This window comes from Triplophysa rosa, linkage group LG13 (genome assembly GCF_024868665.1).
Source record: "Triplophysa rosa linkage group LG13, Trosa_1v2, whole genome shotgun sequence".
Classification (NCBI taxonomy): domain Eukaryota; kingdom Metazoa; phylum Chordata; class Actinopteri; order Cypriniformes; family Nemacheilidae; genus Triplophysa; species Triplophysa rosa.
The window spans coordinates 22946644-23018732 of record NC_079902.1 but is presented as its reverse complement, the minus strand read 5'-3'; the positions used below and the strand labels follow the sequence as shown (position 1 = coordinate 23018732).

The window sequence follows — 72089 nt, the reverse complement described above, 5'->3', positions numbered from 1 at the left end:
CAGAACAAAGAAACTCATTCAGGTTTCGAACAACTTGAAGGTGAGTAAATGATGACAGAATTTTATTTTTTGGATGGATTATCCCTTCATGGCTCATCTGCGTCTCAGATATTTCTTGTGAGAAAATAGTCAGAAATCGCACAAATGTGTGTGTCATTAGAGTTTGAGAAGAGACGTCAACAATGTGTCAAACTGAGCTCAAATTTGTCAAGTCTGCAATCAAAAGTCAATATTATTCAGATCTCAATATCAACTCAAACATTTCTCATCAAATTTACTCAGATCCAGATTATTTGACGTTTACAATCTACATTTATGTCACACCTCCATACTTTAAGAAAACACAACTGAGAACTCCATCAAATCTCCTGATTTGTTTTCCTTAGACAATGTAAAAAAAGTTAAAGTCACGTACAGTATTGTGTGTAACCGGAGGCACTACATGTATATTGCTACTACTCGTGTGAATGAGAGAGAGAGAGAGAGAGAGCGAGAGAGAGAGAGAGAAAGGGATTGTTTCTCTAATTAAGAGGCTTCTTGTTCTTTAATATCATCATGGTGTAAGTGGAATTTATCCATCAGAAGACACAAAGTGACTGATGGCGAAATAAAGACAAAAGAAAGTCTATTACAGCTGACATATGCAGAACACGACAGCAATTGACCACAGTCACCTGAGACAGAAAGTGTGTGTGTGTGTGTGTGTGCGTGCGTGTGTGTGTGTGTGTGTGTGTGTGTGTGTGTGTGTGTGTGTGTGTGTGTGTGTGAGGGGCTGTAATAGAAAGCGAGGGGGAGTGCGATGACTTTCTGCTCAGCTCTTGTCTGTGATTTGGGACTTGAAAATACTCCACAAGTGAAGAATAGCAGTTAAATCCCTTTCCTTCTTTTCACTGAAGATTGGAGAAATAAATAAGTGTGAGATGAAAGAGAAGGTAAGAGGACAGATAATAATTCAGACAGAAGTGTTTAATAGTGTGCTGTGTCCATATGTGTTTACATCAGCTATGAACTAAGAATGCTATTTAAATTCAATATGAAGTAGTCATTATTGTTTAAAATTGTTAATATTGCCCCGGTTTCACAGACAAAGCTTAGCTCAAGCCTTTGTTAAATTAGGATATTTAAGTCACTTTTAATGAAATGCCTTGAATAAAAACATTACTGGTGTGCATCTTAAGACAAAACAATGGCAATGACATATTTAAAGATATGGCAGGGCAATTTATTTTCCGTTTACACGGCTCAAACTTTCATTTTAGTCTGGGGCTATATTCTTGAGCCTTGTCTGTTAAACCGGGCAATTAAGTATTAAGTTTTAATATTATTATTATATAATAATTCTATTATTACATATAATTCTATTATTATGTTATTATTTAAAATATATTATTAATATCAAGTTTTAATATTAATATTACAATATTTAAATATAATTTTTGTTTAAACTGTGAAATATATGTGCATGTTTAAGGCTGTTTGTTAAATTTATTTGAAATTGTTAAATTCGCTTTGGATAAAAGCGTCTGCTAAATGAATAAATGTAAATGTAAAATGTATGCTTCATACTGTACTTTAATATGGTTAAATATACTACCTCACTTTTTTAATGTTTTTTTTAATAATTTATCACAATTATATAATAAATATCCCAATATATATATTTATTCCAATTACAGTATTCATGATTTATTCATTCATTCGTTTAATATTAATTCTAAATCAAGGGTGTAGTTTGTTTGTTTTGTATAGCCAGCAAATGTTCGCAGATTTAAAAGAGCAGATATTTTGTTATATTTCACAGACTGTATTTTTAAACTTAGCAGTGAGATGTGTGATGGCCTCTACAGACATTAAGAAGGCTAACATGCATGCACGCATGTTGTATACGGAGGGCGAATATTTACAGTTCTGAAGGATTTTGTTGACCTGTTGACCAGAAATGTGACCTCTCGCCCTTTTCTGTTTTCTTTAGCCTCTCATTGATTGACATCTAAACTCTGAATTAATTCAAGGCTGTGACCTCACACACCCGGGACGATTCAAAAGCTGATGACATCACTGATTGAGCTCAGGCAACCAATCACAAACCTGCTAGAGATCAACTTGTGCGTACGGTAAAATCTGTTGTTTTTACTCAACCGTTACCATCGCTTGTGCGTTTGTTTGTTTGTGTGTGAGTATTTCTTTTTATCTGTCATCATTTTTTATGTTCTCTATGGTGTGTGTTCACGCAGAAGAAAGTGTTTTGCTCAGTGATTGCTCATGTACAGCTCAGAACACGTTTAGTTTGTCATTTCTGCGTCAGACTTGCATTATTAATGTGATTTTGTGAATTAGCCCATCATGGTTTTAAAGAAGCGTCTCTGTTGACGTTGCGTGTGGGGCCGTGAGATGCTTCAACACATTGAACTGATGAAAGGTGAAGTTTGATTTGACAATGAAGGCTGACGTGGCTATGAAAGGCTTTTGTTGGAAGTGTCTTGAGATCTTGATGGTGTAATAGATTATTTCATACGGCATTTAGCTCTGACAGTGTTCCCTACAGGAATAAGACATGTAATTAAAAACCTGGGATGAATGAGTGTCTGGATATACTATAAGTGACGGTGTGTGTGTCTTAACTGCACAAAGAACTTTTAAATGTCACTTTCACATAAAACATTCACACAGCGAGAGGCTATTTGTTCTGAATTTAATTCGGTTGTACTGCTAACTAATAGATGTTTAACTCAGTCTTGTGCAAACACTCTTGGCAGTTTGATCAAATTTGATATAAATAAATAATTGGTTACCATTGCTTTAATACTCAGTAATTTAAGCCTCCGTCATCATTTATTTTATTGCGTCATTAGCGGTCAACTGTGTCTGTATTACAGTACAGATATACAGTATAAAGCATGTCTGTGTTAATGAAAGAAAAAATAAGTGATCAGTGAAACAAAGAAAAGTCTGAATAAAACTTCTAAAACTTTTTAGTGTGTTTCTGTGCAGTCACTACAGTTTTGTGTTCTGGGTCATTGTTTATGGGCTTAAATCTCTGTTATATTCTGAGATGGCTTGAGTTCCTGCTGTCTGTGCAGTTCACCTGTTTCATTTTCCATCTGTAGAACAAACACGGGCCAAGTTACAAGCTGAACTTTAATGCTTATGGGCTTCATAACCTACACAAAAATAGTTTTTTCAGTGTTAATGTCACTGAATCGGTGTCATCGAAAAATAATCATCAATAAAACTTCAATAAAAAATCTTATTTTTTGTATTGATATTGATCTAGGTATTGATAGCTTCATCTCGCTCTGCCTCAGATAAATATAGTTATTCATTTGTATTTGTTCGACCTGGGGTGTTTCAGTTCATTTTATGCTGTATGTGAAAAAACTGAGGCAAATCTTGTAATATATTCAGATGTTTTAGAGCACGTCTCTGTGAATTCTCCGTAGGTAAATGTTTTCAATTTGCAGCAAACATCTGCTTGAAATATTACTTATAATATCACAACTGCGCTCAGAATGTAGTCTGAAACATTTCGGAAAATGGATAGAAACTAGTCTGCGTTGCAGCAAATGAATTTGGTTTATATTCAAGTTAATACAGCACAATTAAAAAAATCCCTCAATTTCGGTTCAATAAACAGAATCAATTGAGGTGAGACTACATGAGTGTTTTACATGAATAATTACAGGGAAATGTTATTGCTCAGATGTTGCTCTTTCAGAGCAATCTGATGGAGTTCTCAGCTGTGTTTCATTAAGTATCAACTTAGTCTCAGATATTTCTCCTGCTTAGAAGTAGAAAGAGAAACAAATGAGAGTGTAATTGTTGAAACGCGTGAAGAGTATGGAGGTGTAAATGAATGTAGATTGAAGGGATAAAATAATCTGGATTTGGGTATGCGAAATGTTTGAGACGGATAGCTCCGTTTTAAAGCCATGGTCAATTGTAAAGACGCACATAATGCGCATGTCATTACCTGCCGTCCACTGCATGTCTGAGTATGTAACAGTAAATAAATATATGGAGTATTACAAAGGAAAATACTTAAATGACTCCTCTAAAGTTGAATCCGCAAGTTACAAAAATAGTGTCTTGTTTTTGATTCGGTACTCAAGGGGGCCCCTGGTGGTGTAGGGGCCCTACGCTACCTGCGTAGTCTGTGTATGGGAAGGATCGGCTCTGGATTTAAGGTTGAGGTTTGTCAAGGTTTTTCAGCAGCTGACCTGTCATAAGCCTGTGAACGGTCCTTGAAAAAACTGAAAGTGGATTTCGATTGAAATCCAGTTAACCTTTGGCTTTAAAGGAACTAAAACACTTATTCTGTCATTGTAAGATCCTGTACACACAAACAAACAAACACAATCTTTCTACAATCATTTGTAGGTGGTGTAGGTCATCTGCGGTCTCTGTTGATGTTTCACAGATGTCTTCCTGTTGTGCTTCTTTCAGTACCTTTCAGTGCTGAATTGTATACTGTAGTGGACAATCTGAGTTCTCAAGATGCAATTGAATTACTTTTTGGATCGCCTGCTATAGCATTAGAAATGTCTTTTTTTAAAACTTCTTGAAGCATAATGCTACCAAACACAGTTGAGTTGTTTTTGCGTTTATAGTAACATGCAGAAAATATATTTTGTTTCCTGTGACTTTAGAGACGGTCGCTGTAAGAGAAAAATTGCCCATCTCTGATGTCATATTTTAACATATAGCACACGTCTCTCGCTCTCTTTCTTTCTATCTCTCTTAAACAATGCTGTTTGACAATTCTCATTTTCTTTCCTGTCTTGCAGCCAGAGTTAATTAAGCTTTAAATCTTATTTAACACAAATGAATTATTAATCCTCCTATTTACAGAGGAAGTACTTCATATTTCATACTTCATCCAACTTGTGTGTGTGTTTCAGATGTTCTTATTTTGTATTTTTAGTACAGCACAACATCACTAACCAGAAGAAACATACCGTCGTTGTTTTTTAAATGTACCGATATGGAAACACATGGACATCACTCAACACGGGTCATGTGCGTATGATGCTCGATTCCTGTTGTTGTAGAACAGAATACTAATGAAATGTATAAGCACAAGCCATTCTCTCTCTCTGGATTGTGGTTGTGTTTTGCTCACAGCTGGAATGAAGTGATAAGTGAGATACAATGAAAAGGATAAGAGAGCTAAGGGAGAATCCAGGGACCTCTTTTATCAACAGTGCGTATGCACAAATGTGTGCGTATGAGTGAGTAAGAAGAGTTTCTCGCAAAGTGTGGGAATCTACCAACTTGTACTTATACGTAGAATACTGTATATAAGCACACGTCTGAGCATGCTCACGCAAAAAATATAGTGGTAGAATAGTGATACTACAAAAATAAAGTGCCACCGTGCGTTGTCCTTTATTTGCAAATCCTCGATTAGTAAATTCATAGTTCAAGCTAGACATTTGTATAATTGGTGTGAGAAGCTACAAAAGACAGATGTGGAATCATATGAAATGTAGTTATAGTGTCATGGCTGATCTCACTTTGCTGGATGATTTGGCAAACCTCCTTTTAATGAAGCACAATGCAAAAGAAACACTTAACAGAACAATATATGAACAAATAAGAAAAATCATTCAAACAAACTCAAAAAGAGGTTTGCATATTAAAATTATAAATTCATTTTTTAACATCTTATTGCTTTTCTATTACTACATCGCTTTACCAAATAATAATAACATTGCAATGTTACCAAAAAAGAACTGCAAATTCTGTTATTTTTCGGAACATTTTAATTCATGCAAAATAAATCTCCTATAAATAATTATGAAATGAACAATAAAAACCAAATCGAGCAGAACATGCATTGCGCAAAGAAAGAGTTTTCAAAGAGTTCTGTGATCTGTTTAGTGAGAGCACGGAGTACATTCACATGATTTATAAAGGTAGGTCCCGTCATCATATATGGTTCATTGGGGCGTTCCCGAATGCAAATGACCATGAATGTGACCGAGCATGGTGCTTAAGAACATGTGGGATTTATCAGCAATGATTACTTACTGATGTGCGTAAGAACCGTTTGATAAATATGGATTTTTTGTACTTAGACACATTCTAAATTTAATTCGTAGGACAAAATACAGAAGCTTTTCTACGCACTGATGATAAACGAGGCCCCTGGTATTTCAGAATAAATTTTGTAGGATGCTGCTCAGTCTCTGCAGGTTTAGAAGCTCATTACAAGCCTAACAAAAGATTGTGTCTCAATACGTATTTAGTCATTAATTTCATTGTGAGAGTATACTGCATAATGTCTCTTCATCAAACCTGTGTGAAGTGGTTTAATCTCTTGTGAGCAGATGTTTAGTCTGGTCCATACCTCGGCTTATTCTGCTCTAAATTTCTTTTAATTCATTTATGCCACAAACCGTTTTTTATTGTCCTTTGTAGCAGTCTTCTGCACTGAAAGAAGCCGGTATAGTTATTGTTATACTACTAGCTTCTACTTTGATGAGAATTGTGAGATTTTTTGGTTGATTTCCTATACATTTTCATTTGGTTATTTTATTTCATACTGGATCCTGACAGGGTCAACACTGAAACTCACGCACGCACGCACGCACGCACACACGCACACACACACACACACACGCACGCGCACACACACACGCACGCACGCACGCACGCACGCACGCACACACACACACACACACTAAAATGTTTACTTATCTATCTAAATAATGCCATTCCATAACCCCTACCTAACCACCTAACCCCAACACACATGGACAAACAAACCACACACACACATTACTTAAAGTGCTGCAGCAGACAAAATGTTCCACCAAAATACAGTCGCTGGTTTGCAGTTGCAGCTCGTCTGTGACAAAAATGTAACTCACTTTCAATCTCTAAGATGTTAGTTTCTAGAGAGGTAGTGAGTGTAGACTGCTCCACTCTGTGCTGCTTCTTAAGACACCTCATTTTGGAGAAATTTTAAGATAGCATCATGTTCTTCATGAGGAGGCAATCCCAGACTCTATTGCTGTCATGCCAGAAGGACGGGAGTCAAATGCAGGGTCACAAAATATGCCTTTAATAACAGAACTGCAGAATTTCACAAAAATAATAATCAAACAGACCAGTAATCAAAATAGGGAACGGGGCTTGAGCGCTCGGCCGGGGAAGAAACAAGGGAAAGTTTTGAGAGTCTGGGTGGGTTCCGTAGGACCGATCTCACGGGGAGAGTCACGAGAGGTACCGTAGCACACCCCCTGCGGGGGGAGCTGGTAATTCCGCTTGAACAACCCCGGAGGGAGAATCTGGTAAATCCGCTTGAACAACCCCGGAGGGAAAATCTGGTAAATCCGCTTGAACAACCCCGGAGGGAGAATCTGGTAAATCCGCTTGAACAACCCCGGAGGGAAAATCTGGTAAATCCGCTTGAACCACCCCGGAGGGAAAATCTGGTAAATCTGCTTGAACCACCCCGGAGGGAGAGGTAAGATTCCAAACGAACGACCTCACCGGAAGAGATGGATCCACCAGGGAGAACTCCTTCGGCCGTCAAACAGCAAAGGAACCAAGGTCGCCGGCGCAATGATCTGCGTGAGAGTGGGACACCAAGCAGGGTGCAAGAGAGAACTGGAGCCTAGACGAACTATACTAATTAGCCAAGAATATAACCGGACAGAACAAGACAAGACAAGACTAGAATATTTTTCAAGACTGAAAGTCAGGAAGGCTAGAAGTCTAACGGACTGACGAGGAAAATAGGAATTCTGGAAGTATAAGAAGGGAGAGAGGAGATAGCGAGAGTGGAAACCGGTGTGGTGTGATTAGTGGGAATAGAAAACAGAGGTGCGGTGAAGAGTGGATAACAAGGGGGGCGGAGCACCCAAAAGTAAAGACCGAGCACATGTAGAACTGTCAAAAGGTCTCCCCCATGTGCTCGGTGAGTAGGAACATAAACAAGACACATAAAACAAGCAGGTGCTCAGACCCGGGACCTGACAATTGCAGGGAACAGTCTACCTTTTCTGCAAAAGATGCTTTAAATTTGCCCAAAATAACTTACAGGACATGCATTGTGTCAACAGTGTGTCCACGGTGACTTAAAATGCTATCTAGGTAGACAGCTCACTAAGTTTTGGAACAGTATTATGAGGTTCATGTTTTTCAGGGAGTGGATCAGAAATACATATTTTTTACATCTGTCTTTTTGGTCTTCAAAACGTCATGTGGTCATCTGATCGATGGGTTGCATTTAGCATAAAATGTAATATTTAGCAAAAAACAACTGGTGGAGAATGCTCATAAATCCACATGCGGAGCAAGAAACCTTGACTGAAATGATAAGGAATAAATTGAAATCTGCAATAGTGTGAAGTCAGTCTTACTGGAGTAACTCGAAGGTCAATACCACAGACGCTCGGGTGAGGACCTGACCAACAGTTTTCTCTGAGGTCAGACCGCAGCCGAGGGTGAACTGAGGCATTGGACACTTTATTGATCTCAGCAACATGCTAGATTTCTATCGGCTGGATGCTGAGTGTTTTGATTGACAGCTCTGCTGGTCTAGATGTCTGCTCACTGATTCTATTTCAGTGCTGAGAGTCGATTGATGTGTTCTAATGTAAAAATGACACAGAGACTTAATTTCTCTTAGTTTTTGTATGTTATTTTACTATTTTCTAATATTTTGTTCTAGGTGTCTCGTAATGGATTTGGAGGCTCTGCAGACACCGTATTGATTTCTGGAAAATTTCCGGGGTTTTTTTACAGATTTTTTTTACAGTGTAGTAAAAAAAATCATTTAAAATGCATTTATTTCATACTAAGTATAGTTTAAATGTATTAACATATTTACTGACATGACTTACTGATATAAAATTATAATTCAACTTTATTTGGAGTACTTTTTATACACAATGCACATTTCTTCCTATTAAGCCTGTGTTTAAATAAAAATGTGTTCTAATCTCACTTTTGATAAGGATTTTTGTTTTTTATGATTTTTTAAAAATAAAATCAATCTTTCAATGCAAGATATTTAAAGTGTACCTGAAGCATACTTGCAATAGTTCCACTTTAGCACAATCAAATACACTTAAATGTATCTTTAGTTGGACTAGTTGTTCCAATTTAGCAGACTTTAATTATACCAATTTAGTATACCACAAATACAATAACAGTATATTTTCATGAAGTACATAAGATGTAAATGGATTTGCAGTATACTTGGCATGAAATAAATGTATTTCAAATACATTTTAGCATATTTATTTTTCACTATAGGGTAATGATGTCAAATGTGTGATATACTGCATGTGGTTGAATTATATTTGATTAAACATAAAATGCTATGTTAGAAAGAGATACTCTTACTGTACAAAGGTAAAAAATGCCTGTTAAAAGCAAACTTTGGGACAAAATGTTCCCCTAATAAAGAAAAGTACAACTCAAACAGACTGGTCTCTCTCTCTCTCCTTTAGTTCGAGTCGATCTGCTGATCAGAGCAGATTGATCTTCTGCGGCGAGGATGAGTGGAAATACTTTATTCTGTTTTTAGTGTTCCTCCTGTAAGAAGATTATTTTCGTCCACTGGCATTGTTACAAAAGTTACTGGTGTTCATTATTTTGAAATTGTTTTTTAAATTATAGTTGTTATATTGATTATGTTTACAACCGTACCATCTGTTTACCTTCCTCTGTGAATTTTGTGATTCCTTTTTTCATTCTGCTTGAATGTCTCCATTGCTCCAGTTAAAAGATGATGTCTCGAAGTTTCACAAACGCCCTCTGAAGCCAGGATGAATACATTATAGGAGTACTTCTTAACCGTCCTTCGGATGAGACGTCAAACCGAGGTCCTTAAAAATCCCAGGATGTCCTTCGATTAAGAGTAGGGGTGTAACCCCGGCATCCTGGTCAAATTCGGCCATTCGCCTCTATACATCATGGCCTCCTAATCATCCCCATATGTGCTAATTGGCTTCGTAACTCTGTCTCCTCTCCACCAACAAGCTGGTGTGTGCTGGGCGTTCTGGCGCACTATGGCTGCCGTCGCATCATCCAGGTGGATGCTGCACATTGGTGGTGGTTGAGAGAGATTCCCCCCTTCCATGTAAAGCGCTTTGAGGGCCCAGAAAATCGCTATATAAATGTAACGAATTATTATTTATTATTATTATTATCATTTCATCCAATGTATTCACATTGTTCATAGAAAGTTTGTCTTCTGTTCTTCGGATTTGTTTTGAGCAAATGTTGGAGATGGATCGTTGACCATTATACATAATGCATGCAGCCTGTCCACCAAACACACACATGAGATTGAAACGATGGAGAACGTAGATGAGAGGAAACCTCACCCGAGCTCAATCCGAGGCTGAGGTTTCAGGTTCATTCATATGTGAGATCTTACATTTCAATGTGCTTTTTTCTATAAAGGAAACTCTTGCTTCTTTCAAGCCTTTCTTCTCTTTTCTGAAGGTCTCTTTCACATCTGGTCTGAGACACAGTCGCTGTGGAAATGCTTCCAGCTGTTTGACTCCAGTTTAGATCCCTCACACACACGGCCTGCGTCTGCATCTGTGCATGAAGGCCATTACCTGTCTTCAATCCCATAATCCTCAAGTGTTGTTCAGTATCACAGATTGAAACGGTGCTTTTCTTCAATCTTTACACAGAATTATTTTGTATTTATGGTGGCAGAAAAGTCTGACAGTAACATATTAAAATGGATGTACCACAGTTTCTTCTTCTAAAATGTATTTAACAGAATGTTATCTCTGAAAAGCCAACGAAAAACATTTGAGAAGCATGCATGCTAGGATGGTGATGGAAATCTATGGAGGTGAAAGAAAGTTTGGGGTTATGTCACGCTCACTCATCATGTTCCTCACGTGCTACAGACATGAAGACACTTCTGATGACATGGCTTAGTGAAGTGTGCTATTGCTTTTTAAGGGATTGGTTTTCTTATTTTCATCTGGAAGATTATTGTGAAAATATCTATCTATCTATCCGATTTTCAGGGATGGGCACTGTTGACTTAGGCTGATAGGCAACCATCCGGAACACCTTAGCAACCACATATACATTTCATAGCAACCACTCAGAACACAGTCGTTTCATGCAACACTTTTAAAATAAAGTTGCTCACAGTTTGTGGTTCCCCAAAGTACCCTTTAGTCAAAAGTTCCCAAAACAAGCATTTCTTTCTTACCTATTCAATGTCTGTAAAATCTTTTTTCCTATAGAATATTTTGTGCAACAGAAGGGTTCTGTGGATCTTAAATGTTCAGGCATTCAGGTACATTTATAAAAGATGTGTTTTATTCTCGTATTTTCTCAGTAGGCTCTCTTCACTGGAGCAGGGGGCGTGTTCAGTAATCATGCAGGCTCCTCCCCCTGACCCTTCTCCTCATGGGATGTTTATGGCAGAGAAAAACAGGGTGGAATAGATTTTTAGAATGATACAGATGAAGAGAGGAAACATCATGACCCTTGATTTCAGCGGGATGTTAAGTGATTGCACGCACTTAGTCCGGAGATTGCTGTTTTTGTGTTGTTGTTTTTTATGTGTGTAAGTGTGTTGATGTATGAATTCCTGGAGAGTTCCCTGTTGATTTTCTTGGAATGCGCATTGGACAAAAGGACCCATACCGATGTCCGATATCCTTTTTCCGTAACAGCACAATTCTCCCCTCTCACACACACGTACCAGTTTACCCTCTCACACACTGTTTAATTGTTCATTTCTGTGTTTTATTCTTTCATTCTTAGGGTGTCCAGATGTCTGTATTGTATACTTCTCCAGTTTTAGAAGACTCTGATGTCAACAAACAAGAATGAGTGCGTATGGCACCAGAAAATATTGATTCAATATTGAAACCAAAAAAATTTTGATCTATGTCCCTCATTTCATTTGGGATTAATACACCGTTTAATATTTCTTATAATTATTTCCTTTTAGGTGAATTATATAGCAAGCTATGCTGCAGGGCTCTGCTTCACATGTCAACTGCCTAACATAATTATCTGTCCACACGTCTCATGCAATCAGGCACACGCACACACATTAGTGGATATATTAGTTGATTTTGTCAGGGTTGAACTGTCTTGCCGCCACTTGTTGCTGCTGTGTGAAGTTGCGAGTCGCGTCTTACTTTCATGAAACACTTTTTCACAACATATGCGGAGCACGCGCTCTCCCGATGTGTGACGAAGGCGAGGGGCCCCGTGTCTCCTCTTCCTCCTCCCCACCACCACCCTCCTCCTCTCCCGCTCAGCTCCCACAGAAACCCCCGGTGCGGCGGGCATCTGCGCCACTTCCACGCACCGACCCCCCGGACGCGCGATCCAGAGACGCGTCGCCCGGCGATCCGCATGAGTTCATCAAGCGCACACCGGCGTGTTTCGGGCGATGCTGCGGAGCGTCTCCGGTGCGCGGCGGTCTTCAGCACCACGGACAGCGGCGCAACACTCCTCGCGCACCGGATCATGAGCCCGACAGCCCGGAGGAGTTTCTTCTAGAGACCCCGCGCAACTGCGCTCTGCCTCGCGCGTAAGTCAAACCTTTACTCCGTTTTTACTGCAGCTTTACACGATTTACGAATGTTTTGAGTAGTAGATGATTCCACAGAGCTGGAATGCAACGATTGTGACAGCCCTTTTCGCCGGGTCACAGGCACAATTGTTTTGACAGGTAACATTAACTGTTCGTTGTGTGCAAACGTCGGGGTTTTTAATGAAGTCAAAAATAATCGGAACGAACCAGTTCAAGCAATGAAACTTATTCAATGGGTCAGGTCATATAGACGTCCACTTTTTATGCAGACTTTGTATTTCAGGGGTGTTCTCATCTACACATTTCGTTAAAGTGAAATAATAAAAACAAAGTTTGCTTGGAAAGTGATGATATCTTTGTAATTCTTTCAACATTTGTTTTATGATTATCGAACAAAATACTTAATTTAATATTAACCAGTTGTTAATAAAATGTAATTGTAATATTAAATATTTGCATATATTGTATCTGTTTGTTCTAGTATTTTAGGTCGTTTCTTCTTGGTTTGTGGTCATGAATCAATTAGCCTACCTTGGTTAATGATGTTAGCTGTTTACTGGAATAAGATATGAAATAAAAATATCTGTTAATATTAGTTGTTTATCTGACTGATAATAGCCTAATATGTGTTGTCATCACAGGTCTGATTTTAATTGTTTGTACCACGTCCTGATGAAAGCGCTCCTGTATGACGCGCATGCGCGACACATTCCCCCAAATAACCTCTGAACCAGACCAACACAAGCATTCAATTACTGGTCTTACTTTAAATGCTTTACCTTATAATTTGATGTTTTGGGTGCTTGTTATTGTCTAAGGTTGTTTGAGGTGGAGAGAAACTAGAAAAACAGAATAAAATGCAAAGTTGATGAATTAGTTTGGGCCTGAGGCAACATCTCATAACCTGACAAAATCCTGCAGGTAAATCCTCATGTAGCCTATCAGATGTGCTCCAGTGGCTACGATGATGAGATATTCACTAAACTCCTGAGATGAGACTTGACTTTAACATGATTTTAAAATGTAAGCGGTTTCAACAAAAACACGGTTTTGTCATAGCCTCATGTTTCTTTTTACCATTTATTGTTCATTTTGTTATAAAGTTTGTTATACCTCAGTATTACCGATTAGCTGTTTTCCTTCACAGTCATTTTCATTTTAGTGTAGCTTTTCCAGTAAAGAAAACTATAGTTTTATAGCTTTACAGTCAAGTGAACTGACTTCTCTCTTTCTCTCTCTCTGTCATGAGGTCATCACTTCCTGTTCCTCACTGTTATTGTTCTGATTTCCCTTGTATAAAATGTCAACAGAAGCTCCAGCATTTCAAGGAGTGTAAAGAGGGTCATTCCTTCTTTTATCCATGTGTTCCTGCTCTTCCTAATCTGCTTCACTTCTCTGTTCTCTCGCTCTACCTTTCTTGCTCTTTCTCTCTCTCATTGTAATTCCAGCTGGTCCTTTCATTCTCTGTGCTGATGAGGGAGAAAAATCCATTTCCATGCTGATGCTGGTACATGAGAGAGAGAGAGAGAGAGAGAGAGAGAGAGAGAGAGAGAGAGAGAGGCTACGGTACAGTACGATGATAATTGAATAGTTATCTTTCATTCTGTGTACGTATGAGTCCATTTAAGAAAGAATCTACAGTTTTTCTCTGCATATGGATTAGCTCATAATATATTCTCTTTATAAACTTCATTCATAATGAAACTGAGCTGTCAGATTCCTAGCTGGAATACACTAAGACTTTTAAAATCCGATCAGATTTTTTTTAGACATCATACACTTGCAGACTTTTTGAAAGTTTCAGATAGAAACACACTAACTGATCAAATCTGCAGACTGGCACAGACTTTCTGCAACAAGTCCAGACTGAAAATCTGGGCAATATCTGAGCAAAAGTCTTGTAGTGTACTTTATCCTTCAGACTGAAGCACAAAAATTAAACACAACGTCTGTGGTGTTCTGAATGGTGTTAAAATACACTGCTCAAAAAATTTAAGGGAACACCTAAATTACACCGTGAAATATTCATGCTAAAACTTTGCATATTGGTGTGAGAACAAAATAATGTGACACTGGTCAACGAAAGCCAAAATCATAAACACATTCAGGGCAGGAATTACAGTAAAATCGCTGTAAAAAGGAAATACTGTCTGATTGAATTTCATCACAGTAACTCATAATGTTAGTCAGTAAAGTGAATGGCCCCACGTGCCCGTGTGTCCTGGGGATCTCCTCTCAGACCTTTATAGTTTATAGGCACAGAAACGATGCACGATTGTAAGTACTTTATTTTTCAACATATCCTCTGATGTTGCTTTGTGTTATAACTTCTATTAAAGTGAAGAGATGTAAATTTAACTTGTGCTCCGTGCAGCCGTTGCCTGAGGCAGATAACGCGACGTATCCCAGACTTTGGAAACCTTTATGTTTTTTCCAAATTTTTTCATAAAAAACTGCCTTCAATTCAAGGACGTAGAGTTTAGGTGCGCAACTGAATTTTTCCTACTTCCTAGCAATAATTTTGATCAAAGAATTAAAACATCTTTACATGTAACCAACCACTGTCGTTGTCATCTGACATTACCTGAGAAGTTACCAAACTGCACTTATTCAAGGACGTGCATTTAATGACACGATTAAGTGTATAAAACAAGTAAAATAATTGTCAACTATTCCTGTATTTAAGTAACATTCCATTTTAAATCATATGGAAGACAGTTTATTGTGTCGCCCCCAGTTTAGGGAGTTAAACACTCACAAAAACGCTTAGTTGAAACTGTAATAATAACACATTTGTTGAGCAGTGTAGCCAATCTCAACCGTTGAACTCCATGGAGGAAAAATGTCCCCTCACTAAAGTTTAGCTTTGGCTTATTTATACAGTATATAAAAAGTAATGTAGCACGATAATAATGATGCTAATAGTTATTATTATTATAACTATTACTATATTATTATTATTATTATCATCATTTCATTATTATTATTATTATAACTATTACTATATTATTATGATTGTTATTATTATCATTTCATAATAATAATAATAATAATAATAATAATTATTATTATTATAACTATTACTATATTATTATGATTGTTATTATTATCATTTCATTATTATTATTATTATCATCATTTCATTATTATTGTTATTATTGTTATTATTTCATTATTAATAATAATATTACTATTATTGCATTAATATTTAAGTCTGGTGCATTTCGTAGTTAGTTTAAACCAATGTTTTTATGTTTAAAAGCCTATTACAGATATGACAATATGACACTTTTACAATGTAATACATTTTGCATTATGAGTTGCTACAGATACCTGTAAGTCTTGGGTAGATTCCAGATGAGTTTAACACAGTTTGAGCATAAAAATATCAGCTTCGACATAGAGGCATAGAAGTGTTTGGAAAATTTACATTACAACTACACGAATTTCTGCCAGTCTACTGTACTGTTGTTGTCAGACCATCACTGTGGATATTTGAATGTACTTTTTCTACACATTACATTACAAAACACACAGTATGCAAACACATGCAGACATGTAGCTAAGAGATATTAAGATGTGGATGTGTCAGCTTTCATGTTCCTCAGGAAACACAGTTCTATTTTCACCTCTGCGTTTGATGTTTCAAAACGACGTGTATCATCTGGGATCTTCTCTACTGGCTGTTTTTATCAATTCATGCTTTTAATAGTTTCTATTGGACACAGTGTCAGGTCACCGGCATCCCACCCATTCAGCTAATGACAGCTATCTGCACAACAATGCTGTGCTGTGACTGGTTGCCATGGTGTTGCTGTGTGGTTGCTAGGGTGTTCAGATGATTGTTAAGATGTTCGGTGTGGTTGCTAAAGGGTTCTGGTTGGTTGCTAGGATGTTGCTTACTGGACCATGCAAGCAGATATTCTGATCTGTACTGTAGATATGACTCAAGTCTTTATCATCAGCCTGTTTCATTAGATGGACAGATGTTTTCTCTAATTGCACGTTTACTTATTATTGATATACAGCCATGGAAAAAATAAAGAGAGAATTTCAAAATTGTTTTCTGTTTATCTCAATGTACTATTTTATAGGTATGCGTTTAGGTAAAATGCAATATTTACAAAACAATACAATATGTCTCCCAAATTGTAAACAAAAATATTGCTTCTATTTGCAGAAACTGAAAACTGTAGAAACAGGTCAAAATAACAAAAAAAGATGCTCTGTATTTTTTCAGACCTCAAATACAAGTTCAGATTCACTTTTTAAGCAATGCAACAGTCATATTTCTACCTGTATTTTTGGAAAAGTTCAAAAAATATTTGTATGTGATAACCTGGATTTTTCTCACAGTTTTCATGTGTCATGTCATGCTGTCAGTCTGTCACGTTGCTGTTGGAGGACTTTGTCATTCCTGAGGTTTGATTTTGTTGAAATACAACAGACACTGGAATAGAATGACCTATAATCTATAAATGATGATTAAATGAATATTTGGAAGGTCTCTTATCTTTTTCCACAGTTGTATATTCATACACATCGATGGCATTGCATTGACATGTCCAGCTAAATGAACTGATAAGTAGTTATAAATTGCATGTTTTATGTGACCGTATAAAATATAAATTTCATCACACGCGAACAGAGGCGGAGAGAACGCTCACAATGTGTAGAAATGTGTAGAAATTCCATCTTGTCCTGGAGTCTTTAGTCATATCCTCTCTCTGCAGTTGCGTCACGTGTTTTCATTTTTCAGCTGGTTGTGGCTCTCATGGATTGCTTCATTTCATTATGAAGTGTTTCATTCAGAAGCACACATCACGCAAAACAGTATATTGATCTGCTCGCTGTGCATTTCATGGATGTCTGTATCTGCGCTGCATTAACTGTGTGTGCATGCATGCAAAGTGGTCGGGACAGGATGAATAGATTTTCTCCTGTGGTGCTTTTGTGTTTGTGTGAAATCAGAAAAGAGTACGATCACAAAGAAGGTTCAAATTGTTACGATCACACCACTTAAGTAAATATTACGTCCACACTTCACGTGTTTTCGTGGGGGAAAATTACACAGACCTTTGTGACCGCAAAACAACGTGCTAAAATCTTTGCAATTTTCCAGGGTTTTGCTCTCGCTCAAGTTTCGTGTGTGCGATGTCATGTGACCCTGGGTTCTGTTCTTATGATATTGATTATTGGTCCACTCAGAGGCCAGATTGTCTCATGTGGTGAAAGACCAATGTAACGTTTCTAAAAGAAGCGATCGTGATTGGCAGGTTTAAGTCATTATTTTATTGACGGGTGATTGCGAATGGAAGCTCGTGCTGTGTAGAGCAGACGAACCCCTTCACATGTAACCTACTGACGCTAAAGTGCGCCACCAATCGTAATGTTCTTTCTCCAAACTTAGTTTAATAAGTACACTAGACTTGATAAAGTGACATCGCTCTGTTTGAGTGACTTGTGAACCTTATCAAGTTGACGTTCATTTTTGATTTCTTGATGTGCTAATCTTCTATGTTCTGTGTCTCAGGTCAGAGGTCATGCATCGCAGGCACACCACCCTACGAGAGAAGGGGCGTCGGCAAGCCATCCGAGGCCCCGCCTACATGTTCAACGAGCGTGGCACAAGCCTTACGGCAGAGGAGGAACGTTTCCTTGATGCTGCGGAGTACGGCAATATTCCTGTTGTCCGCAAGATGTTGGAGGAGTCCAAAACGCTCAACTTCAACTGCGTGGACTACATGGGCCAAAACGCGTTGCAGCTCGCCGTTGGCAACGAGCACCTGGAAGTCACTGAGCTCCTCCTGAAGAAGGACGGAATGGCCCGCGTGGGCGACGCGCTCCTGTTGGCTATCAGCAAAGGCTACGTGCGAATCGTGGAGGCCATACTGGCCCACCCAGCGTTCGCTGGAGGTCTGAGGTTGACCTTGAGCCCGTTGGAGCAGGAGTTGAGGGACGACGACTTCTACGCCTACGACGAGGACGGAACGCGTTTTTCCCACGACGTGACCCCTGTGATACTGGCCGCACACTGCCAGGAGTACGAGATCGTCCACATCTTGTTGATGAAGGGCGCCAGGATCGAACGGCCCCACGACTACTTCTGCAAGTGCTGCGAGTGCACGGAGAAACAGAGACGAGACTCCTTCAGCCACTCCAGATCGCGCATGAACGCGTACAAAGGGCTCGCCAGCGCCGCCTACCTGTCGCTCTCCAGCGAAGACCCCGTGCTCACCTCTTTAGAGCTCAGCAACGAGCTCGCACGCCTCGCCAACATAGAGACAGAGTTTAAGGTAAGACACCAGTTCACACTAGGCATGGGCCAGCATGAGATTTTGACGGTACGATAGCCATATGTATCACAATTATAGCTTAAAAATGTGTTCTTTTAAATGTCTAGGTAAAAAACATTGAACATGTTTTATTTTTAAGCAACACAAAATATTCTGAACAGTAGTAAACATGTACAGCACGTCAGGTTAAATCAGTGGTTCCCAAACCTTTTGAAAGCACGGCACCCCTTTCTAGTCGTTTTTACACGCAATTGAACTTGCATGCATACATACACATATACTGTAAATAAAAATAAATTAAATGCAGATAAGCAAACAACAAATAAGGCATACACAAAAAAAGGCACAGAACCTGATGGATACCTACACTTTCCATCTTTAATGTGGTTTAAACTGGCTTTTTCATACCGCGGTATACCTTGACACCGGTATTCGGCCATTGCCTAGTTCACACATGAAACCCCTCATTTACTAACCCTCATGGCCTTCCCAATCTAGATACCTTACTTTCTTCAGCGGAACACAAACAAATATATGAAATGACTGATTTTTTTGCTAAATTGCTATCAGGTAATGTCCTAAAATGGCACTGAAAATGGTGATGCTCTGAAAAGCACCCGAATGACTCCAGTGGTTTAATAAATGACTTTTGAAGCGAAACAATACGTTTGTGAGAGAACATCATTTATATTTTGAGTTTAACTAAATTGAAATGTAAATAAATATGGCAACACAACAATAACTTAATATCATTGGTTCATGAGCATCATGTGACAAAACACGCATGACAGCTATAGTCACAAGACACACAAGAACCAATGAGTTTAACAAGAAGTTATCAGCCCTGTGTTTTCGATGTGGTGTGGAGGAAGGGACGGTTCTACATACCACTTGGACCTGCCCCTTAGTTAAAATATTCTGGCAAAAAGTTTGTAATGTTATCTCTGATATTTGTGAAGTCAATTTTCCGATAGATCCTGAAATATGTTTACTGGGTAATTATACCAATTCTAACCTTCGGGAAACGCACACCATAAAACTCACAGAAACCTTATTAATAATTGCCAAGAGATGCATTGTAATGAAGTGGAAATCTGACACTGCTGTCCCTATTTGATTATGGCTATCTGAAGTTAATAATTGTATTCTCTTGGAAAAATTTACTTATTGCTTAAGAAATAAGAGCAAAGTTTTTAATAAAATTTTGCAACCGTTTCTCAACTATATGGATAACACCTCAATTGAACATTTGGATCCCGTTCTTGAATAAAGGGCTACAAAATACTACTAATGAAAACCTGTATCTCCTAACCTAATTGTATAATTTGTATTTATTATTATAATTTACGTGTGTACTATTTTTATTTTATTATTTTATTTTATTTTATATTATATTGTATTGTATTTTATTTTATTTTATTTTTTGTTGTCATGTGTAAGTAACATGTCTTGTGTTGTCTTATGTTTGAGATGTCTGTAAGTGTTATACTTCAAATGTAAAAAATAAAATATTAAAAATATTTTGAAATTACAGGTGTGTTACCGTAAATACTATATGAAATATATATTTCATTAACAAAGACAAGTACAAATGTGTAGTACTATGCAATGTATAAAATAAAATGTATTTTGGATAAAAGCGTCTGCCAAATGCATATGTAAATGTAAAATGTATTTACCAATCCGGAATCATTTGGATTACTTTTATGATGGATGTGCTGTATGTGCTTTTTGGAGCTTCGCCATTTTAACTCCCATAAAGAACATAACATGACAACATTTTCATTTAAAATTCTTTGTTTGTGTTCAGCTGAATAAAGAAAGTCATTCACAGCTGGCGTGCAGTAAAAAAATGATGAGAAAATTTTAATTTTGGGTTTATGAGATTCACCCGTTCAGAATCATTAAAGTACAAACTGAAAATGCAGAGATTTAATTTGATGGTGTTTGAGGAAAGATAAGCAGAGCAATAAAAACACAATCACTATAAAGCAAAGATGAACGCTTTATAAAACTGAGTCTCATCTTCCCAAAGGACATTATAACAGCAATAATGCGTAATCTTTACACAAGACAATCACCTCTGACTGTATGAGAGCAATGTAAAACACACGAGATAGAGCGTGAGAAAATGTGCTTATTTGATATCTGGGTTGATGTCCTTCACACTTCCAATGTTTCATAACCTAGTGAACTACGTAGGCGGCATGTCAAGGCATCATTGGTGCATTCCAGATGCGAAGGTTGTTGAGAAAGGTTAGGTACCTGCTTCTGGATGCAGTCGATTTCTCGATTAAAACATACAGTATCTCCAAAATGACAGAGTAACGAGAGAAAAATGATAGATATATGTTTTGTATTTAATTTCATACAGAAAAGTAATAACAATGAAAGGTCAATCTAATTGATGTGAACTATTTCTATTTACCTCATTGTGTCTTGTTCGTCACTTATAAAAAAAAGTACAATTGTGACCCTGGATCACAAAACCTGTCTTAAGTAGCACGGGAACATTTTTAGTAATCAGCAAAAATACATTGCACAGGTCAAAATGATCGATTTTTCTTTTAGGTCAAAAATCATTAGGATATTAAGTAAAGATCATGTTCCGTGAAGTTATTTGGTAAATTTCATACCGTTAATATATAAAACGTTATTTTTGTGAGTGGATGGTCTGCCACAGTGCCCCTGATTAACAACTTCAAAGGCGATTTTCTCAATATGTCGATTTTTTTGCACCCTCAGATTCCAGAGTTTTAAACGGTTGTATTCTAACAATTCATTCATCAATAGAGAGCTTAATTATTCTGCTTTCAGATGATTTAAAAATCTCAATTTCGAAACGTTGACCCATAAGACTGGTTTTGTTGTCCAGGGTCACACAAATAAGCATATTTTTGACATTTTCTGCAACATCTACTGTAAAGAAGAACATCAACCCTTTGGTCCCGATGGTCTGGAACGGCAGCGCAGGTGTCACCTTGTGTTCGTCAGGGCTCAGATGGTGGCGTGTGTCGCAGAACTGTAAATGAAAGTGTTTCTCACACGGGAGTGTGTTTAATTAACCACAGCTCTTCCCCCTAGAGCTCTCTCTCTCTCTCTCTCTCTCTCTCTCTGTGTCCAGTGTTCAGTAAACCGTCCACACGTCTAAGCGGAGCGTCATCTTTTATCCAGCGCACACTGCGCTCTAATGAGTGCGAGTCTAATCCATGTGACGGACGGGTTGTGTTCTGCTCTTGAGGGATCAGATCCGTCTCTGGCCTGAATCAATTCTCCAATGTCTCCTGAGGGTTTCGATTGGAATGACTTTTTGCATACAGTGATGTCCAACAGTTTGAGACCCAAACGCTTGTATTTTGCAAGTTTACATCAAAAATGGCGATTTAGTGTTTCGTAATGAATTTGAGAATTTAGTTGACTTTAATGGCGCTCTGGTGGATACAGTCTGATGATGATGATGATATTGTGTTCTTCAATGAAATCACTGCGTCCACAACACAAAAGTTGTGGGTTTGATCCCCAGCGAGCACACAACCGATAAAACAACGGCATTGTAAGCCACTTTGGACCTGACTGTGTATTCTAATGCAGATGTTAAACTGGTTTTATTTGGTGTAGTCTAGACGCGACTGTTGTCATGTAACAGGTTTTTTAAGTCTGCGAGTCATGTAGAGAAACACAGCATGATGCTTGTGCTCATTTTGTCATAAGAATTAACCGCAGAAATACATTAAAGTCTTTTGTTCCTGCAGAAGCGTCTTGGATCTGTCACAGGAACAGACTGGATTCCGATTGCTTTGTCAAATCCAATCATTCTTCCCAAATTACGAAGAGGTTTTTAGTCCCCGTCCTCATATAAACTCTCTCAGGTTTTCAGCGGAGGTCAGATGCTGTCATGTCTCTGAGCTAAATCTCACCGAAGCCAAATGAGTGAAGAGAGAGATTCTTGTGTAGATGTGGCAGCTGGTTTTCCATCGGATGACAATGACGATGCTTTGATCCTCCTAAAACACGCCGCAAGTCAGCATCAGTGTCGTTGTATGTGCCCAATGACTCCAAATGTCTCATGAATACTGTTGCCACCGGTGACGTCAGTGCTGTCGCCGGTGGCGATGAGACGGATGCTGATGGAATTCTTCTTGTTAGTCTCAGGGATCAGTGGACATTTTTAAGGCATTTTCATTAGCGCACGAGGCAGAGCTCATGTTAAACAAGGTCGACCGTCAGTGACACCAGGTGGGTTCTGGAGACGACGCTTGTCTGGGGAATGTAATCCAGAAAAGAATGTTGAAACGCTGGCAACTATTCAGACAATTGAAAAATTCTTGGGACGTAATGAATTGTTGCTCAGAGAAAAATGTTATAGCTCAGAAGATGCTCTATTAGGGCTCAAGAGATTTGACGGAGTTGCTTTGGAGAAAGAGTATGGAGGTGTAAAATGAATGTAGATTGTTAGAGGTAAAATCATCTGGATTTGGGTACATTTGGTGAGAAATGTTGGAGTTCATCTTCAACTTTTGATTGCAGACTTGACAAATCTGAGCTCGGTTTGACACATCTTTGACATCTCTTCTGAAACTCTGACATTTGTCCGATATCGGACTATTTTTCCAGAAGACATATCTGAGACACGGATGAGACTCAAGCAAAAGTCTCCATTTGCTCTTACAGGCATTAAAAATCTGTAGCTCCAGTTTTTCCTGTTACGCATTTGTAGACTGAATCTCATTAATTTTATGTGATATGTTCCTGTTGCAGTGTAATAAACTATAATGAAACTGTTATGAAACCGTGTTTAATGAAACGTTACTGTGATTTATCGTACTATTACTGTATGTGGCAACTCTAACATTCATTGAGGCTGAAATGGAACATCCATATAAGAACTCCAGTTATAACGGCTGAATAACGCATCTGTTGTGAATCTTTGTGGTTACAGAGAATATTTGCTCTATCCAAATGAGGAAAAACGCTCACGATTTATCAAAACGAAGCAAAAAGTATTAACAGTGTCACAGTGCAGAATTTCAGGCGTAAAGAAGAAAAGTGCACAGTCATATTTGATGTGACGTAAAAAGAGCAAAGAAAAAACATGCAATTTAGCATTTTTCGAAATGTAGTGACGGTGGAAGTCTTTTGGGCAAGGCTTTCTGATTCGTTCTCATATCAGCTTCTGTACTGTGTGGATGAGCTTCTGGTTTCATGTGAAGTGTTGTTATTTATGTGGGAACACGTAGTGTTCTCTATATGCGAACATTGCAACCTTATGGTGAGGAATTGGATTGGATAGACAAGTTTAGTAAGTGACTGAGATTGTAGATGTGCATCGACGGAAGAAAAATTACGCTGATATTGTGTGAATGTCTCTCAGTTTGTGTGTACATTTTTCCTTCTGAATGACTGATCTCTTCTCAGTAGTACAATGAAAAGGGCAAATTTGTTATCAGTTATCACTCATTTTGTGTGTGGGTGTGTTCAAGGGAATGTTTGACGTAGCGCAATTTTTATCATTTGACATTTTAACATCCACTCAATCATCATATGCTAAACAGACAGTGAGAAATAACAGACGATATATTATAAAGTGACATCTATTAACATATAGAAAACATATACAGAACCCCCCCATATTGTGGGTCCTTGTTTTGTTAGTGGTGCTGAACAGTTTAAAAGACCCCCAGTGTGTGAAATTTCACACAACCTTTGACCAAGCAGTTTTACAGGCCACTACAGAATAAGAATAATAAGTGCTTCTGAAAGTGCAAGGAAAGGGAAACTTGCAGTAAATGCTATTTCATCACATGCGTTAACACAGATGAGGTCAGAACGCCTTTACAGTCCGATAAAAACATTATCTCATACGGGTTGAGTTTGCAAAATGATTCACAACCTTGCAGACCTTGATCTGGAGACGCACGCAAGTCTGCAGACGTTTGCAAAAACAAACACACACTCTGAAAGAACTCGGAATGTTTTGGTCTCCACAGTTTAAATCGGAATCGAATTGTTTTAGGAACAAGTGTTGTGAAGAAAAATGGCCTAAACCGTTTCAATGTCAAGTGCGTGATTTGCTCGGCTGGTGTCCAACACTTGTAATGTCCATTCAGCTCCACCCACCCCGTCTCTCTCCAGCTTGTTTACATTTGCATTCATTTTCAATTATTCAACAGCCTGCGATCAATTTTTCCACTCACAGCACCTCGTAATGTTTATTATAGATGTGAGAGTTTTCCAGTATTCCTCATAAGACACTATTTCTGATTTTGAATGCTGTGCTTTTGAAACTTTTAATAGTTTAACTGTAATGATTTTTTATACTGTATTGCAGTGGACAGATGCCTTGGGAAGTTTTTCAGCCAATCAGATTGAAGCTTGTTGTGATGTAAAGTTTGTTAATCGATGCTTTCCTTGGCCATTCGACTGCGAAAGAAACATATTTATATGCATAAAATATATATGTCACAATGGAGTTTATTTAATGCTGATATTGTACTTCTGTGTTTGTTCACGTAATGAGCACATTTTCAGTTTCTTGTTTATGAAGTATTAAAATACATCAGTTTTTTCTTCATCTCCAAAGCATTTGCATCAATGCATTTGCAGGTCGCTTTTATTTGAAGTCTTATTTGTTTGATAATTTGATCAGTTGGAAATGTTTTCACGTGTTTGGCTGCCATAAATCAGCATGTTTGACAGATTATATGTGACCCTGGACAACAAAACCAGTCTTATGGGTCAAATTTTCGAAATTGAGATTTTTACATAACCTGAAAGCTGATAAATAAACTTTCTATAGATATATGAGTTGTTAAAATAGGACAATATCTGGGTGAGATACAACCGTTTAAAACTCAGGAATCTGAGAGCGCAAAAAATCAAAATATTGAGAAAATTGCCTTTGAAGTTGTTACACTCACAAAAATAAAGTTTTTATATATTTAAGGTAGGAAATTTACAAAATATCTTGATCTTTACTTAATATCCTAATGATTTTTGGCATAAAAGAAAAATCGATCATTTTGACCCACACAAAAAATGTTCCCGTGCTTACTTAAGACTGGTTTTGTGATCCAGGGTCACATGTTGTGTATATTGTGCTCATTCATCTTCACTTCCGTCTTCAAGGTGGATCTCAGATGGATCTTTATACAGTATATAAAAAGTAATGTAGCACGATAATAATGATGCTAATAGTTATTATTATTATAACTATTACTATATTATTATTATTATTATCATCATTTCATTATTATTATTATTATAACTATTACTATATTATTATGATTGTTATTATTATCATTTCATAATAATAATAATAATAATAATAATAATTATTATTATTATAACTATTACTATATTATTATGATTGTTATTATTATCATTTCATTATTATTATTATTATCATCATTTCATTATTATTGTTATTATTGTTATTATTTCATTATTAATAATAATATTACTATTATTGCATTAATATTTAAGTCTGGTGCATTTCGTAGTTAGTTTAAACCAATGTTTTTATGTTTAAAAGCCTATTACAGATATGACAATATGACACTTTTACAATGTAATACATTTTGCATTATGAGTTGCTACAGATACCTGTAAGTCTTGGGTAGATTCCAGATGAGTTTAACACAGTTTGAGCATAAAAATATCAGCTTCGACATAGAGGCATAGAAGTGTTTGGAAAATTTACATTACAACTACACGAATTTCTGCCAGTCTACTGTACTGTTGTTGTCAGACCATCACTGTGGATATTTGAATGTACTTTTTCTACACATTACATTACAAAACACACAGTATGCAAACACATGCAGACATGTAGCTAAGAGATATTAAGATGTGGATGTGTCAGCTTTCATGTTCCTCAGGAAACACAGTTCTATTTTCACCTCTGCGTTTGATGTTTCAAAACGACGTGTATCATCTGGGATCTTCTCTACTGGCTGTTTTTATCAATTCATGCTTTTAATAGTTTCTATTGGACACAGTGTCAGGTCACCGGCATCCCACCCATTCAGCTAATGACAGCTATCTGCACAACAATGCTGTGCTGTGACTGGTTGCCATGGTGTTGCTGTGTGGTTGCTAGGGTGTTCAGATGATTGTTAAGATGTTCGGTGTGGTTGCTAAAGGGTTCTGGTTGGTTGCTAGGATGTTGCTTACTGGACCATGCAAGCAGATATTCTGATCTGTACTGTAGATATGACTCAAGTCTTTATCATCAGCCTGTTTCATTAGATGGACAGATGTTTTCTCTAATTGCACGTTTACTTATTATTGATATACAGCCATGGAAAAAATAAAGAGAGAATTTCAAAATTGTTTTCTGTTTATCTCAATGTACTATTTTATAGGTATGCGTTTAGGTAAAATGCAATATTTACAAAACAATACAATATGTCTCCCAAATTGTAAACAAAAATATTGCTTCTATTTGCAGAAACTGAAAACTGTAGAAACAGGTCAAAATAACAAAAAAAGATGCTCTGTATTTTTTCAGACCTCAAATACAAGTTCAGATTCACTTTTTAAGCAATGCAACAGTCATATTTCTACCTGTATTTTTGGAAAAGTTCAAAAAATATTTGTATGTGATAACCTGGATTTTTCTCACAGTTTTCATGTGTCATGTCATGCTGTCAGTCTGTCACGTTGCTGTTGGAGGACTTTGTCATTCCTGAGGTTTGATTTTGTTGAAATACAACAGACACTGGAATAGAATGACCTATAATCTATAAATGATGATTAAATGAATATTTGGAAGGTCTCTTATCTTTTTCCACAGTTGTATATTCATACACATCGATGGCATTGCATTGACATGTCCAGCTAAATGAACTGATAAGTAGTTATAAATTGCATGTTTTATGTGACCGTATAAAATATAAATTTCATCACACGCGAACAGAGGCGGAGAGAACGCTCACAATGTGTAGAAATGTGTAGAAATTCCATCTTGTCCTGGAGTCTTTAGTCATATCCTCTCTCTGCAGTTGCGTCACGTGTTTTCATTTTTCAGCTGGTTGTGGCTCTCATGGATTGCTTCATTTCATTATGAAGTGTTTCATTCAGAAGCACACATCACGCAAAACAGTATATTGATCTGCTCGCTGTGCATTTCATGGATGTCTGTATCTGCGCTGCATTAACTGTGTGTGCATGCATGCAAAGTGGTCGGGACAGGATGAATAGATTTTCTCCTGTGGTGCTTTTGTGTTTGTGTGAAATCAGAAAAGAGTACGATCACAAAGAAGGTTCAAATTGTTACGATCACACCACTTAAGTAAATATTACGTCCACACTTCACGTGTTTTCGTGGGGGAAAATTACACAGACCTTTGTGACCGCAAAACAACGTGCTAAAATCTTTGCAATTTTCCAGGGTTTTGCTCTCGCTCAAGTTTCGTGTGTGCGATGTCATGTGACCCTGGGTTCTGTTCTTATGATATTGATTATTGGTCCACTCAGAGGCCAGATTGTCTCATGTGGTGAAAGACCAATGTAACGTTTCTAAAAGAAGCGATCGTGATTGGCAGGTTTAAGTCATTATTTTATTGACGGGTGATTGCGAATGGAAGCTCGTGCTGTGTAGAGCAGACGAACCCCTTCACATGTAACCTACTGACGCTAAAGTGCGCCACCAATCGTAATGTTCTTTCTCCAAACTTAGTTTAATAAGTACACTAGACTTGATAAAGTGACATCGCTCTGTTTGAGTGACTTGTGAACCTTATCAAGTTGACGTTCATTTTTGATTTCTTGATGTGCTAATCTTCTACGTTCTGTGTCTCAGGTCAGAGGTCATGCATCGCAGGCACACCACCCTACGAGAGAAGGGGCGTCGGCAAGCCATCCGAGGCCCCGCCTACATGTTCAACGAGCGTGGCACAAGCCTTACGGCAGAGGAGGAACGTTTCCTTGATGCTGCGGAGTACGGCAATATTCCTGTTGTCCGCAAGATGTTGGAGGAGTCCAAAACGCTCAACTTCAACTGCGTGGACTACATGGGCCAAAACGCGTTGCAGCTCGCCGTTGGCAACGAGCACCTGGAAGTCACTGAGCTCCTCCTGAAGAAGGACGGAATGGCCCGCGTGGGCGACGCGCTCCTGTTGGCTATCAGCAAAGGCTACGTGCGAATCGTGGAGGCCATACTGGCCCACCCAGCGTTCGCTGGAGGTCTGAGGTTGACCTTGAGCCCGTTGGAGCAGGAGTTGAGGGACGACGACTTCTACGCCTACGACGAGGACGGAACGCGTTTTTCCCACGACGTGACCCCTGTGATACTGGCCGCACACTGCCAGGAGTACGAGATCGTCCACATCTTGTTGATGAAGGGCGCCAGGATCGAACGGCCCCACGACTACTTCTGCAAGTGCTGCGAGTGCACGGAGAAACAGAGACGAGACTCCTTCAGCCACTCCAGATCGCGCATGAACGCGTACAAAGGGCTCGCCAGCGCCGCCTACCTGTCGCTCTCCAGCGAAGACCCCGTGCTCACCTCTTTAGAGCTCAGCAACGAGCTCGCACGCCTCGCCAACATAGAGACAGAGTTTAAGGTAAGACACCAGTTCACACTAGGCATGGGCCAGCATGAGATTTTGACGGTACGATAGCCATATGTATCACAATTATAGCTTAAAAATGTGTTCTTTTAAATGTCTAGGTAAAAAACATTGAACATGTTTTATTTTTAAGCAACACAAAATATTCTGAACAGTAGTAAACATGTACAGCACGTCAGGTTAAATCAGTGGTTCCCAAACCTTTTGAAAGCACGGCACCCCTTTCTAGTCGTTTTTACACGCAATTGAACTTGCATGCATACATACACATATACTGTAAATAAAAATAAATTAAATGCAGATAAGCAAACAACAAATAAGGCATACACAAAAAAAGGCACAGAACCTGATGGATACCTACACTTTCCATCTTTAATGTGGTTTAAACTGGCTTTTTCATACCGCGGTATACCTTGACACCGGTATTCGGCCATTGCCTAGTTCACACATGAAACCCCTCATTTACTAACCCTCATGGCCTTCCCAATCTAGATACCTTACTTTCTTCAGCGGAACACAAACAAATATATGAAATGACTGATTTTTTTGCTAAATTGCTATCAGGTAATGTCCTAAAATGGCACTGAAAATGGTGATGCTCTGAAAAGCACCCGAATGACTCCAGTGGTTTAATAAATGACTTTTGAAGCGAAACAATACGTTTGTGAGAGAACATCATTTATATTTTGAGTTTAACTAAATTGAAATGTAAATAAATATGGCAACACAACAATAACTTAATATCATTGGTTCATGAGCATCATGTGACAAAACACGCATGACAGCTATAGTCACAAGACACACAAGAACCAATGAGTTTAACAAGAAGTTATCAGCCCTGTGTTTTCGATGTGGTGTGGAGGAAGGGACGGTTCTACATACCACTTGGACCTGCCCCTTAGTTAAAATATTCTGGCAAAAAGTTTGTAATGTTATCTCTGATATTTGTGAAGTCAATTTTCCGATAGATCCTGAAATATGTTTACTGGGTAATTATACCAATTCTAACCTTCGGGAAACGCACACCATAAAACTCACAGAAACCTTATTAATAATTGCCAAGAGATGCATTGTAATGAAGTGGAAATCTGACACTGCTGTCCCTATTTGATTATGGCTATCTGAAGTTAATAATTGTATTCTCTTGGAAAAATTTACTTATTGCTTAAGAAATAAGAGCAAAGTTTTTAATAAAATTTTGCAACCGTTTCTCAACTATATGGATAACACCTCAATTGAACATTTGGATCCCGTTCTTGAATAAAGGGCTACAAAATACTACTAATGAAAACCTGTATCTCCTAACCTAATTGTATAATTTGTATTTATTATTATAATTTACGTGTGTACTATTTTTATTTTATTATTTTATTTTATTTTATATTATATTGTATTGTATTTTATTTTATTTTATTTTTTGTTGTCATGTGTAAGTAACATGTCTTGTGTTGTCTTATGTTTGAGATGTCTGTAAGTGTTATACTTCAAATGTAAAAAATAAAATATTAAAAATATTTTGAAATTACAGGTGTGTTACCGTAAATACTATATGAAATATATATTTCATTAACAAAGACAAGTACAAATGTGTAGTACTATGCAATGTATAAAATAAAATGTATTTTGGATAAAAGCGTCTGCCAAATGCATATGTAAATGTAAAATGTATTTACCAATCCGGAATCATTTGGATTACTTTTATGATGGATGTGCTGTATGTGCTTTTTGGAGCTTCGCCATTTTAACTCCCATAAAGAACATAACATGACAACATTTTCATTTAAAATTCTTTGTTTGTGTTCAGCTGAATAAAGAAAGTCATTCACAGCTGGCGTGCAGTAAAAAAATGATGAGAAAATTTTAATTTTGGGTTTATGAGATTCACCCGTTCAGAATCATTAAAGTACAAACTGAAAATGCAGAGATTTAATTTGATGGTGTTTGAGGAAAGATAAGCAGAGCAATAAAAACACAATCACTATAAAGCAAAGATGAACGCTTTATAAAACTGAGTCTCATCTTCCCAAAGGACATTATAACAGCAATAATGCGTAATCTTTACACAAGACAATCACCTCTGACTGTATGAGAGCAATGTAAAACACACGAGATAGAGCGTGAGAAAATGTGCTTATTTGATATCTGGGTTGATGTCCTTCACACTTCCAATGTTTCATAACCTAGTGAACTACGTAGGCGGCATGTCAAGGCATCATTGGTGCATTCCAGATGCGAAGGTTGTTGAGAAAGGTTAGGTACCTGCTTCTGGATGCAGTCGATTTCTCGATTAAAACATACAGTATCTCCAAAATGACAGAGTAACGAGAGAAAAATGATAGATATATGTTTTGTATTTAATTTCATACAGAAAAGTAATAACAATGAAAGGTCAATCTAATTGATGTGAACTATTTCTATTTACCTCATTGTGTCTTGTTCGTCACTTATAAAAAAAAGTACAATTGTGACCCTGGATCACAAAACCTGTCTTAAGTAGCACGGGAACATTTTTAGTAATCAGCAAAAATACATTGCACAGGTCAAAATGATCGATTTTTCTTTTAGGTCAAAAATCATTAGGATATTAAGTAAAGATCATGTTCCGTGAAGTTATTTGGTAAATTTCATACCGTTAATATATAAAACGTTATTTTTGTGAGTGGATGGTCTGCCACAGTGCCCCTGATTAACAACTTCAAAGGCGATTTTCTCAATATGTCGATTTTTTTGCACCCTCAGATTCCAGAGTTTTAAACGGTTGTATTCTAACAATTCATTCATCAATAGAGAGCTTAATTATTCTGCTTTCAGATGATTTAAAAATCTCAATTTCGAAACGTTGACCCATAAGACTGGTTTTGTTGTCCAGGGTCACACAAATAAGCATATTTTTGACATTTTCTGCAACATCTACTGTAAAGAAGAACATCAACCCTTTGGTCCCGATGGTCTGGAACGGCAGCGCAGGTGTCACCTTGTGTTCGTCAGGGCTCAGATGGTGGCGTGTGTCGCAGAACTGTAAATGAAAGTGTTTCTCACACGGGAGTGTGTTTAATTAACCACAGCTCTTCCCCCTAGAGCTCTCTCTCTCTCTCTCTCTCTCTCTCTCTGTGTCCAGTGTTCAGTAAACCGTCCACACGTCTAAGCGGAGCGTCATCTTTTATCCAGCGCACACTGCGCTCTAATGAGTGCGAGTCTAATCCATGTGACGGACGGGTTGTGTTCTGCTCTTGAGGGATCAGATCCGTCTCTGGCCTGAATCAATTCTCCAATGTCTCCTGAGGGTTTCGATTGGAATGACTTTTTGCATACAGTGATGTCCAACAGTTTGAGACCCAAACGCTTGTATTTTGCAAGTTTACATCAAAAATGGCGATTTAGTGTTTCGTAATGAATTTGAGAATTTAGTTGACTTTAATGGCGCTCTGGTGGATACAGTCTGATGATGATGATGATATTGTGTTCTTCAATGAAATCACTGCGTCCACAACACAAAAGTTGTGGGTTTGATCCCCAGCGAGCACACAACCGATAAAACAACGGCATTGTAAGCCACTTTGGACCTGACTGTGTATTCTAATGCAGATGTTAAACTGGTTTTATTTGGTGTAGTCTAGACGCGACTGTTGTCATGTAACAGGTTTTTTAAGTCTGCGAGTCATGTAGAGAAACACAGCATGATGCTTGTGCTCATTTTGTCATAAGAATTAACCGCAGAAATACATTAAAGTCTTTTGTTCCTGCAGAAGCGTCTTGGATCTGTCACAGGAACAGACTGGATTCCGATTGCTTTGTCAAATCCAATCATTCTTCCCAAATTACGAAGAGGTTTTTAGTCCCCGTCCTCATATAAACTCTCTCAGGTTTTCAGCGGAGGTCAGATGCTGTCATGTCTCTGAGCTAAATCTCACCGAAGCCAAATGAGTGAAGAGAGAGATTCTTGTGTAGATGTGGCAGCTGGTTTTCCATCGGATGACAATGACGATGCTTTGATCCTCCTAAAACACGCCGCAAGTCAGCATCAGTGTCGTTGTATGTGCCCAATGACTCCAAATGTCTCATGAATACTGTTGCCACCGGTGACGTCAGTGCTGTCGCCGGTGGCGATGAGACGGATGCTGATGGAATTCTTCTTGTTAGTCTCAGGGATCAGTGGACATTTTTAAGGCATTTTCATTAGCGCACGAGGCAGAGCTCATGTTAAACAAGGTCGACCGTCAGTGACACCAGGTGGGTTCTGGAGACGACGCTTGTCTGGGGAATGTAATCCAGAAAAGAATGTTGAAACGCTGGCAACTATTCAGACAATTGAAAAATTCTTGGGACGTAATGAATTGTTGCTCAGAGAAAAATGTTATAGCTCAGAAGATGCTCTATTAGGGCTCAAGAGATTTGATGGAGTTGCTTTGGAGAAAGAGTATGGAGGTGTAAAATGAATGTAGATTGTTAGAGGTAAAATCATCTGGATTTGGGTACATTTGGTGAGAAATGTTGGAGTTCATCTTCAACTTTTGATTGCAGACTTGACAAATCTGAGCTCGGTTTGACACATCTTTGACATCTCTTCTGAAACTCTGACATTTGTCCGATATCGGACTATTTTTCCAGAAGACATATCTGAGACACGGATGAGACTCAAGCAAAAGTCTCCATTTGCTCTTACAGGCATTAAAAATCTGTAGCTCCAGTTTTTCCTGTTACGCATTTGTAGACTGAATCTCATTAATTTTATGTGATATGTTCCTGTTGCAGTGTAATAAACTATAATGAAACTGTTATGAAACCGTGTTTAATGAAACGTTACTGTGATTTATCGTACTATTACTGTATGTGGCAACTCTAACATTCATTGAGGCTGAAATGGAACATCCATATAAGAACTCCAGTTATAACGGCTGAATAACGCATCTGTTGTGAATCTTTGTGGTTACAGAGAATATTTGCTCTATCCAAATGAGGAAAAACGCTCACGATTTATCAAAACGAAGCAAAAAGTATTAACAGTGTCACAGTGCAGAATTTCAGGCGTAAAGAAGAAAAGTGCACAGTCATATTTGATGTGACGTAAAAAGAGCAAAGAAAAAACATGCAATTTAGCATTTTTCGAAATGTAGTGACGGTGGAAGTCTTTTGGGCAAGGCTTTCTGATTCGTTCTCATATCAGCTTCTGTACTGTGTGGATGAGCTTCTGGTTTCATGTGAAGTGTTGTTATTTATGTGGGAACACGTAGTGTTCTCTATATGCGAACATTGCAACCTTATGGTGAGGAATTGGATTGGATAGACAAGTTTAGTAAGTGACTGAGATTGTAGATGTGCATCGACGGAAGAAAAATTACGCTGATATTGTGTGAATGTCTTTTTCCTTCTGAATGACTGATCTCTTCTCAGTAGTACAATGAAAAGGGCAAATTTGTTATCAGTTATCACTCATTTTGTGTGTGGGTGTGTTCAAGGGAATGTTTGACGTAGCGCAATTTTTATCATTTGACATTTTAACATCCACTCAATCATCATATGCTAAACAGACAGTGAGAAATAAGAGACGATATATTATAAAGTGACATCTATTAACATATAGAAAACATATACAGAACCCCCCCATATTGTGGGTCCTTGTTTTGTTAGTGGTGCTGAACAGTTTAAAAGACCCCCAGTGTGTGAAATTTCACACAACCTTTGACCAAGCAGTTTTACAGGCCACTACAGAATAAGAATAATAAGTGCTTCTGAAAGTGCAAGGAAAGGGAAACTTGCAGTAAATGCTATTTCATCACATGCGTTAACACAGATGAGGTCAGAACGCCTTTACAGTCCGATAAAAACATTATCTCATACGGGTTGAGTTTGCAAAATGATTCACAACCTTGCAGACCTTGATCTTGAGACGCACGCAAGTCTGCAGACGTTTGCAAAAACAAACACACACTCTGAAAGAACTCGGAATGTTTTGGTCTCCACAGTTTAAAGTGTTGTGAAGAAAAATGGCCTAAACCGTTTCAATGTCAAGTGCGTGATTTGCTCGGCTGGTGTCCAACACTTGTAATGTCCATTCAGCTCCACCCACCCCGTCTCTCTCCAGCTTGTTTACATTTGCATTCATTTTCAATTATTCAACAGCCTGCGATCAATTTTTCCACTCACAGCACCTCGTAATGTTTATTATAGATGTGAGAGTTTTCCAGTATTCCTCATAAGACACTATTTCTGATTTTGAATGCTGTGCTTTTGAATCTTTTAATAGTTTAACTGTAATGATTTTTTATACTGTATTGCAGTGGACAGATGCCTTGGGAAGTTTTTCAGCCAATCAGATTGAAGCTTGTTGTGATGTAAAGTTTGTTAATCGATGCTTTCCTTGGCCATTCGACTGCGAAAGAAACATATTTATATGCATAAAATATATATGTCACAATGGAGTTTATTTAATGCTGATATTGTACTTCTGTGTTTGTTCACGTAATGAGCACATTTTCAGTTTCTTGTTTATGAAGTATTAAAATACATCAGTTTTTTCTTCATCTCCAAAGCATTTGCATCAATGCATTTGCAGGTCGCTTTTATTTGAAGTCTTATTTGTTTGATAATTTGATCAGTTGGAAATGTTTTCACGTGTTTGGCTGCCATAAATCAGCATGTTTGACAGATTATATGTGACCCTGGACAACAAAACCAGTCTTATGGGTCAAATTTTCGAAATTGAGATTTTTACATAACCTGAAAGCTGATAAATAAACTTTCTATAGATATATGAGTTGTTAAAATAGGACAATATCTGGGTGAGATACAACCGTTTAAAACTCAGGAATCTGAGAGCGCAAAAAATCAAAATATTGAGAAAATTGCCTTTGAAGTTGTTACACTCACAAAAATAAAGTTTTTATATATTTAAGGTAGGAAATTTACAAAATATCTTGATCTTTACTTAATATCCTAATGATTTTTGGCATAAAAGAAAAATCGATCATTTTGACCCACACAAAAAATGTTCCCGTGCTTACTTAAGACTGGTTTTGTGATCCAGGGTCACATGTTGTGTATATTGTGCTCATTCATCTTCACTTCCGTCTTCAAGGTGGATCTCAGATGGATCACTTCCACTTAAAGTGATAGTTCACCCCCCAAAAAATATTCTGTCATCATTTGCTCACCCTCATGTCATTTCATACCTGTATAAATGACTTGGTTCTGATGAACACAGAGGAAGATATTCGGATGAATGTTAGCAATTTAAAATTCTGTGACATCATTGACTGCCAAAAACTGTGCCCCAAAACTGTTTGTGTTCCTAAATGCTTCAAAATATCTCACTTTGTGTTCAACAGAACAACAAAATATACCTTTTTTGTCCTACTATGGTAGTGGATGATGCGACAGAACTGAAAATGGCTAACATTCTCACAAATATCTTTCTTTGTGTTCATCAGAACCAAGTCATTTATGAAATGACATGAGGGTGAGCAAATGATGACAGAATTAAAATTTTTGAGTGAACTAGCCCTTTAAGACATTCACAGACAGGACGAGACTCACAGAGATACTCTGATTATTCCCGAGGATGCTCTGGATCTGTGAACAGAATATGGTTCAGATACACGAGACAGACAGACAGCTTATTATCCTCGAGAGCAATTCTGTTTCAGCCTCCGATCTGTCCGTGAGAAATAAAAAGCTTCACTCTTCCAGAGAAAGAGCCCATGACATGAAATCAAATTGAATGGGCTGAATAGCTGTAATTGTTATCTGGCCAGACAGACAGACTCCTCCAGCTCCAACACCTTCTCTGACTTCACCCGTGCGGCTCTCTGAGCTGTCATGGAGGCTGACGGTGTGTTCTGGAGTTGTTCAATTCACCTGCCATAACACACGTTTACTTTTCTGTCAGTCATTGCTGCACATTTTGCTTTTCTGTCAATTATAGATCACACATCACAATAGATCATTCTCTGGGCCGTCTTTTAATGAGACTCTTTAATTCTAATGTAGATAGCAGAACGCCTCCTCTCTCCTGATGAAAATACAGTAGCGTGTCCAAAGTTCAGCTCTGTGTGTGTTGATCCCATTTCTACATATACAAATCTATATGCTGTGTCATCAGGATTATCGAAGTCTTGAATGAGTTGACCCTCTTGACCCTAAAGAAACAGATCTCTGACTCATTATAAACCCCTCTCTCTCTCTCTCAGAATGACTACAGGAAGTTGTCGATGCAGTGTAAGGATTTTGTGGTGGGTGTTCTGGATCTCTGTCGTGACACCGAGGAAGTGGAGGCCATTCTGAACGGTGACGTGGATCAGAACCCCCCCACAGAACTGAGACCCTGTCTGACCCGAGTCAAACTCGCCATCAAATACGAAGTGAAAAAGGTGAGAACGCCCTGTCTGTCATCAATGCTTGACTGTGATATGTATTCACTGAGCACTTTTTACTCAACGCAGTATGACGCCGAAGCATGTAATAGACGTGTAACGTAGACTACTACGTCACCCCTTTAGGTGCGAAAACGACACGGCTGTATGAAGGTGGAGTAACGTCAGCAGCAGGGGGCGTCATTTTCCATTATGATGTGTACGGGTGTGATTTTGGATTTAATCAGACATGGTATTTTGAGTACGTTTATTACTTTGTGCGCACACTTTTTAGCACGTAACCCGACCACACCCCTAAACCTAACAGTTTGTATATTATATTATATTATATTATATTATTGTATATTGTATATATAAGCTTTCCTGTAGCTCAGTGGTTAGAGCACGGCGCTAGCAACGCCAAGGTCATGGGTTCGATCCCAGGGGATTGCACATACTCGGATACAAATGTATAGTATCATGTAATGTAAGTCACATCGAATAAAAGCGTCTGCCAAATGCATAAATGTAAATTATATTGTATAAAACACAGCACATAACAGGTAGATAAAGCTATACAGATGCTATTTACTCAAAAAGTGCAAGTGTTCCGGAGCCGAAGAACAGACCCAAAAGCGATATCCTTCTCCGTCCGACGTTAAACTCATACCCGGTCGCGTACAATTTCAAGCCGCCGCAACGTCCGCTTCTATTGTGAAATGGCACTGGTTGCATCATTACGTTATGAAACTGCATTAACTGTCCTGCTCCGATTGCGTCACGCTAAACTTGAGCGTATACGTCAGAATGATACGCCACTGCGTGCGTTCCTGGAGCGCGGTCGTCGGTTAGTAACACGTACTGTACTCACACAACGATATCGTACGGCCCGATTCACATTTCGCATCTAAAACCGCCCGCGACCTGTTCGTAATGTTTTTATACTGTTTTGGTGTGTGTTTTAACGGCTGACTTTTATTTGCTTCTTGGGTAGGTTCAGGGTAGGAGTGAGGTTAAGTGCTCTAAAATATCTATTATTTTAATGTAACGAATCTATTAGTTTAATGCAAAGAACTAAGCGTGTCATTTTCACACCTAGAGGAGGCAAAGCATGACACTGACACGCATTTTCGAGTGGACCAGCGTGTCGATTACACGCTTTGCCGTGATTGTTTATCCAACCCATTCAAGTTGCGACTAATCCAGTTGATAATAATATGCTATTACTAGGATGGCGGAAAATGTCATTATCAGACACCTGCATACAATGTAAAGAGGATGCTTTGGGTCAACAGTGTGTGTGTTCATTTCTCCTGGACGGGGTTCTCGGGTGTTCAGACACAAACAGACAAGATGAATATAAATGCAAACAGAAGAGCTAAAAAGTGTGGTTGTGGTGGTTGCCAGGGTGCTGTAATGCTGTTGCTAAGATCTGAGTGTTCGCAAGTGATTCCTATAGTGTGTTTCGGTTAGTCGAGAAGATGAGAATGAGAAAATAACTGGAGGGTACAGACGATAAAATGAGAGAAGAGTAACAAATAAGAGTAGAGGATGAGAGGAGGAGAGGTTTTGACCTGAGCTCCTGATTGGTGGACCGTGTCTCAGATAGTAAGTCACTCTTCTGCATCTAGACGCCCCATGTCCAGAACTATCTCGTTTTTAGTACACAATCGAATCGATCCTGCGCTTTTCTCTGTAAGGATGAATTCAAGTGTGAAAAGCTCTCAGCATTATTATGAGAAATTCCTCTCTGTTTATTGACAACATTTTCTTCTCTCAACCCGAGAACAGGTGTAGTTCTAAATGTATAATCTGTCTGGTATGAGTCGAGTCAGGACCTCATTGCTGCATTTGCACACGACCAGCGCTGTAGATGACATATCAAAGATGCTAGGCGTCATCGAGGAACTTATACAATGTAAACGGTACAAATATGCAGTCAGTGTTGTGGTTTTGTGAAGTTGAAGTGTTGCCATACGGCAGGTAAAGCTGTAGACTGCTGCTTTGCTTCATATACTGTCGAGTCTCTCCATTATGAGTTGAAGAACGTTGTCATGAATGATGTAAAAGGGCTTTTATATTAGAAACCTCTCAGATACTCAGCCGTCTGATTCTGCAGTCTCTCTGAAAGCGTCTCGGCAGTATGACAAGGTCTTACATTGTGAATTCTGCAGAAATGTTGAGTGTCCAGTCTCTCATGATTCAAGTTTTTTCTCGGGCCAGCCTCACTTTAAAACGACGTATACTCGGCAAACCTTTTAGGTGAATTTATTTCCATAGTGTTTTTCACAATACGTTCTGTTACAAAACAGCTTTAGCATGAAAAGCGCTTTACAAAACTGTCGGTGAACCACAGAATCAAAACCTATGAAGATGTTCTCCTCCTCCTGCTGCATATTTAAACGCATAGAAATGATTCATGCTATTATTATTCAAATAGAGAAAAAAATTAGGCATGCATGTGGCAAATTGCCGGCTGCTGGATGAGAATTTATGGCAGATGGGACGCAGGTGTGGGGCTGATGGACGCCAGAGGTGGAACTAGACATTCCAGAAGCTAGAGCATGTATGGACGGGCCATCCCGAGATGTTTAAACCCTCTCACTTTAATTAAACCTGATTTCTGACTCAGTCTGTACAGTTTCTGCTACAGAACCTTAAATCATGTGGATTGTTGAGAGATGTGTTTAGGAGTGCAAAGGTCATGGGTTTGAACCACTGATCTATATAAATGACTGGATTGCTCATGATGTCATTACACTGAAGCGACCGCGCCGCCATGTTGGTATGCCCAAACGTTCTATTCAATTACTAGGGAGTTATCACATATTAATGATAAAACAGTTACTTACCAGTCCCCGTTTTTCAGTCCCCAGTACAACGCAAATGTAATTATTTAAAGTCGGGAATTTTCCCGTCTTGTTAGATATAGCTTTCCTGTGGCTCAGTGGTTAGAGCACGGCGCTAGCGACGCCAAGGTCATGGGTTCGATCCCAGAGGATTGCACATACTCAGATGCAATGTATAGTAGTATACAATGTAAGTCGCTTTGGATAAAAGTGTCTGCCAAGTGCTTAAATGTAAATGTAAATATAGTGTGAGTTACGTTTATTTTCATTACAGCAGCGTGTATATCAGATCGGCCGACCTTGAGACACCTCAACATATGACAAATGTGCGTATTGTGAAATCTAAATACGGATAAATACAGGCTGTATATGTTCTTGAAGTCATGAAGCTTTATTTCTAAACATTTGCACATGTGCCATTACAACAGTGTGCAAGACACACTCACCTTCTATACACTGATTTCTATACGTCGCTATTCTGCCCAAAATAAACATAAACATTTGAAAAACAACAGAACAATTCATTTAAACACACATGTGAACTAAAAACTCATCTCGTGCCTAATAAGCTGAAAAATGGGTCATTTTAGATGGTCATTTTGACTGTAAGTCAATGGCGCTTTCTGTCAGTTGGGCATACCAAGATGGTGGCGCGATCGCTTCCGGTGGCTTCACCTCCTGCCGTGGGTTTAGTGTTCTAGGCCAATCCAGTCATTCATATAGATCAGTGGTTTGAACACACGTACTGATTAAATATATATACCTTGAATGTTGGCGTCTGCCAAAGGGATGAATAAAATGACTATTTATTTTGCATGGAAAGCAGCACTAACATTTTTCATTCCAGAAAATGTAAACGTTAGAAATTTGAGTAGGTCACGCAGCGGTTACGCATGTTTTTCTGTCCACTCAGATTTGTAAATATCAAGTCTCAGTCGAGGTTGAAGAATTGTAGTTTCTTTGGCTTCATCGTCTCTGGTGATACTGGGCTAAATGTCAAGCAAACACATGCACACACACACACACACACACACACACACACACACACACACACACACACACACACACACACACACACACACACACACACACACAACACACAAACAACACAGACGTACGCGTACTTTATGATGTGTACTTAATATCATAAGATAAACAGAATAAAGGTGATGGGCAGTACAGTGGTCAGAGACAGACGTCATACAACGTCAAACACAACGCAATGTACATACAGTATGTGACAGCAGGTTTCTTAGGAAAAAAATCAACTAAGATCTTTTTAATAACTTTATTTTCTTCTACATAGTTAACTTACACGTGTCTCATTTAGAATTTCAGAAAAGATCTTAATGTTTTCACCCAACAATAAAATCTGTCATGGTTTATTCATGTTTATGTTTCCATAAAAATATCTTAATATCTCAATTATTTCCCCTAAACTTTAATGTGATTAAATGGAGAAAAACTTGGGTTAAGTCTCATCTTCGTCTCAGATTTTCTCCTGAGAACAGAGTCAGAAATCTCACAAAGTCTCCATGTAGATTTTCAGAAGAGATGTCAACAATGTATCAAACTGAGCTCAGATTTGTCAAGTCTGCATTTAATTATGGAGATTTAATTATGAATTTAAACATTTCTCATCAAATTGACCCAAATCCAGATGATTTTACCTTTACAATCTATCATTTTACACCAACATGCTCTTCATGGGTTTGAACAGCGGTCTCATTTGTTTCTTTTATTTCTCCTAAACAATTTTTTGAAGAAACTGAGACTTCTTAGAAGTCTTTTGAGAAGTTGATATTGATCTCTTGAGCTATGAAAGAGAAACATCTCCTAAAACATTTTCTTCTGGGGTTGTTCAGATCTGTGTATCTGACTTTATTTCATGGAGCGCGAGAGTACCTGTTAGAGAGCTTGCAGCCTATTCTTCAGTTTCGTCGTGTGGAGGTCTTTGGTCTTGTTTTCGCAGTGAAAAGAACGTCATGAGTTTAAATAAGACGGGTAAATGAAGGCTGAATTGCTTCTGCAAGTGTCACACTATAAAAGAGCAATAAAATGTTTAGTGAGCGGTCTGTTATTGATTCTGTTCTGGAGGAACTGCTGAAGTCATTCAGGTTGAAGATATGAAAATGATTTGTTATCAGTCTCATGTGTGGGTTTAAAAAGATCACGGCCTCATTAACCAATGAATGTGAGGCTAATGACCGCTGTCGCCCACAGATTAATACAAAACCTGAGCTCACGAGAGGAAACACAACTGTTCACGGTCATGTGATCCTGAATCGGTTTTAGATTGTGGTTGATCGAACTTTGATGTTTCTGTCAATAAGTGAAAATCCATTAAGCAGAGCGTTCTACCTTAAAATGATTCACATTAAATCATTAATGAGACTTTATATGCATTATATGCACACCAAACTGATTTAAGTTCAGCTTTGAAAAGATTATGCAGATTAAAATACAAATTATGCATGAATACAAATGACTATACAAATTATTGCTTTTCAAAGTTGGGCGCTAAAATTCAGACGCTTATTCAGATGAGTGCTTTACACAAGAGACGGACGTCATTTTAATTAACAGCAACCAGAAGGGATGCTAGGACAGTTACTTTGGCAACCAGGTAGGGTTCAGGTGACCTTAAATTGTTGTACGTCACAACATCCCGTGCACACACACACACTGTTGATGGGAAATGCGTGTGTGTGTGTGTGTGTGTGTGTGTGTGTGCGTGTGTGTGTGATGGGAAATGTGCTTGTTTGTGTGTGTGTGTGGGAAGGGTAAAGGTGTGGGGACAAAGATGGCAATATCCAAAATCCTTGTCCTTGTGGGGACATTTTTTTGTCCCCATGAGGAAACAAGCTTATAAATCATACAGAATTAACTTTTGTGAAAATCTAAAAGAGCAGACAGTTTTGTGATTGTCAGGGTTAGGGGTAGGAAATATGATATACAGTTTGTACAGTATAAAAACCATTGCGTCTATGGAATGTCCCCATAAAACACTGAAACCCAACGTGTGTGTGCGTGCGTGCGTGCGTGTTGGCTGTGTTATTTGGCTTCTAACTTATGAAGTAGATTCTCTATTAATGTACTCTGGACACACACACGCACACACACACACACACACAGACATGTTTGCGCAGCTATCTTTAAGAGGACATACATTGACGCAATGCAATCTCTAGCCCGTTACCCTAACCCTAACCATCAGAACAACATGCCTGACCCTAACCCTAACCCTAAACCTAATTATAACCTAAACCCTAAAAGCAAGTCTTCACCCTCAAACAGCCCTTTAAAGGGGTCTCAGGAAGTGAGGACCGGCCAAAATGTCCTCACTTTACTCTCCTTGTCCTCACACCACTGGTCTACAACTCAAACCGGTCCTCACAAAGATAGATGTACAAGCACACACTCACACACACACACTTCTATAGACAGATCAAGTTCAGCACTGGATTACACAGAAGTCCATGGGCTCACATTAAATCAATATCACATTTTCTCTGTGTCATCTCATGTCTTAATTTATCTTTCGGACATACACACGAGCGTCCAGCTGTCTTAAGAGAGCCATAGCACCGAATATCAGAAAGCCAGGAGCTGTTCCTCATGAATAAACATGTATGGAGAAGAATTTTAAACCAAAAAATGCCTCCTGTATCGCCGGACTCTAATTGTTGGTTTGACTTTTCTCATCATGAAAATTTTAAAAGAGTTTTCCTTTTCGGCCATTACCCTAACTCAAATTAAGCTGCTTACATATACTGTAGTGTACATATTTAACAAAATTATGCCTAAATATGTGAATATAGCTATTATATAATATACATGATAAACTAACACTTAAATATCACATTATAAACATAATTATATAATATGAGATATTATTTGAATATAAATATAATGAAACATAATCAAAATGGGATGTGTATTTTACATTCATTTAAATAAATATACGTATGTGGATTTTATTATTAAACATAAATATTTGAAATAAAAAAATGTAAATGCTAACAGATGAATAATTTTTAACAATTTGATGTTTTGTGTTCATGTTTAAATCATTTTGACATAATTCTGGTGATTTTTCTCCCACACATGTTGTTCTGTCACAGATTGGCCGCTGTGTTATTAATTTTCATATTCTTCATTTCTCTGTTTGTGTGTTTTAGTTTGTGGCTCATCCAAATTGCCAGCAGCAGCTCCTAACCATCTGGTATGAGAATCTGCCGGGTCTGAGACAACAGTCCATCGGAGTGAAGTGTCTGATGGTTCTGGGTGTCGCCGTCGGACTGCCCTTCCTCGCCATCGCTTACTGGATCATGCCCTGCAGCAAGGTAACACAAAAACACACCTGTGTCCCCTGAGCCGGGAGGAAGTTTTCATGAACTAAAGTCTTCTCTGAGCTTTCTATACAGATCACATCACAAACTTTAGAAGCATTTTGTTATCTTCAGTTAGATAAACATGAGCGCATTTTCCACATGTTAGTGCGTGCGTGACACTTGAAATCCAAAGGGCCAATCAAAACCTCACATCATCTCAGGTGAGAAAAACAACTTGACTGATTACAAATTGATTTTGGACAAGGTATCTAACACTGTGTCTACAACGGACGCGACAGGACACACGGCTTGTTCTAATGAAATTGTCCTGTCGCGCCGCTTCTAGTGTGGACACATTTTTTTATATATGGGTTCTAATGCGTTCTATTGTATTGTGTGGCATCGCGCCGCACCGGGTCCGATCTAGACACGGTGTAATGACCTTTCTGAGAACACAATAAAGTTCTACAAACCCTATTTTGACCGGTGTGACTAGGAGAGAAACTTCACTGTGGTTATTGATTTATGGATTTAGAAATAAGATGCAGTGAAGATATACAGCCGTGGAAAACATAAGAGACAATCTCAAAATTATTTTCTGTTTTTTTATTTACCATTTATAAGTACAATGGTCATTTTTGTTTCATTCTGTGAGTGACATCATTTCTCCCAAATTCCAAAATTAAAATATGGTTTTATTTGCAGACAACTGAAATGGTCAAAATATTAAAAAAGCAATGTTTACAGATTTTGAATACTGCAAAGAACGTTTGTATTCATAAACAACGCAATACTATTGTATTTAGGAAATGTTAGTTCATGAAAAAAATCATATTTATTTACAATGTAAGTTCAACACAATCATTTAAATCTCTCTCTCACACACAGCTGGGGCAAATATTACGGAGTCCCTTTATGAAATTTGTAGCCCATGCTGTCTCTTTCACCATCTTCTTGAGTCTGCTGGTTCTGAACGCATCGGACCGTTTAGAGGGGGTAAAGAACCTCCCGAACGAGACCATAACAGACCACCCGCGACAGGTGTTCCGTGTCAAGACCACCCAGTTCTCCTGGACAGAGCTGCTCATCATGAAATGGGTTCTAGGTACGAACTGATGGTTGTACTGGTTTAGTGTGTGTGTGTGTGTGTGTGTGTGTGCGTGTGTTGTTTCTGCTGTGCCGTCTTTTACAGGTATACAGAAGGTAAAATGATGCTGATTGAAATTGTGATTCACCACGTGTAGAAACAGGTCTCCGAGTCCTTTAATGTGATTCAGTGTGTAACGCTATAAGAATTTTATGTAGTATAGTTCATTTTAGCTAATGCATTAACTAATTGTAAACAAATAGCACCTTATTATAAAGTGTTACCAAGTTTATTTTCAAGTTACTAGGTATACTAATATCAATGTATTTGAGTATGTTTGCAGCCTACTATTTAAAAACTACTTGGGACTAAATTGGCTAACTTTTTAGTTTATAAAAGTCTACTTTTAAGTATACTTCAAGTATAACAGTAGTAAACTTGGAATACATAACTAGTTTAAAACTGCGTTTTTCATTCGCACTGAAACTATACTACAAGTGAACTTGCTGTATACTGGTACTTTTTTAACTCAATACTTGTAGCACATTTTTACAGTTGTCAATGATGTACACTTTGAAGTATACTCTCAGTAAACTTTTAGTTTACTAGTTTAGATTAATGATGATTTATTGAACGACATGATGTGAGCAAGTATTATGAGAGATTTACTCATGTTTGTTCAAAGCGCACAAGCAAACATTGATATTCACACACATAAATCTCTCTCATCCTCTGCGACTGCAGTGTAAAGTCTGGATTCTAACCTCCTGTGTGTGTGTTTCAGGAATGATCTGGTCCGAGTGTAAGGAGATCTGGATGGAAGGTCCGCGCGAGTACGTCATGCACCTGTGGAACGTTCTGGATTTTGGGATGCTGTCTATCTTCGTGGCCTCATTCACCGCTCGCCTCATGGCGTTCCTCAAAGCGTCAAAAGCTCAGCTCTATGTTGACCTGCACGTTCCCAACGACGACATCCGCAGCGCATCACTTCCTGCGGACATCGCCTACTTCACATATGGTGTGTAAGTGCATGCAGTCGAACAAGCTGCAGAACATCACACCTCTCGACTGCCCGTGTAAAACGCTTACCATATTTTCTGCCATAACACCATGTGCTGTGTTCGACTGAATCATTAGAACTGTGTTTGAGAAACTGTAAGCGTGTTTTCATCATGAGCCCAGCTCTTACGCTTTCTCTTGATGACTCTCTCTGACATTCTATAATAAAATATTCTGTAATAAATCTTCCACATCTGTAGTTTAGCACATATATTACTGCATAGAGCACCATGTATACTATTTACTGCATACTATAGTGTACATTATGAAACAGCATGTAGGGTGCACGAAATAATACAGTGTCAATATCTTATAACAAGAAGATACAGTGTAAAACATTTACACAAATATACATAAAAGACTGTAGCATTCCATGATGTGTACTGTAGTTGTGTACTTCACATTTTGCTCATGATGTGCCCTCAGAAAATGTGCATGCTGTAGAAAGTATTCACACTGCATATTAGTGTGCCATGCTGGGTTGCCAGATCTGCATAACAAAACCAGCCTAACGGCCAATGAAACCCTATCCAAAATAACTCAAAATATGCCATTCCCACGCCTAAAATGCATTTTATAGTGGCTGTTGTGCATTACACACAATTTCTTCTTAAAATACACAATTCTGTAAAATTCATAAATTTCTGGTTTTGGTGTAAATATAAAATATTTAAAAATAATTTTGAATGTAAAAATAATTGATCTTACCTTAAGATTGATAGTTGATGAAGAAAATCCCTTCACCTTTACAGAAAAAACAACTCGCCGAAACAATTCAAATCTTTGCAGGAAAACTGCAGACCTGGCAACCCAGCATGATTCATAACACAGAGCAGAGATGTGCTGGCGTGTTATCAATGCTGCCATCTGCTGGTGTGAAACTGATATCACAGCCTGTGAACGCTGAACCGCACACACACTGACCACAGCATGTGTTTGTGCGTGTGTCGTTTGAATCTTTACATCAGCGTCACTGCCAAAAGAATAAATATGTGTGTGTGTGTGTGTGTGTGCGTGTGTGTGTGTGTGTGTGTGTGCGTGTGTGTGTGTGTGTGCGTGCGTACGTGCGTGCGTGCGTGTGTGTGTGTGTGTCAAACCTTCAAACCCCCAACACACGTTACTTTACCATTCCCTTCAGTCCAAATCAAACTCAAATAATAACGTATCAAAGTACCATAGTTTTCAAATGTACGATGGCGTTAACATGATACTCCAATGCCCTTCCAAAACTTACTTTTGTACGTTTTTATGTAGTATTGCTACATTTTTGACTGTAAGGGTCTCTCTCTCTCTTTCAGCGAGGAACAGGTGGAGACCATCAGACCCTCAGATCATCTCAGAGGGTCTGTACGCCATCGCAGTGGTTCTGAGCTTCTCTCGTATCGCTTACATCCTCCCAGCCAACGAGAGCTTCGGTCCGCTCCAGATCTCACTGGGCCGAACCGTGAAGGACATCTTTAAATTCATGGTCATCTTCATCATGGTCTTCGTGGCTTTCATGTTTGGCATGTTTAACCTGTACTCATATTACCTGGGGGCCAAATATAACCCCGCCTTCACCACGTGAGTGACACACACACGTAAATGTCCTTCTTATTGGGTTTTTGAGTGTACAATGAGACACTTACATCTCTGTTTTGATTGGTTAAGCAAGTGTGCTGTCAGAATATTACAACATTCATGTCTTTACTGTTTCACTTTTGACAGCTAGAAGAATCAAGCGAATCACTAAATCTCTCTCTCTCTCTCTGTGTGTGTTTTTTGGAGCAGTAAGCTCTTATCTTTATTCTGCGCACAGATCTGTAAGGCGTTTTAGAGAATAGCTCGGCTGTAATCCTCCCTTCAGATCGCCGTGCGAATGGATTTTGTCAAGTTCTGGACAGCTCGGTCTGATGTAGTTCCCTGTGGTCCGTCGTCATTTAAAAGCAAACAGAACGAGTCGAATCGGCTGTCCTCACGAGGGCTCTTCTCCACGGCATCTGGTTTATTGTCTTTCATTTAAAAGATCCAGACGCCTCATAAACCGCATGGAACTGCTCCTCTGTACGAAAAAAGCAAGAAATATTCTCCAATATCCTTAAAACCAAGTCACGTTCGGATTCAGACATTCCGTTATCAAATAGTCACAGATGAGACATCCAGTATGAGAATATGGAGCAATGAGTCGATTGTGGATCATGTGGTGTCAGATGAATGCGCAGTAATGAGGATTGACTTTTTCTCAACTTTTTCTCAAGGAGCAGAAACATTCAGTCCTGGGTCTCATTTTCTGTCGAGGAGAATCAGTGGAGATCTGGTTTAGTAGCACACGTCTGGCCGCACATTTCGTCCGGAATGCGGTTTGTTGTGTCGGCGCTGGTGGTTTTGTTCGCTGTAGGAGGGAAATTAGCATGCTGATTAAAGTGATGCATCGGCACAGCTCGCCAGCCATCGGCCCGTAACGGCCCACAGAAACCCTGTTAGGGTCGCCATGGTTACTCTCCTCCGCGATGCTTCTAATTGGAGAGTCGAGGCGGGGGGGGGGGGGGGTATGGGGGACAGCGTCCCATCGATGTATGTCGGCCTGTCAGAGGGGCGCGAGAGAGGGGGCGTCGATTTGAATCATTTGGTGCGCGTCACAGAAGCCTCCTGCGGAGATAGAGACTGTTTTCAGCCGCAGAGCAGATTTTAATCAGCAAACTGCCTCTGAAGCATGTGACAGCGGGATTTAATCGGAAACAGCGAAGGTTAACTTTGTTTGAGCTGAACTTTAATGTGGATGGAAGGGTGAGTCTTTTAAAGCCCACCGCCGGACAAAAAGCCTGTCCAAAATGACACCGGCATTTATCACCGGACCACGGGAACACCGGAACCACCGGACCACTGGAGCCCTGATGGTTAAACCAGGTGAATCTCGCAGGTGGTTTCTGTGTCGTTGTTGAACTCTTTAAATGCACCCGAGTTTCTTTTTTATTATCGAAATTGAATGTGTTTAAACTAAAGCGGTGATTAAAAAGTATGTTGAAGTCAACATGCAATGGCAATTCAAAAGAGCGAACAGCACATCCAATGAGAGAATATGTAGGCGGGACTTGAGTTTATCCATCAGGAATTGGTTAGGACGTGAAAGGGGGGAGCTGATGACATCACTCGTTTCAAAGGCAGATTAAGTTATGAGATTTTCATGAAAGATTACGAAGAAGTCTTTTTTTAATAACATGCATCAGTGAGTTGTTCACAATAACACCAGGAAAATGGATAAAGTACATGGGGTTTCGATTTAATTTAGACTTCATTGATTTCACTTTAAGTAAAGAATAGCTTTAATATTACTGTGCGTGTGTGTGTGTGTGTGTGCGTGTGTGTGCGTGCGTGCGTGTGTGTGTGTGTGTGTGTGTGTGTGTGCGTGCACATGTTCTTCTTTGTCTGTCCTTGTTGGTGTGGGTAAGAGGGTCCAAACAAAACAGTGAAAGTCTATGGCAAGACACCAAAACAACTTGTGTGTCTGTGTATGTAAATACAATTTCCCTTCTGTCACTAGAGGGCAGTGTTGGCTCTGGTCAATATTAGCTCAAAGTGACATGTTGTACTACCGGCTGGACACTGAACAGTGAACATACACCAGCTTTTCACTTCCAACCAGCTTCATTAACTTCATGAAAGACAAAATCTAAATGTGAAGGTTTATTAGTGAATATAACAGTAAATTTGGCACAGGAAGTAAGAAAATGGTCCGCGTGTTAAAGGCGGGGTGACCGATTTCTCTTAGCCGTTGTTGATGTTCAAATCACCAAAACAAACACACCCCTACCCTCATCTTTTCGCTTTCTGTCAAAATTGACAGTTTTTGTGAATTACATACTTTTATTTAATTAAAGTTTTGAATGATTATTGAAAAATTTCAAGCCGTTACAGGCGCGCAAAAAATCTTGCGATAGCCAAAGCTGTGAAGGATACATTCGTTCCATTCTTAAAAACCCGCAGAAATAAGGTCGCATTTTGGGGCTGCATTTGAAGCAACCTTTGAATCAGGACAGCCTTACCAGCCTTCAGTCGCGCTGCTGTGACGCAATCGGTCTTAACAAAGAACGCAGCCCCCGAATTGAGACACAGCCACAGTTTACATGCCTGATATCCAAAGTGACTGTTAGCGTAGTCAAGTTATTCTTCACCAACATATTTACTGTCTAACATCATCGCCCATCGTTTTGTAGACACAATAACAAAGCAAAACAAAAGCACGCACATCGACTTAAGCAGGTGCTCGACGAGAAAAATGATATTGTAAAATGTTTTCATTTAATAGAAGACTTTCACACAGACTGTGACGTGTTGAGCATGCAGGCTCTTCATCAGTCTACTATTCATTTTTGTATGTGTGCTGCTGACTTCATTTAACATGTTTTAAGAAACAGCATTGAGGTGAAAGAGTAAAAAAAGTAAAAAAAAAAAAATTGGAACTAGAATTTAGCAGAATGATTCTTAATGAAATAGTGTAAGATACAGTCTCATTGCTTTTCTAAGAAATATGTAGGTTGAATTTTCAAAATCGCTTTTAGAAGGTGTGGCACAGAATTCGAGTGGATCGATCACATCCTGTCTGAGTGTGCCGTCTGGTGAATCATGGGTAATGTAGAGCAGACAGTTTGTTCTGAGATTCAACAGTGTGGAAGCACTCACGGGTTTGCTAACAAGCTTTAAAGGTTAAAGCACAAGTTTGGTGTGTGTGTACGCAGACAGAATTTTCTGTGGTTCAGTGTGTCTCAAGTGTGTTTGTGTGCAGGTGGAAGTGATAATGATCTCTCCTGGGACAGACGGTGTGTGTGTGTGTGTGTGTGTGTGTGTGTGTGTGTTCATGTTTGTATATCCCGGTGGGGACCTAAACCTGAATGCACACCAACACATGGGGACTCGTGTCACTGTGGGGACCAAAATTGAGCGCCCCACGGGCACAAAAGCTTATAAATTGTACAGAACGATATTTTTACAAATCTAAAAATGCAAAAGGTTTTCTATGATCTTTAGGTTTAGGGGATAAAATATACAGTTTGTACAGTATAAAAAACATTACGCCTATGGACTGTCCCCACGGAGATAGTAAACCAGACGTGTGTGTGTGTGTGTGTGTGTGTGTGCGTGTGTGTGTGTGTGTGTGTGAGCAGATAGTACTGCAGAGGTGCTGGTGAGAGGACACTTGAAAGAGAACTGTACAGCACAAATTGATCAGACACACACACACATGCACTTGCACTAACACCTGTCAAGGGATGAAGATTGTTTGCTCTGTAGGCAGCATGAGTGAAGACTATAGGTGAAGTGTCTCTTATGAAATCGTGTCTAGGACAAAATTGCAACTCAGAAGAAAAAATCTTGTTAAAAACTTGGAGTCTGAGTGCAACATGTCATCTGTATTTTTTGTCCGTTTTCTTGGACAATAAACATTAAATCTACATCGCTTTTGATTTTTTATAGCATGTGATGACCTTAAAGCTAACAGTCAAGAACTAAAAACTGCAGCTATAATTACAATAACGATATATTGTAATCATAGCTTACTGAACCAAAAACATTTTTCTTGGTTTCGATTTTGGGGTGAAGTGTGGATGAGAAATGGTTTTGTGAGATGCGTGCAGGTGGATGTTGTATAGAAGTGAGTCAGGAGAAGAGAGAGAGAGCAACAGAAAAGAGAGAGCGAGAGAGTGGTGGTGATGGAGCGAGTCTCTCTGAAACAGCACTGCAGGCTTTCACTTTCAGACTCAGTAGATAAGTAACAAAGAGGAAACAAAAAGACAGAAACGGACAGAATGAGTGAACGTGTCCCCGAACCAAAAGAGCAGAGCGGATCTCTCCCGCTGGATGAAGGTGAGCCGCATCGATCATGAATCTCAGTCACGATCTGTGCATCCGTCACACAGAACCGTTTCAGGAGTGTCACCTGGGAACATAGAAAAATGTTTAGGAAACTCTTTAAAAACGCCCCCCTCAGGGTCTGCTGACTTTCAGCCGTTCTGCTGAATTCGAATGTTTAAAGCTGCATGCATACACACACACACACACATACACGCACGCACACACACATCACAATAACACACTTTTCAATTGAACATCATCTCGCCAGAGCCGACTGGGACAGAAATAAAGAGACGTAGAAAGAGAGGACAAGGGAGAGATTTAGAAAAAACAGATAGAACTGAAATAATCAGGTTACGTTTGTAATTTGCGCTCTGAAGTTGTTAACTCACTTCAGATGAAGTATCAGGTCAAGTACTGAACTTTGAGGATCCCTGTGGTTTTGACTACAGCATAAATCACTGGTTTTGTAGCAATCGTGTTTATAAATGAATTTGAGTGAGATTTTGTGTGTGTGCATGCGTGCGTGCGTGCGTGGGTGCGTGTGTGTGTGTGTCTGCGTGCGTACATGCATGTGTGTGTGTCAGGGAAATATGTCGGTATGGGCGAGAGAGTCAAAGAAAGAGAACAACTGTCTCACTACCTTTCTCTCTCTTTCCCTTTGGCTCTTTCTCTCTGTCTATATCTTTTCAAAACATTCCCTGTTAAGCAAATCTGTAGCATTTGAAAACATATATATATCGAAAGGTGGAAAAAATATTATGATTACAGCTCAATGCACCTCACAGGACATCAGAACGACGCTACGCTAAACATTAGATAGCATTAAACAAACATCCTTAAAGCACACACAAATGTGAGGTCAAATTGTATTCACTATTTCACCATTTGATTGAATGGTTTTGATTGCTTTTGTAATGGCATCTAATCTCACACTAATATTTGAGAGTGCATTTATTGTGTGTTTGAGCCAAGCACACAACAATGAAAAAAGAATAAAAAAGTTTCATAAAGGAAAGGAAATTAAGAAAGAGAATACGGAGCTATAGAAATTAAACAGCAGCTTTTGAATGACTTTCTAGTTGGATTATTTTTAATGTTCTCTGTCTAATGTGATTTACATGTTAATAAATCTAGTTGCTTATGGCAATAATATACCTGCTGTGTGCATAATAACATAAAGCTTCTGTGATCGAGAGAAAGACTAAACCAGATCTGAAAGAGATATTAGACAATATAACGCCTTTATGAAACAGAGCGACTTCAATTAGATGAAAACATTACGCAATATTACTTGGAATGAAGACAACGAAAAAAGTTTTAATTTGTGATTATGTGCCATTATAGTTTAGTTGTAAGGGAACGGTAGAATGTGCGTGAATCGCAACTATCACCCCAAAAGAGAAAAATAAATAACATAAATCTTTCATTCATATCATTTGCGCGTCATATGTGCTTAACATATAAGCTCACACACACACTCAATAGTGTAGTGATCATTTGTTTGTATGGACACGTACATGTTTGAGGAAACAAAAAAGATCTTGACTCTTTCTATTGAAGTTCGACTTTAAAAAACAACATCTTAGAAAACACATCCATTATGTAACAGCTTGAGTCACTTGACTTGATTCACTGAATGATTCATAGTCTTCATTCTCACAGCTCACAAATGAAACTTTCACTCAACCTCAGGTGCACATAGCATTCAGATATTCCTGCTAAATGTAAAGGTGTAGTGGTGTTGATTAAAAAACTCAAGGGGGCGCTAAAGTTTCCTTTATTATTAACCTGTGTTGTCCCTTAAAGCGACACTATGTAGTTTTTCGACCTTAAAATAATGCCTTCTAAATTATTTCAGTGGCAGAACAGCTCTTAAAGAGTGCGACCTGCTTTACGGCATACGTCACATATTAGACTCGTAGCCTTGGTGACGTTAGCCAACAGCTAACTATAAGATGAAACGATCGAATATGCAAGTCTCAAAACCAACGACAGCAAAGAAACCAAAGAGTTAGTGCTGCACTAACGTACTTGCCGGTTTCGATAGCTAGCATGTCGTGCCTCGTCATGAATGTGTGTATTTCTTGCTAACGATGACTTCCAAACCCCAATAAATGTTTTATGGTTCTCAGTTTTTTGAAAATATCAACTTGTTTCTCCAAAAATTACTTTGATAAGTAGAACGAATGGGAAAATTGTTCAAATACATAGTTATTATTGATTTTTTTCATGCATTTGTGTGTCTGTTGTGTTCACAGGGTTGAGGAGAGTTTTAAGACTCTGTTCTGGTCTATATTTGGTCTGTCAGAGGTGATTTCTGTGGTTCTGAAGTATGATCATAAGTTCATCGAGAACATTGGTTACGTGCTGTACGGGGTTTATAATGTCACGATGGTGGTGGTTCTGCTCAACATGTTGATCGCCATGATAAACAGCTCCTACCAGGAGATCGAGGTATGATCGAGGTTATCAAGAACTAAACTCTCTGTAAGAGTTCACAAATCATGTCTTGATCGATCAGATCGTAGCTCTTTCTCTCTCTCTCTCTTTAGGAAGACGCTGATGTCGAATGGAAGTTTGCTCGTGCTAAACTCTGGCTGTCGTATTTCGATGAGGGACGGACACTCCCTGCTCCGTTTAATCTGGTGCCCAGCCCGAAATCCTTCTACTACCTGATCGTCCGGGTCAAGTGCTGCCTCTTGAGACTTTGCAAGGGCAAAAGTCATCTTCATGTCAACGAGCAGGAGATGGGGATGCTCAACTCACGGCTGAAAGTAAGAGACTACATCCCAATTCACTCACTTCTGTTACAGTAATATTAAGATGGAAAAAATACAGATGAGATCTTATCTCGATTGTTTCTCTTAGACATCAGTGATATTAAATGGAGAGCAAATGGAAACTTTTGCTTGTGTCTCATCTGCATCTCAGACGTGAGAAAACGCGTCAGAAATGTTTCTGTCATTAGTTTCAGAAGAGACGTCTACAACGTGTCAAACTGAGCTCAGATTTGTCAAGTCTGCGGTCAAAAGTCAATATTAGTGAAGATCTCAATATCAACTCAAACATTTCTCATCAAATTTACCCAAATCCAGATTATTTTACCTCTACAATCCAAGTTCAACAATTACACTCTCATTTGTTTCTGGGACGTTTGGGTTCTAACACATTCATGATTTGACACTACAGACCTGCTTGTTTTGCACTGTTTGTGTTATTCACTTTTCGGTTTATACCCTAAAAAGCATTTTTTATAGCTGAAGATATCAAAAGATAGTTTGTGCTGGTTAATTCGGTCTCACGCAGATCTGATGGTGTGACGTCTTGGTTTGCAGTTATTGTATGAAGCGCTTCAGACAGACATAAGGGCTTTGATTAAGATCATTGAAACTGAAAATGACACTCAGACTCAATCAAGTGTCATTCAAAACGCTGCCGTGCTTCATCTGAGGATTTTCCTCCATCAGTCGTCGCGGCTGCCGAACAAGACTTGTCTAAGAGCGCAATTTACAAAGCCGAATGTGGAGCAGAATTCGTAATGTAGGATCGGAGGAGATTTGTAGCGTGATTGTGAGTGTGACGTGAGCCACAAATGTGCGTGATTGCTCATAGAAAACACTTCTGTAAACAAGCAACGAATGTTATGTCGTTTACCTTTCAAAACAAGTCAAAGCATCATGAGTTGTGTCGCTCTGAGAACTGTTGTTTTTATTTTTTAGTACGATCATCATCGAGCAAATATGAGGAGCAGAGAGGACAACACCATAAAGAAACCCATTAAAAAACCCACACGCCACCAGGTGACAGACAAACAAATGCATTAAACAACTTCTCTATGCAGAATCTCATTCTTTCTCCAAATCTCCTCAAACTGACTATCTTTCTGTGCGTGCGTGTGTGTGTGTGTTTTCTCTCTGTGTAACAGAAGATAATGAAGCGGTTAATTAAGCGCTATGTTTTGAAGGCTCAAGTCGACAGAGAGAATGATGAAGTTAATGAAGGTAAAAATTCATTGTTACGTCGTTTTACTCTCACAGATTGAAGTTGCATATTGTGTCCTGTTTGTGCTTGTGTGTGTTTATGAACATAAGCACCGTTAGACCTTGACGGTTGTGTGTGTGTGTGTGTGTGTGTGCGTGTGTGTGCGTGCGTGTGTGTGTTTATGCGTGTGTGTGTGTTCATGTTTGTATATCCCGGTGGGGACCTAAACCTGAATGCACACCAACAAAAACTGTAAAAAATGATTTGTTGTTTTTTGTTGTTTCAACTTAAAAAAATAAGTTACCTGGCTGCCTTAAAATTTTAATTTAGTTCAACTTAAAAATATTAGTCAACACAACGAGTTTGCAACAAATTCATTAAGTGAACTAATATTTTTAAGTTGAACTAACTTAAAATTTTAAGGCAGCCAGGTAACTTATTTTTTTAAGTTGAAACAACAAAAAACAACAAATCATTTTTTACAGTGTGGGGACTCGTGTCACCGTGGGGACCAAAATTGAGGTCCTCATGGGCAAAAAAGCTTATAAATTGTACAGAACAATATTTTTTTAAATCTAAAAATGCAAAAATTTTTCTATGATCTTTAGGTTTAGGGGTAGGGGATAGAATATACAGTTTGTACAGTATAAAAAACATTACGCCTATGGACTGTCCCCACGGAGATAATAAACCAGACGTGTGTGTGTGTTCCAGGTGAACTGAAGGAAATAAAGCAGGACATCTCCAGTCTGCGCTACGAACTTCTAGAAGAGAAATCTCAGGCCACGGGAGAACTGTCTGACCTCATTCAACAACTCAGCGACAAGTTCGGCAAAAATGCCAAAAAACAGCCCTGAGAGAGTGAGGGGGTGCTGGGGGGGTCGCAGCGGCCACAAAACATATTTGGACACCTGAATACCTGAATGTCAATGCATTAGAAACTACTGAATGAAATTTCCTCATGTTTTACTCACCCTCAAGGCATCCTAAACGAATATGATTTTCTTCTGGAAGAGCAATGCAGTCGTTGTTATAATCCCAAGTATCATTTGACTTCCAAGCGGTAGAATGGGAGTGGATGGTAGTTGACTTTTTGAAGGTCCAAAAAGTACATCCATTTGATCAAAGAACGCCTCGACACGGCTCTGTGGTCTTAACAAATGTCTTCTGACGCGAATCAATGGGTTTGTTTAAGAGAAATATCCATATTGACAGCGCTATTAACGTTAACGTCTAGCTTCCGTTATCCCTCGGGCTGCTCGTGCACTGATGCTTGCTTACCTTGCAAATGATGGTAACAAATGCTTCCGTATATAGGAGCGACATCCTATTGGCTCAAAACGAAAAATGCCACATTCGTCACCGGAACTTACGAAAGCAAGCATCCACTCCCATTCTACCGCTTGGAAGTCAAATGATACTTGGGATTATAACAACTACTTCATTGCTCTTCCAGAAGAAAATCATATTCGTTTAGGATGCCTTGAGGGTGAGTAAAACTTTTGAATTTTGTCTGAAATATCGCTTTAAAACTTGCTTTCCGACAAGTTTCTGGGACTGTAGCGAGCTCATGGATATTTAATGAGGTACCGGGCGATTTATGATTGGTTCCATGTTTCTGTTCTGTTACATTTGAACACTGCACCGTTTCACAATGTAAAAATAACTTTTTCACCGAAGTGCAGAGTTAACCCTGAAGTTAACCCCAAAGTGGTTCTAACTCATAACCCAGGGTTAAATACTTTGCTAATCCTTTTTTTCTGTTCTTTTTTAAATCATAAGCGTGAAATGTTGCTTTAGCCAGAGGTAAAAGCAGGGTTTTAAAAGAAGATAACCCTTAGCCATGTTGTGAAATGCTAATGAAACATGTTTAGTTGTTGTGATGATTGTACACCTCTGGTCAGGGCTGGACTGGGAAGAAAAATCGGCCCTGGCATTTTTAGGACCGCATCGGCCCTCCACCGAATCTGTCGTTTGGGGGGGGGTTGTGGGGGTGCATGCATACGTGTCTTTTGCATTCACATTGCGTGCATTCGCATTTATAATACGTCCGTCTATGCGGCCAACGCCTCCGTTACGGCCCCATACGTTAGCGGCCCACCGGGAAAACGCCCGGTACGCCAGATGGCCAGTCCGCCCCTGCCTCTGGTTGTTCTTCGGGGACACCTTGAGGAGAACAACACCATGGGACCGGTTGTTGAAAAAGACAGAATGGATTAGAAAAGTGAAGTTTGTTTTGGGAGACACTCCTACAGCTTTTGTTTTCAGATCCCTTTTGCTCGACTGCATGAGATCTAATGTAGTGACATTCAGACATTTTTTCGAGAGGTTTCATCAGAACTCCAAAAAACACAGTAGTGTGGAAGACTTTAAACTGTAGAGTTTGAGTTTTCCAACACAATCTCACGGCAACAACGTTTAGGCTAATTCGTACGAATCCGTACGATCACATTCGTACATTTAAGTACGGTTTGCTTTCGCGCCAGTGACGTTAGGTTTAGGGTTGGGCTTCAGTATTGCTTTTATGCTAGTAATCGTACGTTTTTTACGAATTCATACGAATAAGCCACCCCGTAAAATAGCTAGGAATTCCTGTGTGATCAGGCTGAGTTTTCTGAGATGCCTCCGGAGCATTTGTATGAGAGGCCGAGAGAGGAGCAGAGAGGTGGTGAAAACACTGTGATATTGTGTGTCGTTGCACAATTTAATACAAGACTCTGAGGTACATAAACCACATACTTTAAACTGGTACATAAATCAATGTGAAGGCACACAAAGCAGATTTCCTCTCCACCTCTTCACAGGCTTTCTAATTAACACAACACGTTACACACATTACAGTACTTTTGTGCTTAGGGTTTAATAGCATTTTAATATGCCTTTAAGTCTTATGTTTGCAGGATATTTATATGTGTGTGTGTGTGTGTGTGTGTGTGTGTGAGAGAGAGATTTTATGTACATTACACACTTTTAAGAGTTTTGCAGTATGATATTCATTTGTTTTTCGCTAGCAGTACTTTTGCATTCCTATGTTTCAGTACTTTTATGACATCCATTATGTTTAAAAAGCATATTTTTCACTTCTATAATGAATCAAATGATTGAGAAACATATGAAGAGTTTGGTTCCAAAATGAGAAAACTCTGATATCAATCAACATAATATTATTAATATTAATATATTAAATATTATCAAACATAATAAAAACATGATAACATAATAAAAAACATGATTTTTGAAAAAAAATGTTTCTCTCATTTCGGAACCAAACACTTCATATATAGTGTTATTTATTACTGAAATTAAAAGTTTTAAAGTGGCCTCAGTTTGACTCATTTATTTGCTCTTTATCAGCTGTTTTATATCTATATGAGAAGGGCACCAAGCAACCAGATGTTCAGAAAGCGTATTTATTTCACAAGGAAAAAACCTTATCAAACAAAATGTACGGTTGTGCTTTTGCTTCTGAAATGCAAAACATAAATGTAAGATTTTAACATGTGCTCAGTTTTAATCTGTGCATTGCATTAACCGGTACGCCTGACCTTTTTAATACCGAAATGGGAAATTTGGGAAGACGGTAGCCTCAAAATTGAATTCTCTCCATGGATGTAATTGGCACGCTGTGCAATGGGAAATTTCGCAAGACAAATGTTAGAAAATTGAAAGGTTAAATTTCCCATAGTGCATGTCATATTGAATCCAAAACCCTATAAAGAGTAAATCAAAACCTGCGTACACACCAAAATACATCTTGATTTGACAAACCAGCACTATAAGCAGACAAATAAATTTAGCTTCCCCCGGTCGAATGTGACGTGAAAGATGAACATCACACAAATGTGTTCCAGGGGTTGTTGTTATTATTCTGTTAGATATGTTTCACTGTGACATGATCCGACAACTTTCATTATGGCTGGATGGCTAAGGTTGTCTCCACGGTATCATCTCCATTCCACTAGCGTCAGCTCAACACACACCAGGCCATTATGCAATATTTGCCATGCGAGGAGACGCGGTGTTCAAGATTAAGTTTGCTTGACATCTACGACAGGTATTTTATCACACTGTCAGGTCGCTCGTGCCGGAAGGTATTTGTTCTGGGCCTGGTGGGTGTACGGATGACATCAAGCGAATAGCACCAGCGGTGACAGTTGCCATGGCATCAACAGCCCCAAATCTCGCCGATGGTGACCAGGATGAAGAAATCAAGAAGTTGTTTTGTTTGTCTGACATGATGTGGCACTTTAATATGAGAAGGTTCGGAGAGGAGGTATGATTCAGTGTGACTGAAATGATGTTGTGACTGTCCAACGGCATGTCATCCACCTTTAGAGTCAGATGTGAAGGATGTTTTACAGCATCTCTCTGATGGCTCCATTACTTTGCTAGTCTACACGTCTAATGTAGTGTAATATTACACGGCGTACGAGGCACTTTCTTTAATTCCAGCTGGTTAATGTACACACTTCATTCAAACTTTGTTTTGTAAATATCTTAGATGTGCTATACGCTGCTAACGTTCAAACGTTTGGGTAGCCTTACTTACTAATTTTTTAATAGTACACATCAAAACTATGCAACAACGGTAATAGTTGACTACAGAAAATTGCAAAATAAATGAAAACTTGTTTTAGGAGGTCACATCTATTCTAGGCTCTTATTGACTTGGATTGCATAATGAAGAAAAACTCAAATCTATTTCTTTACTTTTTGATACAACTTTTAATGGAACTGAATTCAACTAATATGTGACCCAGTCTGTGAAAACCCAGCGAAAGTCATTTTTTTGTGATTTACAAAAAATCATCCAACATAAAGAACATTCTGTGAAAATATATTCTTGATATCTTGAATTTTGACTTAGGTCATGTCAGAAATGAAGATCATAGTGAAATTAACGGTTTGAATCAAACTTTGACGCTTGTTATCTCAGAATTTGATTTTGAGACTTTATCCTGGTTTTTACAGACTGGGTCACATTTGTTTGCACTATTAATTTTTTGTCTACGAAACTAATTTCAGACATTTATGCATACGTCTGCAATAGATTTGCAAGGTCAAAAGAAACAAGTCACATAAGTGACACTGAACTTTTCAACAATAGTGTATATCCAACTTTCAATTAACGTCATTTAGAAATAAAATATTCAAAAGCTCTCGGACAGTGATGATGTCATTATAATTAAATAGTATCTGTTCTGCATTCTACAATTATTAAGATACTGACCTGTGCCGTTTCAGGAAATCTGTTTCTTCTCTGATTGTGTATCCGGCGACATCATCGTCCTCTGCTGTTGTCGTTCTGTTCACACACCATGTGTGCTGCGAACCCACAATGACATTCACTAGTGCAAGACTGAACATCTGCTGATACAGGACACACACACGCGCGGATACAGACGTCCTCTCAAAGTGAGTCTCAGTTTTTGAAATGATTAAACAATGGCTCGTTCCACTTAATTCAATGAAAATAACTGTCCGTTGACTGACAACAGGCTTGTGAAAATATTTTTCACAAATATTCTCACAAACACTGCTTAGACTATTGAGTATTATCACACGGCTCGTTGGAATGCTTGATTCTGATTGTCCAGTCGTGACATTTGCAGGTTCGTTATTCCCAGATAACAACCTCTCAAAAACCGCTGTGTCATATTGTGTTTGCATTTGCATGTGTGCATTAATCCTTATAGACCATTTTTCACCAATCCCTGTCAAGGTAAGTGTAATTCTGAAGCATTCTCATACACTGCTCATCTGTCTAGCTGAAAATCCTGTTAAAGATCTGTAAGCACACATGAACTGTAGGGTCAGCTGTCATATAAAAGCTCAGTTTTTATAGTGCGTGTCTTACTGTAAAGTGCTGCTCTTTAAGTCTTTGTGCTGTTTGACTTAAAAGGATTCCACAACGCTGTCGTTTGGTAAACGGACACGTTCTGTTCTTTATCATATTCACCTTCTTCACTCCTCTCTCTTTAACAGGATAAAGTGCGCTGACCGTCCGTCCCGGAAGTCTTTTAAAAGTTTGGAGAGAGCTGAGAAGGGATATGAGAAGAGATATTCACCCCCCCCAAAAAAACAAAGGGTAACACATTATATTAAGGTTCCCTTTATAAAGCATTTATAAATGTGTTCATTAACGATTAATAAGTCATTTACAATTGCATTATGAAGCAGTTATAACTGCATGAATAAAAAGGGGGATTCTAACTAAATACCTGCCAAATAGTGAGCCATTTTAACTCACATGTTATAAATGCTTAATAAATGTATTTATTCATTATTTATTTGACTCGAAAGCACATTCATTATTATCTTGATGTTGTTTGCAAAATAGGCTGTCAGACTGGACACTTTAGGGGGTTGTGTTGTTTTTCTTATACCTGCTCACTATTTGGCAGGTATTTCGTTAGAATCCCCCTTTTTATTCATGCAGTTATAACTGCTTTATAATGCATTTGTAAATGACTTATTAATCGTTAATGAACACATTTATAAATGCTTCATAAATACCTTAATGTAAAGTGTTACCAAACAAAGCAACTGTATCATCATGTTGTCATTTATTGAAAATGTTGACCACATTCGTGGTCGTGGAAAAAGGGCCGGATGCAGATTCTGTATGGCACTTCCGGTGTTGGACAGCTTTCCTTAGCATACATCTGGTAATGACGTAAAAAGATACGTAGCATACTTAAAGGGTTGAGTCCATCCATCAGGATCTAAAAAAAAGTCAAGCACGTATTACACTGACTACCAACAGAGTCATCAAAGTATTTCCAAGTATAGTTTTTTCCTAGTTGCTTTTGCTCAGGCATGGCTATCTAACAAAATAATGGCCTTCCACACATCATTCTTATATTCGTAAGACTCAAAATCAAATTATCACCGTAGTGACACGTCTGGTCCCTTAGAGAATTTCCGTATGAAATATGCCTTTAAATTTCATTCAGCGTTTCCTCTGACTGGCAGGATGATTCATCTCCCTGTGGTCTATCAGAAGCCGTGTTGTTTCTTATCAACCCCGGCATGGTCGTGGAGGAAACCCATTAGATGGCTACCAGAGTCTTCGGCCTCTCACACGGCAAAACACACTCACTCACTCACGCACACACAGACACACACATCTAACGGTAACCTCATTACACTCTTCAGGTGTGTGTGTAACATGTACAGTCTGATAGTCAGTAACATATTTTCATAAGAACTTGCTATAAATAACATGCACAGAAATATGATTTATTATATCTAATGGTCAAATATTATTGGTGAGTTATTTTGTGTCAAGGTAAAAATAAGCTGTTGGAAATCAGCCATGCCTGCAGGCGTTTTTTTCTGAACGTCATCATCTCAGACAGGTGGTCTGCCATTAATCATGCGAGAGGCATTTTAACAGGACTGCAGGCTCTCACCTGCTCACGCGGGGGCACATCTCTAATTCTCACCTTTCACCACTGGAACCGGCAGAGGCTTCTAATGTTCACTATCCACCTTTTTCATAACATCATTACGGACTATAATTAGCTCATTGTTTTCTAATGTATAAATCATGTTTTATTATTTCATCAATGAATGCGGCCTGAGATGATCAGTTTTATTCACTTTCTTTTTAAAAATCTGATGTTTGAGATTAGACCTGATATTTTCTTACCGGAAATGTTTTAAACATACACTACCCTTCAAAGGAATATTCACTTACTTATTAATGTTCTTTTGCACATTTTAAAATGGTAAACTTATTGATATCCATAAAAGAACACTAAGTGACACTTTGTCATATATTTCATCCTCACAGAGGAATCTTCACAAATGTTCTCTTTTTTGGGGGTTAAAGGGTTGGTAAAGTCAAGAGAAACACTTTTCACAACACTTCATGAATCTGATGTTGTTTAAGTTGTATTGACGGTGTGAAACGATATATTCTTGTTTTCATGTGTGTACTAATTTCAATAAGGATGTAAATTAAACTCCGATCAATGAATGAATCTGATACCGCTTTTGAGTGATGGACAGCGTGGTTCATGTGCGTGTAAGGGACAAGACGCTGGATTTGAATGCATTTTGTTGTCGTGTCCCAGGCGATGCTGCTGAATGCTAAGCAGTCTGAATCCTGTTTGGCTGCAGCGATGCATTCAGACGTCAAAGTAATGATAGGAAAAAGGACATAAACACAGGCAGAGCGCTCGAGGTGTGTGACATCTCAGCTGGCGAGTGTCTGCGAGGAAGAGGAGGAGAGAGGCAGGTGTCTGGTTGGTGGTGTGTGTCATTGTGCGATGATGCCACCCGCCGGGAGCGTCGCATAAGCGTGGTGGCATGCCTGTGATGGGCACGGGTTTGGCTATGTGCCTCTTTGGTGCTCTCTGATGGCTTTTATTTCCTCATTAGAAATAGAAATAGACCTTCTTGAAGGTCACATTGTATAGCTCATTTTGTAGATTGGGAGAAAAGACACAAATGAGACACGCATACCGTGCGAGTATAGAACTGAACATGAATGTTTATTTGGGTGGCATATCCCAGATCATTTGCTCTGGACAAAGATGGAATTTTGTCACGATTTGAGACACTGTTGAGATTTTGTCTTCAGGCTCACAACCCTTAGGAAATAAAAATCACAGATATAAGCTCTTTAATATCTCAATTATTTCTCATGGACATAAACGTTTGTATAGATGCCTCTTTCTCAAAAATATTTCAAATATCTGTTGACTTCAATCTAGCTTTTGTTGAAACGGTGTAGAAGAACACATCTTAATGAAGGATCTCTCCTATATACCGGTCCTCCAGGGCACAAATGTACCGGTGTGTGCCGAGAGGAATGACACCACTTATTCCCTGTTCGTTCCTCTTATTCTCCCTCACGCGCTCCTTCAGTCCCTCGAGAGAAGTCATCACTCATTACAGTCCACAGCAAAGCTCCCCCTGCACCATCATCATCATCTCACTCGGTCCTGTCATGACTGTCGCCCCGCGGCACCATGGGACAGATGCTGGACGACCATTGAGTCCTACTGGTGATCGGAATTTGTTAACTCTCGCTCAGCTCACCAGAGACAGGCCGGGAGAGTCGTGCCTCTTTGGGGCATTTTAAAGACTTTTATTGGCACATAGCACGTTTCTATCTGTGTATATTTATATGCCATGGAAAAAAATAAGAGACCATTGCAACTTTTCATTTAATGAGCATTTCTAGATGTACACACATGTGACATACAGTCATCCAACAGCGATGTGACAACAGAAACATGAAAACTGAGATCGAAATGATCACATAAAAAAATGCGACATTTGCCTAAATAAACATGACTGTTGCATTGCTTAAATTTTTTTTCTTAATTTGCAGTATTTGAGGTCTGAAAAAATACAGAGCATCTCAGCGGTTTTTCCAGTTTTCATTTTCTGCAAATAAATGTAAATAGAAACTTTTTTATTTGAGAGAAATATTGTTAGTAGTTCACAGAAAAGAAACAAAAATGATCATTTAACCTGAACACAAACCTAGAAATATTAAATTCAATAAAACTGAAAACAATTCTGAAATGGTCTCTTAACTTTTTCTGCAACTGTACATATATTTTTATATATTCATGTTTTACTTATATTTTTTATTTATATTTAATTCACTTATTTAATTTTTGTTTCCTGTCTTATTGTGATTAAAGCACTTTTAAATAGAAAAGGCGTATATGCCCCGCATCACCACCTCGGGTAGGTCTATCCTTAGAAGTGATCATTGTTGCAATCTGGTCCTCTGTAAGCAACACCTCCTCTTGCTGGACTCTTTTTTTTTCGCAAATTTCTTGGCAGTATTGTCTGCAATATGCACCGCATCCGCGAACGGTCCGTTGGCGTAATGTCTGAGAATCCAGAGTGACACCAGAACACACCGAACCGGTTCTGTCAGACTGTTGGAACAAACACCAGAGCGGGTGGAAGGTTTGGGTCTGCTCTCACCTGTCAAACGTCTCGCAGGTCATTACGGGACACAGCGAGAGATGTTCAGCGCACAAATCCACACATATAAACACACGCACACACATGCTGGAGGAGAAACAGCTAGCCTGCCATCTCCAACCGCTAGCTCTAATTTTATCCAAAGACATTAGATCTGGAGTGAGTCATGTTGAGTAGGATGTGCTATAATTGTCAAGTCAACAGCAGAATATGTTTTGCTCTACAAATGAATTTTTGAATTGCCGTTTCACACCTGTTAACCTAGATTGTTGACCCATGGTCATGTTCATATTTCCTGGGTTATTCATTGATCTTTCTAAGGTTAACACCGCGAACCAAACCTCAGATTGATAACACAAATCAGGCGAAAACAACAAAATGCAACAGAAACGTATTTAAAGTGAGCACATGTTTCCATGGAAACCCAGCATCACGCTTTCGAGGTGGATTGTGGGATTGACAATGGCGATCTGATGTTGTAAGCATCACGCTCTTGAGGTGAATCTTGAGATTGACAGCGATTGGTCACGCTGGATTGTGGGATTGAAGTGGACTGCGCTCTTCCTTGATTCTAGAGGAAAGATCGTTTCCTCTTTATCTGATTTATTATTAGACTGTTTTGAGAGATAACATGGTTCTGTTTAAGCTTAAGATAATGACCTGCAGCGTTGAAACCCCTGCAAACACTTTGTTTCACATTACCCATTGAGACTCTGTGTGTGTGTTTCTATATTTTGCATGTAATTAGCTGCGCATTCAAAGCTGTTGTGTCTTACCCTAAAGGACAAACACGATGATTTCATCTACAGGATACAAGGAGTTATGAATATAATTTGAAACGTTCATCCAAATTCAATTTGACCTCTTTGGTCCATCTTTATGGTGGACAGCATTTCCTTCAGAGGTAAAAAATCTGTATTTCCTTCACGTGATGTTTGTCTCTGGTCAGTGAATGGTGTTATGTGGCCTGATCTAGCAGATGCTGGTGTTGTATCTAATGCTTTCTCCAGCCACGCAAGCAAACGGTTCACACAAACAGCCTTTAAAATTCACCTGATTCTCTCTTTCACACGCACGCACACGCACACGCACACACACATTTTCAGTGCTCCTTATTAAAACAGATGCTTGTCATGGAATGGCCATCAATGTGATGAAGAGAATGCCTCCACAGTTTTAAGACAACTCAGATGAATTTGGGTTACTGTAAACTCTAGTTGAAAATCATTTTTTTAATTGTTTTTTTAAACAATGCTCAAGTACAATTTCTTATCATTTGACCCTCTCTCTCTCTCCCTCTCTATGGAAGATGTCAACTTTTGAATTGTCACTGAGCATTGTGCTCCGGTTTTGAAGGAAATTAGATTTTCTTTATAATGGTAACATTTAGGTTCATATACTGTATATATATATGTTTTTTTTTATCATTATTATTGTTTTGTCCTCTCTCTTATTCTACTTGTCATTTGTAGTGTTGCATAATTAATTGTTAAAAGTTTTTTCAAAATTCAAAAATTCTCTCTCTCTCTCTCTCTCTCTCTCTTATTTGTGGACCGTATTCCTCTCATGTCACATGACAACTGCATCTAACGTGTCAGTCTGTCATGTAAACACACATGAAACGCAGGCAAGCATGCAGCCTGTATGCACAGATCAAGAGATGCATGTCACTTTTAATCTGAACTGTTTAAAATTTGATCACAAACATTTTATTAAGTTTGTATATAATGATCTACCAGTTAGCTAGAGTAAATACACATGAAATTAAGTGTGAGGTGTTCTGCCTGGCATGAGATTAATCTGAGAGTGTCATGAGGAAGATGAAGAAATCTCAGGAGAGGCTGTTTAATAATTGAGGTGTAATGGAGAGTCTAATAGTTCCTGTGAAACCACAACCTCACCTGAATCATCACATTATGACACCAGTGTGTGTGTGTGTGTGTGTGTGTGTCATACAAAATTCTCTTTTACAATTTTATACATAACTGCATTTTTACAAAATATGCTGTGTGCCAAACTCACTGCATGATGCTGTGCAGGTGTGGGTGGTTGCTAATGTGTTCTCAGTATCTTTAGCTCATTGCAATGCGGTGTCTAGAGAGTTTCCTCGTGGTTTTCTAGGATGTTCTGAGGGGATTTCAGTATCTTGTAATGTGGTCACAAGCGTGTTGGTGGTTGAAGCGATGGTGTTTCTAGGGAAGATGTTAAATGGTCTAATCAAAATGGTCAATATGTCTCTGGCGGTCAAGTGTGAGTGAGCGTCACATGTTCATCATTGGAACATACAGTACGAGCACAAAACACAGATATACAGTATGACTTAGTTTGACTTACCGCGTGAGGGTCATGTCCGGCATCTATCAGTTTCAAACGATCTCCAAATCCAGTGTTATATCCACCGTCTATATAACATTCTTCACCAAAATGCATTGAGCAAACAAACACAGCTGAACTTCCGTCAGCCGAGTGAAGCGGCATTGATGGGCGTGCTCTTTCGCTCGGTGTATGACTCATGGGCGTGCTTTTCCTGGAGAATTGTCCAATAAGGGACTAAGAACCTGGTTACGAAACGGGCATCCATGTTCGAAAAAAACTTTCCGAAACCTGTACGAACCCTGGCTGAGTGAATCGAGCACAGAAATATTACGTCATATGTTCAACTTGTTTTTTGACAAGTTCATCATGTCAATCTTGAGAAGCCAGCACGTTTAACAGTTTAAGGAAGTCAGAATGCATGAAATAGCATGTTACCTCCGCTTTAACTTAATTGTTTGAGTTGAGTGGACTTCAGTCCCTGTTTGTTGAGTTAACTCAAAAAGGTGCTTGTGATAGGTTGCCTTATTATTTTTAGTTGACACAACTATTTTGATACAGTGTAGTTTTAATTTAATTTAATTTAATTTGATAAAATGATTATACAATAAAACATTTGTTATAAATCATTATTAATATAAATTAAATATAAAATAAATTGTTATATTAAAACCAAACACAGACCAGAAGTTAACTCCAGACCAGGCATGTGCGTCCGATAAAACCGTCTGAACTGATTTTGTGTTTTCTGGAGCAAGAAATGTTATTTCATTTCAATTTTCAAAAAGGAAAAACTTATAGGGTGTTTTTTTATTTTCTTAAAAAATTTTCTTTATTTATTTTCATTTCTGTTTTATTTTTCTGTGGGTTTCTTTCTTTAGTAAATTCAAATGAAACCCATATTTCCTGATATACTATAGTTTAGTTAGTGTTTTTTCCAAATCATTTTGTCAAAATAAATACCTTAAAAGTCTAGTGTTTTGTCCATTTTGCACCATACATATATTTTTTTATTAAAAGGACATAAAAATGCCTCCTGGACACTTTTAGCCACTACAGTATACATAAAACACTTTGAAACTTATTATACATTTAAATACATTGCATTGGGGTTTTGTTCAAATCCCCAAACCTAAACAATACCATTAATGATTTTTGTTGCTTTTTGTTTAAAAACTGTGTGACTAACAAACCAGCCATCTGTAGTGATGTCACCTGTAAGGCTAAAGCGCCGATTGGATAAGAACAGCTGCTAAACTCTGTAAGTGTAAGTTTAATTTCATTACATGATCCAATTTACTTAGCTGATACACCATGCCAAAGCTTCACGTGCACATCTTTGTTTATGGAACTCATTTCCTCCTTCACCTCGTGTTTGTTTCTGTCAAGGTGGCGTGTGATAAACTCACACTGTGTTCACGATCCCAGGAGCAGACCTCAGCGGGGTGTTAACTTCACACAACCCCGAAGAGACCCGCAGTCAGGCTTGAATTGATGAGGTGTGTGTGTGACCAAACACGAGTCTGTTTAGTGAACGCAGGAGGCCTGCGCGGCTGTCAGCCAATGCGTCAGCGAGCCTGTGGCGGGAAGACTTATCTCGCATTACCCCCGCGCCATCCCCCCCCCCCGCCAAAAACACGGCGCTGTCATCGGAGGAAACGTAGGAGGACGTTTGCGTCTTGCATTTAGTTACACATGTAGCATTAAGAGTGTTTCTCTGTGTTTTTGTGTGCAGAAATCACACGTCCGCTGGGTGGAAAAGGCCGCGAGGAGAGTTGTAGCCTTTCTTTAACGCACGCACGCAAAATTCTGTCAGCAGGCCATCTTCTAATGAGAGAGAGCTTAAGAATTGGTGTTTAGAGATCTAAAAATACGCTTTCTTCTTTTCGTACACGTCCGCTGCATCTATCGACTCGCGACGGCCCTCTAGGTGGAATTTCATAAAGATGATGAGGGGCTAGTTTGTCAGCCAATGGATTAGAGGTAGATTGAATTGGACGGCGCAGGAACAGAAAATGGGTCAGTGGTGCGGGGGGAGGCAGAAAGGTTGCCGGTGGCAAAATGGGCCCTTTGGAGGAAAAGTGTCAGTTGCAAAGCAATTGTAATCTTCTTAGCCCTGTGCAATTACAGCTATGTTTTCTCTTTCTGCGGATGTGAATACCACCGGAGGATATTTATGCTGAGCAGTGACTGAGATTCTGAGGTTCATATTTATGAAAGATGTTTACATGCGGTGCCATAGTTTGAAGCATGTTAACCTGGTCATGTTAGTGGACACGGTATGATACGTCTTTTCCTTTGGTGCTCTAAAGACGAAAGTCATGTGTGTTATGAGGGCTAATAAATAATAAATATTCATTTTTTGGTGTACCAACGAATAATTGATGCATTCGATGCACTGCAGCGCGCAAACTGTGTTATTGCAGCATAAACACTTTGATGACATTTTATGTCGGCATCTGTTCTTTTCTTTGGGGTCACTGAACCAATGCAAGCCTGTCCTTCACTGTTAAGCCCGAATGTGTGCAATGCTAATTGTGGACAGGTGCTTATGAATATTGATGTTCAACCTCTGAGCTGTGATATGATGTATCTGGGTGGTGATTACCGCAGGGAGGGCGTGTCCTCGGGCTGTAAAATGATATGAATATTCATGACGCTTTAGCACAAAACACCTGGAGTCACTAGTTGATATTTACGTTCAACTCAGAAGTGGTTGTTTATTTCTCAGGAAAACTTGCGAGAACGTGTCGAGTAGGTTAATGAGAGCGAATGATCTCCAGATGACACCTGTGGCAGGTTTATTTAGTATTGAGCGGGAAGTCATTGACATGTGAGGCATTAAATTAAAGCTTGACGACTGCATCAACAGGCTGAGTTACAGTTTAACAAGATGTGTGTCTTTCTTTCAACATTAC

The 72089-nt window shown here is 38.8% G+C and overlaps 2 protein-coding genes across 4 annotated transcripts; both read left to right on the top strand.

The window, feature by feature from the left end:
• Positions 1-12046: 12046 nt before the first annotated feature.
• Positions 12047-18897, top strand: LOC130563536 (short transient receptor potential channel 7-like). The gene is made up of 2 exons (XM_057349118.1): positions 12047-12541; positions 18078-18897. The coding sequence occupies exons 1-2, from the start codon at positions 12192-12194 to the stop codon at positions 18895-18897; spliced, it is 1170 nt and encodes a 389-aa protein (XP_057205101.1). The 5' UTR covers positions 12047-12191.
• A 9755-nt stretch (positions 18898-28652) lies between these two features.
• LOC130564135 (short transient receptor potential channel 7) lies at positions 28653-57930 on the top strand. Of its 3 annotated transcripts, none has more exons than XM_057350030.1 (11): positions 28653-29405; positions 37598-37777; positions 44790-44954; positions 45831-46047; positions 46814-47047; positions 48387-48651; positions 55179-55374; positions 55473-55694; positions 56640-56720; positions 56846-56921; positions 57616-57930. In XM_057350030.1, the coding sequence occupies exons 1-11, from the start codon at positions 28653-28655 to the stop codon at positions 57756-57758; spliced, it is 2532 nt and encodes an 843-aa protein (XP_057206013.1). In that variant the 3' UTR covers positions 57759-57930. The 3 variants fall into 3 exon arrangements, with proteins under 3 accessions (XP_057206013.1, XP_057206015.1, XP_057206014.1); XM_057350032.1 differs by having other exon boundaries at positions 55473-55732; positions 56672-56720; XM_057350031.1 differs by lacking the exons at positions 56640-56720; positions 56846-56921; positions 57616-57930 and adding an exon at positions 55889-56165 and having other exon boundaries at positions 28717-29405.
• Positions 57931-72089: the final 14159 nt, after the last annotated feature.

Bases quoted from the DNA above. Each gene is read 5' to 3' on its own strand.
- LOC130563536 (XM_057349118.1), top strand. From the start codon at position 12,192: ATGTGTGACGAAGGCGAGGGGCCCCGTGTCTCCTCTTCCTCCTCCCCA. The intron at 12,542-18,077 runs GTAAGTCAAACC...TCTGTGTCTCAG, and splicing joins AACTGCGCTCTGCCTCGCGC to GTCAGAGGTCATGCATCGCA.
- LOC130564135 (XM_057350032.1), top strand. From the start codon at position 28,653: ATGCATCGCAGGCACACCACCCTACGAGAGAAGGGGCGTCGGCAAGCC. The intron at 55,733-56,671 runs GTAATATTAAGA...TATGAGGAGCAG, and splicing joins ATTCACTCACTTCTGTTACA to AGAGGACAACACCATAAAGA. The intron at 56,922-57,615 runs GTAAAAATTCAT...TGTGTGTTCCAG, and splicing joins GAATGATGAAGTTAATGAAG to GTGAACTGAAGGAAATAAAG.